General features: G+C 37.2%; 2 protein-coding genes across 2 annotated transcripts; both read right to left on the bottom strand.

The window, feature by feature from the left end:
- Positions 1-29,228: 29,228 nt before the first annotated feature.
- On the bottom strand, positions 29,229-46,691 carry LOC134531468 (uncharacterized). The gene is made up of 4 exons (XM_063367181.1): positions 46,558-46,691; positions 36,653-36,728; positions 33,664-34,206; positions 29,229-30,607 (listed from the first exon to the last, which is right to left on the bottom strand). Exons 1-4 carry the CDS (start codon positions 46,647-46,649, stop codon positions 30,428-30,430), a joined length of 891 nt encoding a protein of 296 aa, XP_063223251.1. The 5' UTR covers positions 46,650-46,691; the 3' UTR covers positions 29,229-30,427.
- Positions 46,692-52,760: 6,069 nt separating this feature from the next.
- LOC134531467 (uncharacterized) lies at positions 52,761-67,288 on the bottom strand. The gene is made up of 4 exons (XM_063367180.1): positions 67,137-67,288; positions 61,945-62,020; positions 57,107-57,700; positions 52,761-54,167 (listed from the first exon to the last, which is right to left on the bottom strand). Exons 1-4 carry the CDS (start codon positions 67,226-67,228, stop codon positions 52,785-52,787), a joined length of 2,145 nt encoding a protein of 714 aa, XP_063223250.1. The 5' UTR covers positions 67,229-67,288; the 3' UTR covers positions 52,761-52,784.
- Between the last annotated feature and the right edge of the window lie 4,801 nt (positions 67,289-72,089).

The raw sequence follows: 72,089 nt of genomic DNA, 5'->3' as shown, positions 1-72,089 counted from the left end.
ATTGGAGCGATTCTTTTAGTATCTACTCGCCCGAGATGTATAACTAATCTTAGTAACGAAAAAATTCAAGTGTTCTTGTGTTGAAAATACACTTATGATATGAAATTCGCACACGAAGTTTTACGTGGAAATCTTCAAAATATTGTTAAGCGTGATAAATATACGCATATTATTATTATTATTTTTAATTCTGGAAGCGAATCAAGCGTAGTTTCCGCACACGCCGCTAGAATTCGTTGCTAGAGCAGCTACGTCGACTACCGAATTATGCGATTTGCAGAGCGAAATATTAACCTATACAAAGAAACGGCTCCGATAAATGCAAAACAAAATTTTAAAAAAATTACTAAACTCTGGCTGATTTTCAACAAGGAATTTTATTACCCTAATAAAAGGCCAATTTTGTTAAAAATTCATTAAACAGTTAACATTATAAAGTTTCCTTTTTGCTTTGTTAAATTTGGTTTCCGTTATTCGCCACAAATGTCAGCAACGTGGTTACACATATCCGTTCCATGCGACTTCCGAGTCAAGTAATTACTCCTACCAAATACAGTATACCGAGAGCTAAGATACACATTAAAAAGTGTGTGTTTGGTTCACATCGGTCTACACTGCCAGTGCTGTTGGCAAATGGCGAGTACGGGCGCAGGCGGGTCAGCTCAGTCTCTGTGACTCGCGGCCATGAGGGAAACAGCACGCGGCTCTGACACGGAACTGCTGTCCGGTGCACGTGGACGGTTGTGCGTGCCCTGCTCGACGACCCTGGCTCGAGCTCCGCTCGTCGCACCACCAGCCTGCCGCGGCGCTCACCAGTGTCCGGGAAGTCTCCACAGTCTCAGAGTCCCGGCACCCACGATCAGTACTCACCCCCGCTCCCCCGCTGGCCCGCGGGCTGGCTCGCCCGGCGATGGCAGCGCCAGGGAGCTCCACCACCGGACTCCCGCTGAAACAATGCTTCCGACCTCAGGGCGAGGCATTCCGTCCTTCAGGCGCGGTGGGAAACCACACATTTTTCCTGTACTTTCACAAAAGATTCCTTTGGCAACCAGTTGTCAAGAAATAGCTCGTAATCCTGCAAGAAAGATATTGTCACTTTTGTACGACACATTGCTTGATTATTTTTCGAGATAATACTAAGTATTCGATAATGGGAATAATTTGATTTTCATATGCTTATCAACATGCGCAGGTAATTCTGTAAATCAATTAGGGGAAAAGTTTACAAATAACTTTAACTAATGGAGGTACTGGGACAACACAAAGCAGGAGTGCCCGGGAAAGAATCCGTACCCAGTATTATAGCGATCACTATCTTGAAGTGATACAGTTGTTTTCATGTAAATTTAAAAAATATCTGTGATTTTACATGAATTTTTATGTTCATTTACAAAAAAAAATACTTTGAATTCGCAAAAATCATACCAGGATACGCTATCACTTTAAGGCGCCGTCTGCCCAGGCGCACATACCGTGTGCAGAGCTGCAGAAAAAACACGCGGTTTCAAAACTGCTCAATATGTCTGAGTGTGGTATGTTTACGAAAACCATTTAAGAACTAGCTGAAGGCGAGAAGTACTTTTTGATTTCGGATTAACTTTTAAAACTGTGTTTTTATAATAGTGATACTCAGATATTTATTATTAACAGTATTAGTTTTTCATAAAATTTACTATTATATTTTACATTTTTTTTTCGTGACGTCTAATAAATCTATGAACGCCGGATGCACGCACGAAAAAGTGTCCCGTTACTTACATTGTTCCGTTACGCTGTGTCCCATTACGCTCATTGTACGCTTGCGCCGCATCTATCTATCTTACACTCGATTGGCCTATGCGTCCGAGGAGAAGAAAGACAGCGGCAGCACACAACTAACATCTACACGTGAACTGTTTCGTCGACTTTTTATAAAGTGAAGTGAAAATTTAATGTGGTTTTCATTGCTTATTACAACAATAATTTCGGCAATAAAGGTTAATTATTCTCGCATTTTAAAAATCTGATTTCTATTATAATTTCAAGTATTTGTTCTATTATTATTAAAATAAAAATGATTCAATTTTATTCATAAAAGTATGAAATCATTTCATCAATATTTTGTTATGTCACGTTAAACTATCTTCCGTTAAATCGACTTGACAGACTACAAATATTTTTAAAATTACATTTGGATTGTAATCATTTTATTTATTTTTATATAAATGTATTAAATATACATATTATTAATACTATATGTACGTGATAACTTAGGACTAATTTCCCTCCTATAATTAGAACAATACGCAGGTTTATAATATAATAATTTTTTTAATGAACTCATATTGTCGCATTCTAAAGAAGTATCTCATTTTCCCGCGAGTAACAGGCGTCTCTAATGGTAGGAAGCATTTCGCTGAGACCGCCGGGCTATATGCAACTCGCTGAACACTTTTGTGCACCTAATTGCGCATCCATAGGCGTTATTGAGTCTACCTCCAATTCATAAACACAAGATGCCGTTTTCCATGACTTTTATTTCGTTTTTTGCGACTAATAGATAATTTGGTGTGTATATGTATGCACAGGTAAAACGACACTGATGATATGTGCCTTATAATTGAAGTTGTCAACTACAAAGTTTTTAATTTCGTAAACAGAGCATCATTTAAAATTTTTGAGAAAAAATATATTGGTGTGGTTTTTGATACTCATATTCACATCATAGGTATTTTTCATCATTGTTTTATATTTTCCATAATTTCCATATTAACAGATTATTTTACAGGAAATAACACTCAAAAAAGCTAGCTTAAGTTTGAGTGTGAATAGTGTGCTTTATGTTTACGTGCATTATTATTATTATGGATACGATTTCATAGAAAAATTACATTTAAATCATACGAATTGTTTTCCACTTTAACTTTCTAAAAAAAAAAGCCAGTTAGTAGTTTTTAAAAGTATATAAAATTAAAATCAATTGAAAAAAAATAAATCTTAATTATTATCAGAGAAATGAACTTACTTATTATAAGAGAATTAACATAATTTAAAATATATAGTTATTAATTTACTTATAGTTTTGTTACTAACATTTTGTAACTTTTAAATAACGTAAAAAATTAAAATTAAGGTACTAAAATTTCTGACGTGTAACATCTTAGCTCTCGGTATACAGTTTTTGATGGGAGTAATTTCGGGAATGGAACGGAAGTCCCATGAAACAGAAATGTTTAACCAGGTGCTGCCATCTGTAGCGATGGCGCGAACTAAAGTTTACAAAGCTATATGACAACCTTATGGTACTAACGGTTTAATGAATTTTAACTAGTTGGGCAGTATTTTAATAAAATTCCTTGTCAGAATCTGGTACAAAGCCGGAGATAAAGTCCTTTTTCAAGTATTTTCGTTTCTATCGGAGCCGTTTCAATACATAGTTTAAACATTCTCCTTGGTAATTGAATGATTTGATGGTCGACGTAGCTGCTCCGATAATGAATTCCACAATAATGTAGCTGAAGACGCAAGTTTTGTATATAAATCACGCTCGAAATATTTTTAAAGAATTCTACGTTTAATTTTTTGTCCGATTTTCTTATTTTTTATAAGTGTATTTGCAACACGTGAACACATTAATATGATCGTTACCTAGGATAGATATTACACATAACTAGCGAGTATTGAAAGAATCGGTCACATTTCCCCCAGTAATAATAGTGTTTTAATTGTTACATCATCTTTTAACTAAACTTCTCCCCAAGAAACCAAAAGTCACCCTGGCGGAAAAATACTAACTAGACTGAAGTTTTACAATGCGTGCAAGGTTGTCTACACGCCAGGGATACTCGATTTAATTTTTTTTATCTTGTCGTGCAGAATAATTATGATATCAAAGGGTTTGTGGGAAGATTTAAAATACCCTTTTTTTGCCGACAGTGCTAACCTGCTACAGAAGAATAAAAAATTCAAAACTATTCTTCTTTCTTATTTTTAAATACTCCCTAGCAGTCTTACGCATCTTTTAAAAGTAGTCAATTGAAAAATTAAAAAATAGCGTTAAACACGTTACACAAGGAAATGTAATGGAGAAATGTTGCCAAAATATTTTATTATATTAGTGCAAATTTAAAGTCTTATATATCCTAAGATTATTTTGTGGAACTGCAAAATAAATATGCTTTTACTCCATGTCTACCAAAATTTGAGAAACTATGATTGAAATTGCTTCTTCACTTAAACGTTTAGTATTCTATAAGTAGGTATTGTAAATATTCTATACTTGTATTTATAAATCTACAACAAGATATTACTGATACTCTCCTCAGTACTATGTTTTTAAAAGTGAAATTTTTATTGAATTTGTCCTCACAGCATATTGGAATGTCGTGACAGTCGTACTTGATAAGCATTAAATTTTACTCTAGTCCTACTCTCTAAAATGCAGCTAGGTGAGACACTAGAGACACTAACCTTAAGTTCTAGAGGAGGCGAGCTGACATTCTATCCTGGTCATCCTGATTTCTGTTTTTTTAGATTTTACCCTAAATTTCTCCGGACAAAAAGCTGGGATAGTTTCTTACAATATGCAATGTTGCTGTTCTGTTTGGGAGTGTTATGTATCATCGTCTATACAGTGTAAATTTCTTTTGTAAATAGATCAGTCATATTTATAAAAACTTATGGATATTTTTAGTTAGTACATTTATATTAAAACAGCTGTATCACTTCAAAATAGTGTGTGCAATAATTATAGATTTGCCCGGATAATTACCCGGGCATTTATGCTTTCTATTATCCAGATAACTCCAATACTTAAAGTTATTTGTAAATCGTACCCAAAGTAACTTTCCAATATTAACAGCGTCATAATAAGCATAATAAAACAAATTAAGTTAATTTGGTTGATTATTCTATTATCTTTTCCTAGTTTAAAAAATGCATGAACGAAACATCAATTAAATATAAAATATGCAACAATTTTCTTAAGAAATACTCTGTATTATATGGAAACACGTATTTCATACTATTTCTTGGCACCTGGTTTCCAAAGGATTCTTTTGTAAAAGTTAAAAATATATTTTCCTTCTGAAATGACTTCACTGTCGACAAGTTTTAAAATAAAAAAAAATTAACTTTAAAACTGAGTGCGTAATTTCAGTTAATTTTCTGCTTAAGAGGTTCATATAACTGAAAAATCAGTGAATTTCTCTGAGAAACAATATTCTATCTTGTGAAATTCGCTGCAAGAAAAGTAGAAATCCCTGCGAGTTTCTGAAATAATTACAAGCAATAACTGATTGAAATAAAAAAATTAAATGGAGGATTTGCTGTTTTTTTTTTTTAATTTGAGTGAGTGCGATTGACACTCCGTGACTCAGCGAACGAAGCTTACGACTCATGTGAACCAAGCTCAAGGCGGTAGGTCCTAAAAAATTTGGATTCTAATATTTCGTGCATTTGCACATGATTTTAAATAAATTAATATTATAATCATATATAATTGTTTATGAAAGGCTTTTCTTGCTAAAAAATCATTGCTTAATGGTGTTTATGAACTTAATGGTCAACATTTGTGTTAGTCCTAACAGGTACTGAAAGCATAGAATCGTGTGGCATACAGTTATGTAGTGGTCGTCTTGAAGCACTTTACTTTTAGTTTATCATTTATATATCAATAAAAAGGTAATTCTTCCAAAACACTGAAAAAACTAAAGTTTGATTGGTTTTAGTAAAACTTTTATTGATTTATTAATGGTATACTAAAAATAAAGTGTTTTAAGATGAACTTTACATACTAACGGTTAAATCCAAAGCGCCATAACACATGGTTCCTTGAATATCTGTACCTGTGACGATTGATATAAATATTTCCCATTAAGTTCATAAAAAACATTAAGTATAGACATATTTACTTACATTTTTTATAAATATATAAATGATTAAACTATGAATTTATTTAAAATAATGTGCAAAACACGAAATATTAGAAGCAAAACAATTAAGAATTAGGTGCTACGTGTTTGACTCACTTTGCTGCCAATTTCGAGAAAGCTTATGATTTATGCGTGTCTTGGTAACAAGTCAATAACTAACTAACTAACTAACCTGTAAAACTGCGGCGTCGGCATGCACGTGCAGAGTTCAGCAAACAGTACATCGATTATTACAAACGCACAAATCCGCAATATTCTTCGCATTTTATCCGCTCTCGCTGCAACACGAATAAATCGCCTTTGCAAAATGACCAGAAATTGGTTGCCAATAGCTTTGTTTGGAACATTCCATTGTTAAAATATTTGTCCAGAGAGATTGTTGTTAGCAGCCCAGACTGCATTTAGTTAGCCGTTGCTTACAATGAAGCTTTTCAGAATAATAATTCTCAAAGAAATCCAAAAACAGTATCAGAATAGTTCCTCACGTCACTTCAGTTTAGAACAAACAACATACTTGGGCTTTAAATTTAAATATGCCTCAATAGTAAGTCTCAATATTCGCTGTTTTACTAACCAATATAAAATTTACAATTTCAGAAGGAATGATATGTAATGCGTATGGGACTGATACCGTAACTGGGTCAGGATATATAGAATATAAAAATTAATTAAAACAACATAAAAGATTTAAACATTCCCATATTTATAATACTGGACGTGCTCTAAGCGATCAAAACTACCATTTGTGAGTGTGAATTGTGCTGCCAATAGTAATTTTTCGGCACAATTATGAATTTGAATTTTGAACTCCAATCTTAACAGTAATTTTTTATCTTTCTCAACAGCGGGGAATCCCATCATCAGAAGGGTCACCCCCCACTACTGCCTAGATTTTTCATACACTTGCCGGCCTATATGGTCTGTTAGCCCTTGAGGTAGTGCGGAGACTGTCCCGGTCCAAGACACAGGGAATGACTGGGAAACTGGTCCCGTAGAACCAGCCCCTCGGATACCCCACTGGCTTCAGCGCCCCAGATTTTACATCAATGTGTACACAGACTAGCAATTAGGATTGGTTTTGCACATTGAGCCAAGTCTTTTGGGACCCAACAGCTTGTGGGCCCGGCAGTGAATACCTACCCAGTTAAAGTTTTCGAACCTTTGGCCATTGTCTGTAGAGAGGCTCTTTACACCCCTCCAGATCTCTCTTTCCAACCTCTGAGGATGTCGGGGAACGAGGAATCCCCAGCAGAGCTCACTTTGGTAAACATTCTTGGTACCAAGCTGAGGTACTGAGTGAGTTGCCTTGGCGCGGTGATGCTATATGTTCGCACCCACGCATCCTTTCTGTGTGTCTGTTGGATTCTGCCAAGGATACTAGTGTTAGCAAAGGATCCGACACTGCAAGCGGCAAACATCTTATCGCAATCATTCAGGCACACTCCCAACTCACCCACTCACATGAGCATGTTATTCGGCTATCTCCGCTTGCCGAGATTAACATAACTAGACCCCAGTTTGTGCACCACCGGGTATAACTGGGCAACAACAGTTGTTTAACAGTCCAGCACTTCTTAAGAGACTCAGTACTGGCGCCACCAGTCAGGCACTGGGAACATCCATCCTTAACATCAAGAGGACCCCCAACGGGGTGTTAATATGAGGGGAGGGAGCTGAACCTTCGGCTGACCAATACTGCAGCCACCACCAACCCATTGTCGTATCCATTATACCCATCACATGCTGGCCACACTTTCTCTGTTCCAACCACATCCAGAACAGAAGAGAATGTGGGTGATAATTCAACCGCATAAAGAAGGAGATTAACTTCTTATTATCACAATCGGGTAAGCTGTTAGAGCCTAACTTACTAACGATATAACGAGGCTGAGGCACCTCATTACAACATCGTCATCACCAAGCATCCCCTAGCTAACTCAGTTAACCAAACAATTGGTTTTGTCCTTGATCCTAGGGGTTCCAATACTCAGATGAGCAGATTATTCAACAAAATGCTGCAATTGTTTTACATGCTGGATTTAACTGGCATGTACTCCTGTGAAGGCAGAATCCACCCAACATTAAAGCCATCGGAAAATGGATACGTCATTTCGTCGTAACATGGATATGTTTGAGGAGAAGTTACAAAGAGAGGCCGAGGCTGCATATCCCGAAGAATAACACGACCCTATGAGTATCACAAGTTAATTATCCAAGTCTATCACATCTTGGACACCTCAAAAAACACAGAGAGCCTGTAACCTGGTAGTAGTCTATTTATACCTCTACTAGCTTGTAGCACTTGCACAATGAGGACTTATATATATATATATATATATATATATATATATAGGGTCATAAGAATATTAAGAATAACTTTGATATGAAGGATAATAATTTTTTAATATGTAAATAGGGAGAATGGTTCAGAACTCTTAAGAATTTTTCTTAATTTCTTTGGTTAAATTTCATGGAAAGCCTTAAAATACATATTTCCTTGAGATACTTAATTATTAATTTGTGGGTTAACTCCAGTTCATAATAATTAATCTTGATATTTGATAATTATTTTCAGTAATTATTTTGTTTAAAGCAGTGTAGACTATAATTTTACACGACCTAATTTTTAAACAAAAATTTCTAAAAGGTATGAATTTCAACTTTGATTACTAAATTTTGAACATTGTATTTAAATTTGTTGGGTAATTTTAAATTCTATTGGATATTGCTAGTGTAATATCTCGAGAATAGTCTGGAAGGTACAGAAGGAAGAGCGGACAGGCGCGACACACTGGCGCCAGTAAGTTATTTTCCACCTTGTAAATGCGTGTTTGGGATTTACGCGTCACATGGACGCACAGCTGTAGCGACCGTCGGGAAGGTTCTCTAGAGGTTACCACTAGCCAGCCAATCAGGGCGAGCCCTGGCGTGGAGTGATGCGCCCGTCCGAATTTCCTTATATGGTCATGTTTCTGAATTGCGCACTCTGATTGGTCAGTTGGCCCACAGGGTTGCCTCCCTTGTCTTCACCTTTACATGGGAAGGTAGTCTCGTCGACCAAGTCACTTGTCGCTCGATCGTCGCCGAATCCGGTTACGTCGTCGGCAACTCACACAATGGAAAGTCATTATGGGACAACTTAACGCCTAGGGGCTGGGGCCAGGCCGTATTTTTTTAACATAAATTCTGTATATTCGGACAATTTAATTGGAAATTTAGGCTCTAGGAGTCGGCATCGGCCCGATTTCGCGTGATTCAGGTCCGCGATCGACGGTACCTTGAGCTATGTCATACTAAAATATGTTATACTAAAATAAATATATATTTTTTTTTTTGGCGAGTGACAAGACTCCTCGACCATCAACGGCAAGATGTATGGTGCTGTGGTATGTATTTGGAACTCATCATATCACAATTCAAAGACCTCGTAAAAATTTGTATAAGAAAAAAACAAACAACTGTGCAAGTAACAAAGCTTTCGAACTAAATTCATGTGTAAAATTGTGTACTGATGCCATGTAATGATGAGAAAAAATATTTTTTTTGGAAAGAAATAAACAAACGGGCACCTAGTTCAAAGCTATCGCTTCACTTGATTTATAACGCGCGAGTTCCTGAACTCTTGTGGGCCGGCATGTACTCCCCGAGAGGGGATGAATGCGACGGAGCAAGGCGTGGCCCCAAATGGCGACGGAAACAGATACGCCGTTTCATCGCAGCCCAGAGGCGTCGGTGGAGGCAATGTCGAGAGGTTGAGGTCACCTATTCCAACATCGGCACTAACACTCCGATGCCGTTCAGCAAACTAGTGGCTTCCTCACTGGCAAGTCCCCCAGCGAGGAACCACAGGTGCCTATACGAGTCTATAGGATTCTGTAAACCCCCTCCGGATATACCGAATGGTGCTCACAAAAAGCCCATCATCCGACCAGGTTCCTATCCAAACCTTTACTACACTCCAGGCTTGTGCCGGAGCAGATTAATGCTGCTAACGAGTCCACCTGTTTCAGATTGGGTATCCTAGGGCTTGCTCGTAAAGCTCTGAGAGACCACTTAACTTAACCGTAGCCGACCGCAGCCGACTCAATATACTTGCCAACTTGGCAAGATTACCATCAGTAATCAATACTAATATTATAAATGCGAAAGTAACTCTGTCTGTATGTATGTCTGTTTGTTTATTACATTTTTCCGGCTGAACGGCTGAACGGATCGTAATGAAATTTGGCAAGTAGATAGATTATATCCTGGGGATGGACATAGGCTTTTTTTTGTCTTAAAAAATAATCTTTAAACGGGTTAAAAATAAATATATATTAATTTTATGTAATGCGTGCCATAGATATTAAAACTGTTAATTGTAATTCCTCTATGTCTGCCGAGCAATAGCTTTCAAGCCATTACTAAGGTTAATTCTACTACAGGTTAGGAAGAAAACGGGGTTTCTTATGGGCGAGTTTGGCACAGGGAAAAGTTCTGCCGCTAGGTGCGCTGGCGTAGCGAAAGGGTAACACAACACTGCCATTTTATGAGGGTGAACGTGAGAAAACCGCGCTGAAGTCAAATAAAATAGTCGGTATGGTATTTGGTTATGTGCTTTTTGTTTGCAAGAATTATATTGAACAAGTCTTCCGTAAAGAATGTGTGAATTTCACAACTTTATGGCTTTTGGATACGTAAATAAAAACTATACTACGTTTTTGTTTCGCCGCGAGCAATCTGCAATCTGCATATGAAGGTAAGCAAATATTTGAGGTAAGTTATGACTGGATGAAAAGAGATGTATTTGTTTGTCTTTTTATCGGTTTGATATCACAGTAACTATACTATTGTGATGAACGTTTTTTAGTTTGTGAACGTTGTTGATTCGTGGATTAATGGAAATTAGGCGAATAATAACTAAAGTGAAGTTGAGGTCAGGTAAGCTTTGTACTTCAATTACAGATAATTTACAGATTTACTTGATATTGATATAGCAAGCGTAACATAAACAAGCTTTCACTTGGTTATTATTGGACTGATTTTTCGGGATATGCGACAGTCTTTCCAAGCTTAACGTAATTTTTATTCATGCCACTAATACAATTTACATCCCATATTCCATTATCAGCTATAGCAAGTCCGAATTTAACGTTTACGGACAAAAAATTGGTGATTTACTAAGATATTTAAGGGAAAAATAATTTTTTCTTTCAACTTTTCATTGCTTCACTGTGAAATTTTGTTTTCTAAAGAGTGTAGTGAGCTTGTATGGTGCACCCATATACTTGCAGCATTTGTGCTTGTTTAGAAATTTGAAATAGGGATAAAATGTGTTAGGTAAATGGTTGTTCCTTTTGTGCTTAATCTTGTGCTGTTTTAGCAGAAAGTATTACAATTAAGAATATTTTGGCTTCCAAACATTATTATTGTTCATGCCTTAAAGTTTTTCTGTAGTAGGTAGAGTATACTTGTGCCTAGCAAAGTTTTAGGTGACATTAAAAAAAAATTCTTCATCTCTAAAACACACTAATTCAAATAAACATGTGCTCTAGGTCCATAAACTACTTAAAATACTTAATACTTGGCAGAACTGTGTTAATATGAATACATAAAGCTAAGATAGAGCTTCATAAATGCAACATTACACTGGGATTCACATGCTCATTAATGTGAATAATGTAGTGGTTTTACACTTTGGATAGCTTACGCATTGTGAAAGACTTTACTTGCTGCTTAGAATTCCTGTTTACTTGTCTGAGGTAGAAATGAAGTCTTGTTGTGCAGTATAATTTTATAATAAACTTTAAAAATTCCTCTTCGTGATAAAAACAGCCCAAACTTTGTGTACTTATTTTGGCTGTGACCTCTCTGATAATATGTAATAAATGGTCGGCACTAAGTTTGTCAGGTTTTAATGTGTTTTGCACAGTTGTTTCTATTTCACAAAGGAAATTGTGCAGTTGCTGTGATGGAACAATTAAATTACCTTGGTTACAAAGATCAATTACCAAACCATATTTTGAAAAATACCTGATCGTCAGATTTTCCAATTAGAGAATCATTGCAAGCAGAGCACTGATATCTGCTTTTAATCTTACGTACATCATAGCCAGCAATGTAGAAAACAATGTCATCAATATGTGATGCTACGTAGTCATGTTCAATTAGGCATGAGTTGTGTACTCCGAAAGTGACATGTGATTCACTGGATTGTAGCCATATGTCCAGCTCTTCATCAATTACATTTGGTTTATTTATCTCAACGTTAGCAATGTCTTCCAGTGTCGTCAATACTTGTAACTGAGTCTCAGTGTCAGTTGGACAATTTCCATGTTTGGATGGTTTTGCCAAATTGTATACTGATAACAGTCTTGTTGAAAATAGAAATTCTCTGGGGCTGGGATGGATATTAACACCATTGCACTGCCGTATCAAACCAAAGAAGTGCTGCAAAAAGTGACAAAAACAGGTTATCAGCATTAATATTTTGTGATGTGTTACTTAAGACACACAAGTTTTATGTATATGTTGCAGAACTATAAGAATTACCTATTAGGTATTAAAATGGAAATGGGACAAAACAAAAAAAAATTCAAATTTTCAACCACATGGCTGCCTTCGTAAGAGTGGAGAATACACCATGTAGATATGTGTAAATGTTTTAAGTTGGATTTGTTATATTTAATTTACTTATTTATTATGCTGTAAGTGATGGCCTCAATTTAATTATTTGTTGTTTAAATTGAAATCTCATTGAAAAGTACCACACTTAATTGAAACATATAATTCTATATCCATGTAATAATGTTTTAAAATTGTGAACTTTTATAATGAAGTACCAAAGCTGTATTTTTTATGTTTCAATGGAATTTCACTGAAGTCAAAACACATGTTTTAGAGAAGTAATATAAGCAATTGTAACTATCACACTCTAAATTACTAGCTGATTGTTTTTAAATATATTAAATTGTGCTGGAAAAATCAGTGAAATAATATGTGTATTTGTATTACTAAGTCTGCACTAGAATTAATTTGTCCCTTGGCATGTGTCTCTTGCTCCTGCCCTCTCTGTCGTCACCAGGTGCTCAGAGGCAGGGAATGCCACAATTGATATGTCCATAAATTTGTCCCTATTTTTCATTTTCAACACTGATTACTTTCCTGCATTTCATAACATTTTTTCTGAGGTCCCAAATATAGTTATTGAAAATTTTATAAGGCAAAAAAATTAAATTCCAATTGCAATATTGAACTTTTCCTATAGACATCACATAAGGATTAGTTAATTAGCTATTATTTGCTTTAAAATATCAGCAATGAATGTTTTTTTTAAATTATACATACCTCCAATATGTTTTGGTGACCTTTGATGTGAGAAGATAACGAAAGCCAATAGAATTAAGTGTATGTGACAACTCAATGATTGATGTTATCATTACTCTTATTCCACAGGCTGTTGATGGTGAAAGAAACAATTCTGGCTGATATTTGGTGGATAATTCCCACGTGTCAATATACTCCAAGAAACCAAGAAGTGTCTACATAAGAAATAAAGAATCATTAAGTATTTTTCATGTTTCAATACAGGAAAATCTTTATTTTTGTTAAGTGCAGTTTATGAATAGAAGCTGTCTATAAAATTATTTTTGTGTACTTATTTAATAAAACAAGTATATATATTTAATTTACAAAATAATTTTTAATGTGTTGTGTGCACAGGATGTGAATAAATTGGCCGAGCCCATATTTCCCATTTCATTCCCAAAAATGCTCTTGGAAGCAAAAGAAAATTGTGTTCATAAATTCATTAGTGCCACTGGTAGTTAGTCGGTAAAGAAAACAATGACAAGTACCATCATCGCTTAGATTTTGATGTGTGGAAATTTTATTATGAATAACTGCATTATGGAAATTACATAATTTGTACAGCAATTTTTAGTTACCTGCTTCATGAGAGTAACACTCATTTTCTGGAAATTTTTTGGCTGCACATGTTTATATGTTAAATTTGAGGCCATTCTTAGGCCTGCCGCTTTACTGTCGCATACTTCAATAGAAGTTCCAAGTGGTTCATGCATGCTGCTTCCATCCCGATCTTAAATGAAACAAATTCCGTAACAGATTTTAACAATCAAATAATCATATTGAAATGTCAGCAATTTTTTTTTTTACATTTGAAAACTTACCTTAAATACACGTGATTTAAGCCATCTGTTTCTTATGCACTTAAACAAGTGTGGACCATCAGAAATGAAATATAACTTTCTGTCGCCTGTGTCACTACATGGGTGGGTAACTGAATTACAAACGTTCTTCTCATATTTTATGCCAATACCAAACTTTTTCCACATTGAACGGTTTGTTGTTGCTCCATCACACACTACGCAGTCTACAAACAGACCAGCTGCATCTAGTTTCGCAATAGCATCCAGAACCAAATTTGTAAGGACATTGCCAGGGGCTGCATTTTTGGTGAGATACAGACCAACAACCTGGCCCCAGTTACAAATAAATGGCCGAAAGAATAGGACCAAACCATGGTCAGCATACTGAGAGAACTGTGTGTCTGTTGTATTAGAACCTACATCCACTAACCCTGTGATTGTACCAGACACTGAATTTAAATCCAAATGTTGTGTTAAACTTATTTCGTCAAACGGCAGTACACCATGATGTTCAATAGTGTCTTTTCTTATAAGCAAGGATTTCAGTTTACATTTAATGCACTGCAGAATATAATCTGAAATGCCACATTCTGCCTTTATACCTCGGATGTGTGTGTTGATAGTGCGTACTGTGGGAACATGAAGAATTTTTTGTTCTTGAATATGCTTGTACAAAGAAGGGCTCTTACATCGCATAAGAATACATTCCAGTATCCATTTCTTACTAAAAGAATTTTTCTGCAACGTACAGGAATGAAAGCACTGTTTTACAGCTTCTTGCTGTTTTTCTGGCAAATTGTTAATGGCCTCTTGTAAAGCAGTAGTAGAAAGCTGTTTGTTTTTTCCTTGTAAGTGTTTTATCATTGTAATGGCAGATCTTTCTTTAAGTACCGAACGCTTCACATTTCTAGTTAGAAAGCATCTTCGTGGAACTTTAGATTTACTTATTAGTCGTGTTTTGAAGCATTTGCAGTGTAGGAAAACTTCATTTGAAACAAAGCAACATTTTGGACTAAACAAAATTCCATTGCATATTGTTGAATTACTTAATATTTTTAATGACACTTGAGGTGAGTTCATGCTGGTTATTTATTTGATATGTACCCCTTTGCAAAACTCTTTTATTTCCAACTTTCTGAGAAGTAACAAAATGCTGTCTGTAGTATGGACGTAGTTAAAATTTAACCTCCTCATATTTATTTTACAATTGCAAATGTACAAACTTGGCTGAGCACTGTCACGTTCCCAAACAACTTTAATTAACAAATCTGCATTGTTCTGCTCAGATTTTCGGTAGTAGAAATATGTCAGTGAAGCATCGTTTTCTGTTTTTTTGCCCCAACCATTATCAAGAGACCTTGATATTAGCCACTGCCACACATTTTCGTTTTTTGTGGTGCTTGGGGAGCTGGCACTTTGTGGCTCCAAGCGAGCAATATTGACAGAATTATTGTTATCAATGTTCTGTAAACAAGAATGTTCAAACATGATTATTATTTTGCTATATATTTCTAACAATAAATATTCTGAAAATTTGTTATCACTATTTGTTTTACTTCAAAGTTATATGTATGTAAAACTAAGTATGTATGTGTATTTAAAACTGTGTACATGTAAAACTTTATGTATATGTATAACTGTAAATATGTAAATGACATGTTCCATAGCCTTATGGTTTCTACCAAAAAGAAGGCTCAATGGAATACAAATAAATAAAAAATAAAATAAAAGTACACTGTTTACCTAGTTTCATACATTGTTTTATGCTTCTGATATAACTTAAATTATTGCCAAAAACTAATGTATTCCAATTAGTAACAAATCACAGGTGGTAATTGAGTAGTTAATAAAAACACAAGATGATTTTTTTTTTAATCTCACTTACAGTTTTTAATATGATCCCTTCTTTTACGAACTACTGGATCTGTTACAGATTCCAAAGAAGATTGTTTTGACTTTATTTACATTTGCGTATTCTTTAAAGATGTGTGTATGTGTAAACCATTGTGTGATAAAATAGGATTTTCTAAGCCCAGTGTAAGTTAATTTTTCAGATTGAAATTAAAATTCCCTTAAAGCTTTACTTAACAGTGATTAAATTAACTCAAATAGGTTTTGTTTTATAGAAAAGCAAATACTTTGAAAATTATTATTATTCCTATTGTAATGCACTCAAAATCTTTAAAGAATTTCATCTTTTTTTTTTTCCTTCTGAATAGTGATGGTGCCCAAGTTTTAATAATCATTGCAAATTATACTGCAATAAGTTAATTTAAACAGACAATTATAGTCAAGTCTTTAAGTGAACAACTGAATTTCATGTTACGATTCTCAATTTTATACCTTTAATAATAAAACTTAAATGTATATCTTTCAATTTTATGTTTTACTTAAAAGATATGAAAGAGCACTTTGCTGCCATAATTGTTTTACAGCAGATCCAATGTTCCTGAAGAACCAAAAAATTGTGGAGAAATAAAAAAAAAGGTAAGTTAATTTCCCCTGCCATGAAGAGAAAAAAATATTTTGTAGGACTTAATGCAATAAAACTATCATAACACACACACACAAAATTCACAGCTATGTTATAGCATAAAATAAAGTAATTAGGTATCTTGAAAACCACTGAGTACTATGTGGTAAAAAAATTTCATTAAAAGTAAAAATGCCATCAGCAACTGTAAATGGTTTTAAATGAGATTTTGGTTACTTTGAAATTTTAAATTTAAATGGTCATAACTGCAGCAAGTATTGTGTTTGATTCAAAAATGAATTTGCACTCATCTCTAGTTTTCTTCTGTATGGCTTGCGCTGTGTCATGTATGAAGGCAAGTTTGGAAAAATAGTTGGCACTGCAGATTATGTTAAAGTTATTTTACCTCTTGGTATCTTGATGGTTTCACCCTTAACTTCGTGAAAATAATTTCTTAATATCATTTGTTCCTGAAATGTGTATACATAGTTGCTAATTACTTGACATTGCAGTTGTAATAACAGCTGTGTTCAACATGTATGACATATGCCACTTCATGTCCTGTAACACTTTGTGCTCTTTAAAAACTGTGCATCTTTGAATTTGAGCACATTATTGTTCGAGCTAAGTGGTTTTTAATGGATTTTCTCGTTTTCAACACAATCCACAATAATAAGCCCTCATTTGTTGTGTTCAAATATAAGTAAAACTAAAAATGTTGAGTAACATTAGTCACCCTAACAAAAATTAAACAGTTATCTCATTTTGTATTGTAAGTTTGGAACTATTCAAATCACTTCATATATATATATATATATATATATATATATATATATATATATATATATATATGTGTGTGTGTGTGTGTGTGTTTTCTGTAAATCAATTGTGCTTTTTGTTCATCAATATTTTTTGCATGAATTTATTTAAAATCAAAATGCAATTAAGGTAATAAGAAAGGGATTTTGAATGAGCTTCAAATAGTCATTGGCTTCATTAGAATTTAAATATTAAATAATGTACTTACAGCACACATTGATATACTTTTCAGTTGGTTGGAGCAAACTCAGGGCAGTTGGATATTAAATTATTATCTTTATACACTTGTGGTTGGGCTTTCACCCGTTGGCAAGGAGCTCCCCTCTAGCTCACTCTACCAATTTCTGAAGTCAGTCCCTCCTCTCCCATTCAGTACCCTTCCCTCAAGCCCATTCCACTCTCACCCTGTCCTCACCAGAAACACCTGCTTTCCTGGTTCAGTTCGTCTCCACTCCCTCTGGATCTTCCACTGGTGATCCCTCCTCCCTCTGTACACCCCTCGGGTCAGCCTATCTCCCGGATTTCCCCAGCCCCTCTACCCAATTACTATTTTAAATGACCTCACTCGTTAAATCTATTTTTCCTACTTTATATTTAACTGAGGATCTTGTGTACTAAGTCACGTGCATTTAGATTTTCCTAGTTGTGAAATGAAATTGTACAGGTCTATAAATATATCATCTTGGGACATCTGGCTTCCACAATGTGTTTTTTTTACGTTCCTTAATACACAGTGTATGTTCTCTGTGTTGTGTCTATTGGAAGATTGAGCAACAATTTAGACTGAGTTGTTATTAATGCCAACAAAGTTTCAAAGTGCTGTTAACTTTCTCTAGTAAGTGCAATTGCATTTAAATTTAAATTAACACACATGCAGTTCTGGTGAAAACTTTTTCAATTAGAATATTTTGATCTAATTGGTTATCTAAAAAAATGTGTTAAATATAGTCAACAGATTGGAATCCTTGAGCAAAATGATAACCTGAATGAAAATTGAAACGAAAGAAATATTACTTAGTGGTAGGTAGTATTATAGCAAACTAGAAGGCTATTTGAAAAATTTTTAATTAATTAATGGGTGAATAAATGTTGATATTTAAAGTACCTATTACAATTATCAACAGCCCAAAACGTACTAAAAATATGAATGCCAATTTTTTTTTTTTTAATTTTGGGGTTATTGGCATACAAAAGATATAACCTGAAGTTTTTTTTTAATAATGATACAGAAACGAACACGAACCTTAATATAAACAAAAATATCATAATGCATGTTGTAATACTATTTTTATATCTGGTTTGATACCAACGAACTCATCCTACTACAGAGCCTAACGTGACTATCAAGCTGGAAGTCGGGATGGAATTGGTTAGGATATATTTATTTTCACGAACCTCGAAATGAATTTCACAAACATAATCAGCTTTCCTCAAGTCTCTATCACTCCTTGGGATCTTTCTGTTCCATAATTCTCTTATTTTTTCGTCTGCAGGAGCCTTAAATACTTTTTAACGCTTGCGTCGTACTTTCTACTACATCCAGTTTTGCAACCGGGCACAAAACAACACTTAGGCATATTGAAAAATTAAATGAAAAACTACTTATAGATGAAAGTTAAGCTATCCTAATTTTAAATTCAAAACGAACTGACAAGTTTTACACATATTGTTATTTCACTTTGAAAAATGCAAACGGCCCATTTAAATGCATTGAAACAGATGAAAGTGACCACCTCATGGAACACTACTGCTACCTGGCGGAGAAACCAAATAGTGTGCCAAACTTATAACATTGATCTTCCCAACCTGTAGTAGAATTAGGCCTAGCGCACACAGAGCAACTGCTTTGCAACCACAGTTGCAAACCAGTTTGGCGCGCAACCTTTTGGTGACCTCGGCAATGTATTGGAGTGGGAAGACGCACACTGCGCGACCGGTTTGTGACGATCTCAAACCAGTCTGAAACCAGTCACTTCCAATCGTGGGCCCGCGGTTTCAGTTGCGTTGCAGACTTCAGTCACACGTGATCACGGGGTGTTGTGTTGTTGTTTTGTTGGTTTTTTGACGGCCGCATATTGTTAAATTAATATGGGTGACCAAGAAATGAACATTAAGCTAGTTGGAGAAGTGGAGAAACATGAAGCACTGTACAATTACAAACTCCCAGACTATTCACGGAAAGATGTAACGGAGAAAGCATGGAAAGAAGTGGCAGCTGAAGTAAATATGCCAGGTAAGAAAAGGTTTTATTTTGTATTTTTCAGCGAAATATTGTTACTTAAGATTCAATTTGAGTACAAATCGGTGCAAGGCACAATAATTTTTGAACGGGTGAATGTTTTACGTTCAATTTTACAGTGACCCTTATAAATTAAATTAGTAACCTAATAACTTTACTAAAGTGATAATCATACCATCAGTTTATAAATAACCACATTTTTCGTTAATTTCTTTGTATCCATCACAAATCTATTGTATAGTTTTTTGTAATTTTAGCTTAAGTCAGGGTAGTTACACTGCTGCTTTCCACTGCCACGGTAAACTTGCAGAAAGGAAATGATTGGCCAGATAATTTCTCAGAGCAATCGCTGATGATCCATTGTTTACCACCAAGTCTCTTGTTTCAATACCGGTCGGACGTTGAGCTAGATTTTCACGTTGAGATATGTCTTGAGGCCTGTACTCAGCTCCTTCCTGCTTTCGAACAAAGTTATGTAGGATGCAAGCTGATCTCACTATGCTATTTACTGTTGAAGAATCACGACATCGTATTGGCCCGTTTAAGACTGCAAACTTTTCTGTTGCCATTCCAAACACACATTCAATGGTTTTCCTTCCTCGGCTCAACCTGTAGTTAAATATTCGTTTAACATTGTCCAGTGTTTTACCTGAAAAAGGCCTCATAAGGTTCCGAGTCAGTGGGAAGGCTTCGTCTCCTACGAAATAGTATGGGAACTGTATGTTTTTTTCATCATACCGCAATGGTGATGGCAAGGGGATATTATCACCATGTGCCATCCAGAAGTTCATTGAGCTTGCTTTGAAAATGCCTCCATCACTGTTACGCCCAGCATAACCTGGCTCAATAATTGTAAAGAGCCCATCGGCATCACAACATGCCAAAAGTACAGTTGAGTGGAAGTGCTTGTAATTGAAGTTTTCAGATCCAGTAAGTGGAAACTTTTCAATTCTTATGTGCTTACCGTCCAGTGCTCCAATGCAATTTGGAAGGTTCCATAGCAGCTCAAAACGATCAGCAATGTGTTTCAACATATCTTGAGTAGGAACAGGCATGTAAATATCCCTCAGTACGTTCCAGATAGCTTCTGAGGTTTCCTTGATAATTTTTCTAACTGTACTCTCACCTCTTGCAAAATATAAGGACACTGCCACACATGTTTCACCAGTTCCCAAATATCTGCAACAGAAAAAAACATATAGGTTAGGTGAAACCTATTAAAATTATGATAATTTAATAGGTTTTACATAAAGAAAATATCTAATTTTTCATAAGATTTTATCTTTTTTTGTTTCAGTGCAAGATTGCAAAGAGAAGTGGAGAAATCTACGAACCGTCTTAATGAGAAGAATGAAACCTTCCCCTAGTGGTTCTGGGGGGAAGAAAAAGGCATACTACTTAGAAAATGCCATGCAGTTTTGTCTGCCATTCATAAAAACAGTAACTCCCCCCTCTCCGGGAAACTTGCCTCCACAACCCAGCAATACCCAGTCTACAGTTCCTGAAATTGAAGGTTCTGAAACCCAAATTGATGACCCCATTCAGTTGGAAATCGATCCTACAGACGAAGGCCACTTTTCCCCAGAAACGTCTCCCTCAATTTTAAAGCATTCCCAACAGGCAGTGGAAATGCAATCCACAAGTTCAACATCAAGCAATAGGCCTACTCAAATCCCAAAGAGAAAAGCCAAAAGTGCTGCGACCATAGCTGACCAAACGGTAGCGGAGTACTTCAGGCAAAAAAGGGCAAAGCTACTATCAAAACCTGAGGCCGATGATACCAATCAGAAAATTGATCGACAGCAGGGGATCAAGATGTTCCTGCTCAGCTTGATTCCAGAATTAGAAGAATTGAGTGATTTACAAATCAAACGTTTCAAGCGACAGGTGTTGAGAGTGATTTATGACATAAGTTTCTCGGGACACCATCAACAGCAGCCACGGTCCTCATCAGGCCTCACCATCCTCACCTCACCGACGATGTCCGACTCAAGAGATTCACAAATAGACTTGACTCACATGTCGTCTGATGTAAATATCCAAACTGCAGATTTTTATAACGCTTTTTCACAAGGTCTTAATAGCTCAAACATGTAAATACTCAATATAAGTACTCAATGGTCATTTCTTATGCGGATATGTTTTATTCTTATGTAAATTTAAAATAACAATAAAGTTGACTTATTAAACTTACCTCAGAGTGATCAGTAATCTTTCCTGTGCTGGAATACATTCCCTCAGGTGTGTGTCCATCTTCTCCAAGGAAGGGCCAACCAGTCTTGTTAGTTCCAAAAACGTATCTTTTGTCATTCGGTAAAAAGATTTAAACTTCCTATCTGACTGAGACAACTCTCTAGCTGCTACAAATAGCCTAGAGTTCACATTATTTCTTAAATAAGGGTGGACCCAATGCTCTCTTTGTGTCCTTCGCCGCCTTCGGTAAAGATAGTAGTTAATGACATCCTCTTCGTCTGAGTCTGATGACATGATAAGCACAAATTGTCAAGGCAATGCCTTAAAACACAGCGAACTAGGCCTACAAAATACTCCACTAATTACGCAACTGATTCACAACTGACCCGTTGACGTGTGCGGACAGAAGTTTTGTTTCAGTTACAAACTAGTTGCAGATGCAACTGGTTGCCGACTCTAGTTGCAGAACAGTTGCTCTGTGTGCGCTAGGCCTTAACCTTACCATTACGTTACGTTTTGCAATTGTAAGGAATTGATTAGGGAGTAAGAAAAATTAAAGCTCTGCATCGTAGTACCTCAATACACCAGTAGATGTCACTGTTAGTTTTTTTTATTAATCGTTACTCTTTTGTCTAAAAAAATAATCTTTAAACGGGTTGGAAAAATATATCTTAATTTAATTAATGTGTGTAATAGATATACAAACTGTTAGTGTCATTCCTCTATGTCTGCCGAGCAATAGCTTTCAAGCCATTTCGTTACGTTTTGCTATTGTAAGGAACTGATTAGAGAGTAAGAAAAATAAATGTTCTGCATCGTAGTACCTCAATACATCAGTAGATGTCACTGTTAGTTTTTTTATGAATCGTTTTATAGTTTGCTCATCCTAACTAATATTATGAAAGCGAGTGTTTTCTAAGCCAAGAAATATTGCATAGATATAATTTATGGGCTGGAGATTGACATAGGCTCATTTTTATGTATGATACCAGTGGAATTTTGTAAATAACTCTAAAAATACGTTGTTTTTTTATTGGTACATTTTGTTTGGTTGATCGCAAGGTACATTTATTTATATATGTTTTTTTTATTTAATTTCTTCTATGTAGGCGAGCCTTTCGCACCGCCCTCTCTCACTCCCTCGACCTAACTGTCCCCTTCAACTCCCCGGCCGATATTGACGCCCACACCACCACTCTTACCCAGGCCATATCGGCAGCTGCCCACTCCCACATCCCCATGGCTCCCCCCCGATCTCGCATCATCCCCTTCCCCCCACACATACGTGAGGCCATGTCCCTGAGGAACCGCTCCCGCGCGCGCTGGCAGGCCACTAGATCCCCGATCAGCAGGAGAATCTACATCCTGCTGCGGGGCTGGTGCCGTCGGTTGAAAGCTGGGTGGAAGGCTCAACAGGAGACAAAGCGCCTCGCCGCCCTCTCCTCCTCCACAGGCTCTCTCTGGGCCTACCTCCGCAGACTAAAAGCCACCCCCACCACCATCCCACCCATCACCACTCCCACAGGAGTGGCGGAAACTGCCCAGGAGCGATCCGAAGCAGTGGCCGCCTACCTCCAAACCACCTTCACACCCGCCATCAATACCTCCCTGTCGTCTGACTCGTCAGACGACGAGGCTCACCACCTATCCCGCCACACCACACTCCCCATCATACCAGAGACTCCACCATTCCCCCTGGTCACACCGAAGGAGCTGCAGTCCATCATCTCCCACTTCTGACTCAACGCAGCTCCGGGCTCCGACTCCATCCAAACCCCCCTTCTGCGCTACCTGCCCCGCAAAGCCCTAGTCCTCCTCACCAAAATCACCAACGCCATGTTTATCCACTGCCACTTCCCATCCTCATGGAATAATGCCATCATCTGCCCCATCCCCAAACCAGCCAAACCACCCACCCTCCCCTCCTCCTACCGACCCATCTCTCTCTTACCCATCCTCTCAAAAGTGGCAGAGAAGGCCATCCTACAACGCCTCCTCCCCATCATCAACGACCATCACCTACTCCCCAACCACCAGTTTGGCTTCCGCCCACACCACTCCACCTCCCACGCCATCGCCCGGGTGGAGCTCCTGGTGGTCCAAGGATTCTCCAGGCGGCAACAAGGGCATGGCTCTCCTTGACCTCGCCAAAGCCTTTGACTCTGTCCCACACGCCCAACTGATCCACCGACTCGCTGCCACCAACACTCCCCCCCACCTGACACGACTCCTGTGCTCCTTCCTAGAAGACCGCTCCTTCCAAGTTCGAGTAGAGGGCCAACTCTCCCAACCACGACCAATCCACGCCGGTGTCCCCCAAGGAGCCATCCTCAGCCCACTCCTTTTCACTCTCCACATTGCTGACCTCACCCCCCCACCAGGCACCTACCTAGTCCAGTATGCAGATGACACCTGCATACTGGCCTCCTCAGTCTCGGAGCAGATGCTCGGCGACCGTCTGAGCCGCGGCCTAAACTCCCTCCAGACCCGATTCATCGCACACGGCATCGCCCTAAACCCAACCAAAACCTCCTCCATCCTCTTCTCCCGATACCACCCCAAACGAGACCACCCACCCAAACTCCGCAATCACGTCATCCCCTGGACCCCCACCACCCGCTACCTCGGGGTAACCCTTGATTCCAACTTCACCTTCCTACTGCATCTCGACTCCATCAGAAAAAAAACCCGCGCTGTCATGGGGCAACTGGCACATGTCCTCCATCCCACATCCGGTACATCACTCTCCAACCGCATCACAGTCTACCGCTCCCACGTCATTTCTCATCTCACCTACGCATGCCCGACCTGGGCACACTCCTCCCTCTTCAACCTTCGCCCGATCACCCGCTCATTCTTCCTCGGCACACGCCTCATCCTTGGCCTCCCACGCGCCACCCTCCGCCAACACCTCCTCGATCAAACCGGCCTTCCCCACCTTCATCACAGCATCTCCCACATCACACAGAAATTCCTACACAAATGCTCCACCAACCTCAACCCCCTCATCCGACTTCTCGCCGAACTCCCCCCCCCCTTATCACCCCACATCACAGACGCCCCCTCTTCACCACTGCCCACCTCCTCCTGGGTGATGCTGCCGACGAAGATGCCGCCGCCGATGCCAGGGGGGCCGACGGCTAACATCGGTGGCCCGCACCTCTACGGTAATGCACTGCGGGACAAATCATCTACACCACTGCCCACCCCCACAAGTACCGCTGACCATAAGACCCGGCCGCCAATCTTCAGGCCAGACCCGAGCCAAACGGGCCCGGCCTCACCTGCAGCTCTTCATCTCCAGCACCACCAACCAACGATCAGACGCCAAACATCACCACCAGCCCCCAAGGACTCTTTTGTTGGAAGGGGCCCAGTGCCGTATAAATTATTGTAAATATGTTTTGTTTTGCTGTTTATTGTATTCAGATTTTTCCCTCCATGTATGTATTTACCAACTGCTCCTAATAAAGGAACGAGAATTTTTTGGCGGGGTGGACCCCCTGGGGGGGTCCCCCATTTAAAAAAAAAAAAAAAAAAAAATTCTCCCTACTTAGGGCACACATAATTATTTTAAGTTTCACGTGTATGTTTTCAATGTCATTCGTATAGTACAATTTTTTTTTGTCAAATTGATCATTATTTATACTTTCTGTTTCATTTTGGAAACATACGGTTTATTTAGGTATTATGACAAATAAAAAAAAATATTTTCACTAACATTCTTAGGTTTTTATTGTGTGGATAGTTTCAAGTTTAATATTATGTGGGTACATAAATTCTTAAACTTAAAAATATCTTCGGAATTTGTGGGCCTACAAATTTTTTTCATTTGTCAATATTGTTATTTTTTTACAATACCTTCTTATTTGCAAGGAGTTTGGTTTAGTGTTTAAAAATTATCTGTTGAGCGTCAAGCGTCTCTTAGGGCTGCAGAGACGGAAGACCAGAAATAATTGTCAATTATGTAATATATTGTTGAAGAATTTTAATTTTACTATTTCAGGTAGGTTGATTTTTCTATTAATTAGAGTAGTTACGTGTAATTGCCTTTTACCTTTATTTAATATTAAACATTACATTTGTATGAGTGTGAGATAATTTTATTTATTTAAGTTTTAATTTCATTTTATTTCTTATATATATTCTTGCCTACCAACTTCTATTAAATTTCAGGTGGATGTTAACATTGTCGTTCGAGTAGTACAAATTATTTTGTCAAATTGGTCGTTATTTATACTTTTTGTTTGATTTTGGACTATTTTTTTTTACTTAATTCAAAGATTTGTGGTGTGTACAGGGAGTGAAATCTCTATTAATTTCTATACTCCTTTGGATAAGTGGAATATGGCCACCACAGTTTTACATATAATCAAATCCTACAAATGTTTTAAACATTATGACTTAAAAAATAGTTTAACAAACATCCTTAGTTTTTTTTTGTGTGTATAGTTTGAAGTTTAATATTATGTATGTACGTAAATTCTTAAACATAGAGTTATTTATAATTTTATTTAGAAAATTATTCATAGGTTGGTAATAAGTTTTTCTTTTTGTCAATATTGTTATCATGGTAGATAGGAGTACAGTAAATGCCTACATTATTAAATTTCTTTATATCTCTTTGGATTTGGAGTGTTTCCGAGCTATTCGGGCTCCTCAACATCACCCCCCCCCCTTACCAAAAAGTGGTCAAAGCCCCAAACTTTAAAATGTTTAAAAATTTTTAAAAATCTTTCTCTTTAGATTTAAAGTGTTTTCGAGCCATTCAGGGTCCCGAACCCCCCGCTATTCATTCGAGATGTAGTGTTCTAAAACATTCGAGATCCTGAACCTCCCCCCCTTCCGCAAAAGTGAAAGGCCCTAAATTTCAAAAATTGGAGGAAATTGTATCAAATTTAAGTCATTACGAACTAAAGTGTCCGGGGCATGATGGAACTTTTACCCTAAGTCGACTTCCCCATAAAATTTGAGGGAGGGGAGGGGGAATTCAAAATCCCAAAATTTAGAAAAATTTCAAAAATTTATTAATTTAAGTATACTTTTTTTACTATTTGGTGTGTTTCTGAGCCATTCGGGGTCCTCAAACTACCCTCTCCTCACAAGGAGTCAAAGACCCAATAATTAAAAAATTTCCCAAAATTTCGAAAATCATTCTCTTTCGATTTTTAGTGTTTCCCAGCCATTCATGGTCATCAAAATCACCCCTCCCACTCTGGGGACAAAGCCCCAACATTTCGAAAATTTAAGAAATTTCAAATATAATTTCTTTCGAGATGGAGTGTTCCGAACTATTCGAGGTCCTGAAAGCCCAAAAATTTCGAAATATAAGAACTTATATAATTGGATGTTGGTATGTATGAGGTCGATAAACTCTTACACTGTTTGACCGATCGCCATGAAAGTTGGCACATCGAAATGGTTTTATCATGGAGAAGGTTTTTATGCTATCCATTTTTTTGTAACATGCCGCTAGATGGTTCTGCAGCACATCAACTTCTAAACCTTTTCAACCGATCGCCATGGGTAAACAGAAAATCATAGGTCACATATACAACCAACAGTAAATATGTGTCATTTCTTAATGTCCACCACACTGGACATATCACAATCCAATTTGCTGTAACTTGCGGACAATATATCACCCGGTGTTCAGCCCGGGAAAAGCCGGATACTGCAGCTAGTATTAGAAATAAAAACCAAATTTTTGCGTAAATCATACGCGATGATGCAATCAATGTTAGTGAAACACGGACCATAAGAAAAGCAACATCCTTAACACATCAATAGTTTAATGGATGCATACCTGTAAAATATACTTAATAACTGAAGAACTAATTAAAGTATACTTTATAGAACAAAACCAAAGAAAATCAGGGCTAATCGATTCAAAAATAGGTGAATTTACCAAGAGATATATTCCTTTAATTTTGATTATAATTAATATTATTTAAAAACGTCACATGAATGTACATTATTTCAACAAAAAAAAATTATGTGGAGTCTATATTGTTCAAATCTATATTAATATTCTTACGGCACGGCTTTTCCGTAAATAAAATAATATTCCGAAAATACTTATTTTGAACTCTAAAGACATTCCTATATTTACCCTGCAAACAGCGTTTCTAAATTCTTACTGGTTTTTTTTAGAAATTGCAGTTTATTGATTCCCGATGCCATTCTTTGAACATAGCAGCCTTTTTTTTGGACCCGCAAGTATACTTTTTTTGTGTCTAAGTCAGAAATATTTTCGGGAACAAATTTTCAGTGTGATCTGCTAAACTAAACGAACTGTTATGTTCTATTAAAAAAACTGTTGAAATAGCATTCCACATGAATCACAACCGTGGTACTGGTATGGCTCGTAGAAAATAAACTGTTGAGTTTTTTCTCGGCTGATTTGACATTACTAACGTGTTTCAAACACTTCACGTTATAATAAACATCATTCTTCCCGTCATGTAAAACATTTAAATCACAACGGCGATATCAGCAATATCCTGATGAGCTAGTTAGCATATATTTTTGGTTGATCTTTCTTTTATGTTCTTTAGCAAATTGGTTTCCACGCTATTTATAATTCTAAATCAAATGCACGAATAATTCATAAAGAACTTTGATGTGACATAGTTTCGGACAAAAAGCTTAGGATATTTTACAATAGTATTTTTTATTTAGATTTATTTCACGCTTTTAAAAGTAAAAGTGGACTCTTAAAAAATACTGTTAAAAACAGCAAATTAGGTAAATTAATTTACTATAAATAACTGGAATTTCACTGATATTCAGTAGTTTAAAACAGCTTGTTATTTGGAAATAATATTTTGAGAATGATCTCAAATTTTAATCTCCTGGTTTTAGCTACACATATGTAAGCACTTTATAATAAACGGAAATATATAAAGCCAGAATATATTTTTAAATAATGCCTCCTTCAAGTCATTTATCAGGCCAAAAATGTCTCTAACAATATGAATGAGTGACGTAAAGATTCACTATTTGGCATTATCTGAATGTTATCCAGGATGCGCATGTTTTATGTTTGCTAAAGAAAATTAATGATTATTATTTGTAAGATAAGTAGAACATTTAGAATTTAGATCACGAAGAAATTATCTTTTTTGGCATGCCTTAGTTCCCTTTTCGACTCATAGATCACAGCGGCAATTTAGTTCTACGGAATCATTAGATCAATCGGTTTAGCATCGAAGCTGTCGTAATGTTCCTTTTAAATCGTGGTACATTGTAGGCTGATTATCTAAGGCTCACCGTAACCATTCAGTTGACGAATGGCTACTGTGACCTCAAATTGCTTCTTGGGAAAGTGCGCGTGTCAGTGGTACTATAACCACTCACCCATGGGAAACATGATTACATATGCATTTGGCCAAGGAAATGGTCTATAAACATTTGTCCTTATGGGGTGATAGAAACACGGTCAATGGTTTATCGCAAAAATGACTTTTTATTCTGAAGGAGGAAACGTTTCATACAGCTCTTCTTTCAAAGGAACTTGTTGTGGAGGAAACGGTGGTAGTAGTAGCTTATAGTAGGTAAGGGGACCAGTACTCTTGTTTCTCATGTGTGGTGATACCACTTGTAGCTTTTCGGAAGAATGAGTCTCATTCAGATCTTCCCCCGGAAATGATGTTGATGATTGCAGCGGTTCAATAGAATAAGTCTCAATGACCTCTTTCTTCGCAGACAATGCTTTCAAAGGAGGAAACGTTTCATACAGATCTTCTTTCAAAGGAACTTGTTGTGGAGGAAACGGTGGTAGTTGTAGCTTATAGTAGGTAAAGGTACCAGTACTCTTGTTTCTCATGTGAGGTGATACCACTTGTAGCTTTTCGGAAGAATGAGTCTCATTCAGATCTTCCCTCGGAAATGATGTTGATGATTGCAGCGGTTCAATAGAATACGTCTCAAAGACCTCTTTCTTCACAGACAATGTCGATACATGTAGGTATTCAGAAGGATACTTTTCAAAGGCTTCTTCCTGCAGAGATGATGGTGACTCATTCAGCTGCTCTGGAGGATATGTTTCATAGACCTCTTCCTTCAAAGGGAATTGAAACTCTTGCAGCTGCTCGGGAGGATAAGCATCAAAGGCCCCTTCCCTTGAAGATGATGTTGAGGCTTGCAGCTGTTCAAAAGGATTAGTCTCGTAGACCTCTTCCCACAAAGGTGATCGCGAATCTGGCAGCACCTCGGGAGGATAAGCATCAAAAGTCTCTTCCGATGGAGATAATGGTGCTTCATGCCGCTCGGGAGGATATGTCTCATAGACATCTTCCCTCAAAGATAATGTTGAGTCTTGCAGCTGCTCGGAAGGATAAGCATCAACAGCCCTTTCCCTTGAAGATGAAATTGATGCTTGCAGCTGTTCAAGAGGATAAGTATCGTAGACCTCTTCCCTCAAAGATGATGGTGAATCTTGCAGCTGCTCAGTAGGATAATTTTCAAAGCCCTCTTCCCTTGGCGATGATGGTGACTCACGCAGCTGCTCGGGGAGATTGGTCTCACATATATCTTTCCTCGAAAACGATGTGTCGACTACCAGTTGTTCAGGAGAATAAATATCAAAGACCTCTTCCCTTTGAGAAAATGGCGATTCTTGTCGGTGTTCGGGAGGGTAAGCTTAAAACACCTCCCTCACTTCTCTCAGATAGGTAAGCGGGATGTTTCGGCGTTGAGTGATGTCTTGGAGCCAATAGGGCGTAATAGAAGCAAAAACGCACCACGTCCTTTGCAGTAACCTTAGGCCAGAGAGGCTCGCTGTCATAACTGCTGAAAAGGTTGATTTCTTAAAGCTTATTTTCTGAAACAGACATACATAAATTGCACTATGTATACAAAACTGTTACTGTTATTATACATTATTATCGGCTTTACTTAGTAGAGTAAAACAGATAACTGATTCGTGTGTCACGAAAAAGGTCCGGTGAGTGCTTCAAAAATAAATAAAAGCTAGCAGTAAGCTAATGGCTCAGATTTGTGATAATTTTAGTGTGAATCAACTAAAACCCTAATGAAATTATCTTGTTGGCAAAAATCGCTATTTTCTTTTTAAATCTGTAATTTAATAACATTGATGTGTGTAATAACAAACTAAATGGGATATAATTTAACTTCACGCCTAATACATATATATTCTTCTACTTATCACTTGTTTTAGATTCTACCCGTCAAACCAAGCTACAGCACTGGACCCAGTAGTGTCTTGACTTGGTAAACAGAGCTTATTAAAATGTTAAAAAACATTCGAACCATTGTTTTTATAGTCTTGTCATTACAAGCATTAGCAAAGGAGATAATAATTATTGGTTTTTACATCCGGTAAATAAGCTGAGTGGACCATAATGAATACAATTTAAGCTACGTCTTTGTGCGTGGAATTTACCTGACTAGAAATACTTCAGTGTGACAAGCATAAGCAAAACAATGTTACCTGATACTGCTTGCAAGTGATGAGTTAGTATGATATTTCGTGAAAATGATTGAAGACAGATTAATTTTACAGAAATCTCACGGGCCAAGTAATTTGACAAAATTTATGTAGCTTCTTCTTAATCCCTGGGTTGGAATAATTTTAACAGAGTGCCTTTTTTTTCAAATGCTTTACGTTCTATCAAAAGTAGTACCGAGGAAAGTGAAACTTAGATAAAACAATAGACTCGCTTTCTGGAGGAATCGGATTTGAATACTAAAACATACATTCTGATTTAAGTTTTACAAGTTTTCCTGAAATCACTCGAAACAAATCCTAGAATTGGTTTTTTTACTATACGCCAATGCCGATTACTTTCCCCTGCTTACCTGACTTGCATTGTTTGTCTGTTTGCAATGACCTCTTTGTTGACGATGGAAGAACCAAAATAAACGAAATAATAAAGTAAATACAACCTTTAATTGTACAGGTACTGATTTTCATTGGCCCAGTATCAGAAGGAAACTATAAATACTAGTTAAACAAAAAAGAAAATTTGTTAACATTAACAAGTATTCTGAGATCAATCACGCAGTAAAACTAATATGTGGAATACCACATTCTCTACTCACAAAAAAGAAATAACGCATCTGTGTTTGGCGCCTTGCGGCAGACGATAATTAATGATTTTTGCATCCGTGCGCGGTTATCCGACTAACTTTGGATCTAAAACCAGGGTATGAAAGGCTAAGGATAGTGAGACCTGGATGACAACATAATAGAGCTCCCAAATTTGATCCTCTGAAGGTCTGACGTGGATTGCGTTAATGATAAACTAGTGGTGCCATCATCTTCAGATCCCATGCTTTGCTAAAAATATTCCTGGTTGGTATATCTGGCTGTGTTCCTCGTTACAATAAACTCACTTCGGGAATATAGAAGTGTAGCGATCAGATATTTTAAGTACTCCCCCTGACAAAAAACTTTGTTTGATATAAACAGTCGAGTTTACGAAACAGTTTAAGGGGTCAAGTATATATTCCCTTCTAAAAATTACAACAAAAAGTATAATTATTTCGTAGGCTTGGCTACATTAAAAGTGAAGAGTTCACCAACGTTTCGTTTGATATTTCAGCACTCATCATCAGGGTAAAAGTCTTCTGAGAATCCTCGCCACGATTATTTTAATTAAGCATACAAACTTTTCATTTAGTTTAGAGGATTCGGAACTAGGTTCATCGAAAGTGCAAATGTGGGGCACATTGTCCTTAGCCGACGATATCTTTTTAATATTCTCCAACCACAGCGTCCCAAGGATAAAAATCATTCCATTCTACATCCAGGGATGTCAGGAACCTGTTTGTTATTTTTTGATAAGCTTTTATTAGCTTCATATGTATATATGATAGTATGTAACGGAAACTTTGAACATGATTTTGTCCTTCTTCAAAACGTCGGATTAACTTGAAATTTGGCGTACTTATCAAGGACTGATGACAATTCTATATTTTGAACAGTTAGACCCGTTATCCTTACTAGGATAATCAAGATTAGCGATTTTTTTCCTTACTGGTCGTGACTTTGCGCCAAGACCAAGAAGGGACACTACAAGGGGTGCCGATCATCTATTTCTCGGATAAGTTTCCGACTTTGAATAAGATGAAATTTTCGAAGAGGGAACTTGAGAACAAGCTTTCTCATCCAAGGGAGACAGCAGGCGCCCAAATTGCTCATTTCTCGGATAAGTTACCGACTTAGAATTATACATGAATGATTTCCCGATTTTATTTAAAATCATTGATATTCATATAAGAATATAGAAAATATTTAGTATATATTTCAACACGCTATATCGAATTTGTATTTTAAAAGCAGCAAATATTTACTCAAACTCACTTTAATAGTAAATTGACGTAATAAAGAAAAGCAACTAAAAAATGAAACATAAATAATAGTTAAAAAAAACTAAAAAGAACGATTTTATAGAAAATCCAACTAAAAAAATTAAATATAATAAAAGCATAAAAAATAATATATAATCTTTTAAAGAAAACCCCACCAAAAAATAGAAAATCGATTTTAATAAGTTTGGGTTAAGAATAGTGTAAATAAGAAAAATATCTTATTAATTGCAAAAAAGCGTGGGGTGCTTTTTAAGATATTATCAAATGATAATTATTCTACGCATATTTGTCAATAACATATTTATAACTAATGACACCATGCACCCCATGATTTTTTTTTTGCAATAAAATAGATTTTTTATTATTTACACTATTCTTAACTCAAATTTATTAAAATTTATTTTCTATTTTTTAGTTGATTTTATATAAAAGAGTATGTTTTAGTTTGTTACAACTATTATTATTATCTCGTAAGTACATTGAGAATGTTTACCTTGCCATTGGTTTCATCCTCGTGATAATAATAGTTATTATTATACTCACCTGTAACTCCTGGGTATACTGTGTGTTGTCACTGTTGGCATCGGCAGGAGCGAAGGCATCAGGGATAGAAAACGCTTCTGAATCCTGCATCGGAGAAGAAAGCACCGCTTGATCCTGGTCGCATGTGGCCTCTACTTCCGTCTCTTCTGTGTGACGGCTAGGAGACTGGTGGCAGATCACCAGTTGTGTGTCACCAGGTGTTGATGCACTCTGCATCTGTTCACAAGTCGACGAAAGCAACAACTCTTCCATCAGAGAAACAGGTGAAAACTGGTGTTGTTGTTGGAAAGATGCTAGTGGCCCATCACGCAGCAGGGCACTGCTAGCAGACGGCACGCCCTGAGGAACTGAGCAGTGCAACTGGTGGTCGGCGGGTATGATCACGACCTCCTCCAGGCCGTGGTCGGGCCGACTGGCGCAGCGCGCTGTGGCGGGACAGCCCCGGCCGGCGCAGGAGGCCAGCATGCGCCACAACTGGCGCAGCAGCCACAGCACGGTGACCAGCAGAGGGAGGCTGACCAAACCAACCAGCACGTACACCATCTGCAACACAAGACACGCTTCATCAACACCACTGACTCAGGTCTCCACGATGAATTCTTAATGACCTTGTTAACGTAGTGAGAAAACTTTGCCGGTGTGCTTAGCTCGTGTTGTTTCTCATTTTGGGCCACACCAATGTGTGAAATAAAGTAACTAAAGTACATAAGGAAAAAACTGTTCTGGACTATTGCAAAATATTCTCTTGGAATCCTGTTGCCAAGAAATAGTTTGTAATACCTACTACAAAAAATTTATTGCAACTTTGTTCAACACATGACTATAGTAATTTTTGCATACATGAAATACATTTTTTTCTAGATAATACTGCATATTTCTTACAAAAATGTACACATAATTTTATTTTTATTTGATTTTTTATTCAAGCATTCATGATGGTTCTCATACTTTAAGCCAATTCACAAAGCTGAATATTGTATAGGCCATACGATGTAGTCAAGTCGTCAAGCCCAGGGAAAAATTCATACAATGTGTTTGTGTTTTTGTTTTGTAAATGGAACAGACATTTCCATGTCAAATAGCAGACATTTGTACACTTGTACATTTAAACGATAACAACTGTATCATTACAAAATGGGTTCGTAGTAACACTGGGTTTGTATTCTTACCCGGGAATTTGTGCTTTGTCTTGTCCCATTACATTCAATTGATAAACTATTTTGTAAACCGTTCCCTTGATAACTTTCCATTTTCAACTGCGCACATAAACAAACGTAACAAAAAAAATTAAGTACATTTATTGAAAATCGATTGTCTGTATCATGGTTTAAAAATTATGCTAGAATAAAACATCAAATAAATATAAAATTATGTGCCGATTTTCGAGAGAAATATTCAGATTTATCTCAAAAACGTATTTCATACATGATAAAAAAAACCATAGCAATTTATTATACAAAGTTACAATATATTTGTCGTATTACAAAAAAAAACATTTATAGGAACTGGTTTCCAAAGGAAATTGTGTAAAAGTACAGACATTTTTTGTTATCTCTGTAGGTGAGAAATGGAGATCGTAGAGCAGCATCTGGCCTTGGTGTGAAACTCCTCCAAGTTGTGAAAATTCCTTCTCCAAACAAGCCGGGTTTGGAACGAATAATATCTTAGCGAGAGGCGAGGCGTGCTTTTATCACGTGCAAATTTTTTGATTAGAATTTAAATAATATTCACGTAAAAATGTCAGCTAAAATATTCTTATTTTTTCCATGCTAGCCATTATTTATTTAATTTTTATCAACAGTACGCAGCCCCATTCCAAGCCAATAAATAATTAACAAATGCAGGTTACTAGTTTTCGTACATAACACAATATTTCTGCTTCTAACCACGAAAGGATATAACATTTCTGTACTGAAAGTTCTATCAATTTAACAATTTGAATCCAGGAGCATGTGGCGCAAAGGTTCGTCATTGACTGGAGCTGTTGTACAATCAGGAAATTTTGCTTCCTGCAACTCATAGCGCTTTGTACATCTGAATTTTAATGCAGTATTTGTTTGTTATTTCATTACTATTGGGTTTGGTTTTGCTGACATTAAATGATATTTAACAAAAAACTTTGAGCGAGTCTTTTAGTATCTACTCGCCAGAGATGTATAACATCTAATCTTAGTAACGAAAAAATTCTCGTGTTCTTGTGTTGAAAATACACTTATGATATGAAATTCGCACACGAAGTTTTACGTGGAAATCTTCCAAATATTGTTAAGCGTGATAAATATACGCATATTATTATTATTTTTTTAATTCTGGAAGCGAATCAAGCGTAGTTTCCGCACACGCCGCTAGAATTCGTTGCTAGAGCAGCTACGTCGACTACCGAATTATGCGATTTGCAGAGCGAAATATTAACCTATACAAAGAAACGGCTCCGATAAATGCAAAACAAAATTTTAAAAAAATTACTAAACTCTGGCTGATTTTCAACAAGGAATTTTATTACCCTAATAAAAGGCCAATTTTGTTAAAAATTCATTAAACAGTTAACATTATAAAGTTTCCTTTTTGCTTTGTTAAATTTGGTTCCCGTGATTCGCCACAAATGTCAGCAACGTGTTTACACATATCCGTTCCATGCGACTTCCGAGTCAAGTAATTACTCCTACCAAATACAGTATACCGAGAGCTAAGATACACATTAAAAAGTGTGTGTTTGGTTCACATCGGTCTACACTGCCAGTGCTGTTGGCAAATGGCGAGTACGGGCGCAGGCGGGTCAGCTCAGTCTCTGTGACTCGCGGCCATGAGGGAAACAGCACGCGGCTCTGACACGGAACTGCTGTCCGGTGCACGTGGACGGTTGTGCGTGCCCTGCTCGACGACCCTGGCTCGAGCTCCGCTCGTCGCACCACCAGCCTGCCGCGGCGCTCACCAGTGTCCGGGAAGTCTCCACAGTCTCAGAGTCCCGGCACCCACGATCAGTACTCACCCCCGCTCCCCCGCTGGCCCGCGGGCTGGCTCGCCCGGCGATGGCAGCGCCAGGGAGCTCCACCACCGGACTCCCGCTGAAACAATGCTTCCGACCTCAGGGCGAGGCATGTCCGTCCTTCAGGCGCGGTGGGAAACTACACACAGAAAAAAATATTTCCCTGCTCTTTCACAAAAGATTCCTTTGACAACCAGTTGTCAAGAAATAGCTTGTAATCCTGCAAGAAAGATATTGTCACTTTTGTACGACACATTGCTTGATTATTTTTCGAGATAATACTAAGTATTCGATAATGGGGATAATTTTATTTTCATATGCTTATCAACATGCGCAGGTAATTCTGTAAATCAATTAGGGGAAAAGTTTACAAATAACTTTAACTAATGGAGGTACTGGGACAACACAAAGCAGGAGTGCCCGGGAAAGAATCCGTACCCAGTATTACAGCGAACACTATCTTGAAGTGATACAGTTGTTTTCATGTAAATTTAAAAAATATCTGTGATTTTACATGAATTTTTATGTTCATTTACAAAAAAAAAAATACTTTGAATTCGCAAAAATCATACCAGGATACGCTATCACTTTAAGGCGCCGTCTCCCCAGGCGCACATACCGTGTGCAGAGCTGCAGCAAAAACACGCGGTTTCAAAACTGCTCAATATGTCTGAGTGTGGTATGTTTACGAAAACCATTTAAGAACTAGCTGAAGGCGAGAAGTACTTTTTGATTTCGGATTAACTTTTAAAACTGTGTTTTTATAATAGTGATACTCAGATATTTATTATTAACAGTATTAGTAATTCATAAAATTTACTATTATATTTTACATTTTTTTTTCGTGACGTCTAATAAATCTATGAACGCCGGATGCACGCACGAAAAAGTGTCCCGTTACTTACATTGTTCCGTTACGCTGTGTCCCATTACGCTCATTGTACGCTTGCGCCGCATCTATCTATCTTACACTCGATTGGCCTATGCGTCCGAGGAGAAGAAAGACAGCGGCAGCACACAACTAACATCTACACGTGAACTGTTTCGTCGACTTTTTATAAAGTGAAGTGAAAATTTAATGTGGTTTTCATTGCTTATTACAACAATAATTTCGGCAATAAAGGTTAAATATTCTCGCATTTTAAAAATCTGATTTATATTATAATTTCAAGTATTTATTCTATTATTATTAAAATAAAAATGATTCAATTTTATTCATAAAAGTATGAAATCATTTCATCAATATTTTGTTATGTCACGTTAAACTATCTTCCGTTAAACCGACTTGACAGACTACAAATATTTTTAAAATTACATTTGGATTGTAATCATTTTATTTATTTTTATATAAATGTATTAAACATACATATTATTAATACTATATGTACGTGATAACTTAGGACTAATTTCCCTCCTATAATTAGAACATTAAGCAGGTTTATAATATAATAATTTTTTTAATGAACTCATATTGTCGCATTCTAAAGAAGTATCTCATTTTCCCGCGAGTAACAGGCGTCTCTAATGGTAGGAAGCATTTCCCTGAGACCGCCGGGCTATATGCAACTCGCTGAACACTTTTGTGCACCTAATTGCGCATCCATAGGCGTTATTGAGTCTACCTCCAATTCATAAACACAAGATGCCGTTTTCCATGACTTTTATTTCGTTTTTTGCGACTAATAGATAATTTGGTGTGTATATGTATGCACAGGTAAAACGACACTGATGATATGTGCCTTATAATTGAAGTTGTCAACTACAAAGTTTTTAATTTCGTAAACAGAGCATCATTTAAAATTTTTGAGAAAAAATATATTGGTGTGGTTTTTGATACTCATATTCACATCATAGGTATTTTTCATCATTGTTTTATATTTTCCATAATTTCCATATTAACAGATTATTTTACAGGAAATAACACTCAAAAAAGCTAGCTTAAGTTTGAGTGTGAATAGTGTGCTTTATGTTTACGTGCATTATTATTATTATGGATACGATTTCATAGAAAAATTACATTTAAATCATGCGAATTGTTTTCCACTTTAACTTTCTAAAAAAAAAAGCCAGTTAGTAGTTTTTAAAAGTATATAAAATTAAAATTAATTGAAAAAAAATAAATCTTAATTATTATCAGAGAAATGAACTTACTTATTATAAGAGAATTAACATAATTTAAATATATAGTTATTAATTTACTTATAGTTTTGTTACTAATATTTTGTAACTTTTAAATAACGTAAAAAATTAAAATTAAGGTACTAAAATTTCTGACGTGTAACATCTTAGCTCTCGGTATACAGTTTTTGATGGGAGTAATTTCGGGAATGGAACGGAAGTCCCATGAAACAGAAATGTTTAACCAGGTGCTGCCATCTGTAGCGATGGCGCGAACTAAAGTTTACAAAGCTATATGACAACCTTATGGTACTAACGGTTTAATGAATTTTAACTAGTTGGGCAGTATTTTAATAAAATTCCTTGTCAGAATCTGGTAAAAAGCCGGAGATAAAGTCCTTTTTCAAGTCTTTTTCGTTTCTATCGGAGCCGTTTCAATACATAGTGTCGGAGTTGGTTGGTGTTCCGTCTCTTCTCTTCTCACCGATGTCTCTCTTGGGTGAGAGCCAGGTATCGGGTGGAGGAGGAGGTCGAGCTGCTGGTTTGGCCCCACGTTGGGCGCTAACTTGACGGTGTCTCTCCTCTCGCACCGATGTCTCTCTTGGGTGAGAGCCAGGTATCGGGTGGAGGAGGAGGTCGAGCTGCTGGTTTGGCCCCACGTTGGGCGCTAACTTGACGGTGTCTCTCCTCTCGCACCGATGTCTCTCTTGGGTGAGAGCCAGGTATCGGGTGGAGAAGGTCCAAGCTGCTGGTCTGGCGGCAGGATTCACACTCGGCTGGTATGCAGGCGAATAGCTAGTGGGGTGAGGGATGGAGCTAGGCTATACATTGAAGAATACTGTCGGTATTTTCACGGAACTTTTATTGACCTGAATTGTAGAAACAGTTCAATTTGTTGCCTGCATCGGCTTTTACAACATACACTGAATTGAAACACACGGTACATCCTATCGTCCAGAAAGTGGAGGGGGAAGGGAGACAAATTCCCTAGGCCGAGATAGGTCCTCGGCTGGCCTAACCGCATAGGAGGGGTGCGAGCAGCAGAAAACGGATAGCCAGTAGTTCTGCTGCTCCCCCTATGATCGTCCTATGGTCAGTGGGCGGAATCCAGCCACACTGGCCGTCGGGCCGATCAACTGACCTTCAGGTGGATGACCTCGCCTTTATATAGGGAGAAATGCGCGGGAACGAAGAAATGAAGGGAGGGGCGAACTAACTCCTCTTTGGAAGGGATGAGATGCGTGCGCATGAATCTCGCCGAAATTTCCCTGCCCTGGTGGTGGAAGTATAAACTAGATATTAATAATTAAAAAGAAAAGATAAACGTGGCATAAATAATTATATGTAAATACATTAATATTCAATCCTATGTATTAAAAAGTATTTAAACTTTCTTTCACAACTTAATTAGTTAAATTTATACTATTATAAAATATAAATACAGTTGGTAGATCGCCGTTCACAAGATGGCGTCACAATGTACATGTTTAGCTGTGGCAGGAGAAAAATATACATTTGTGTACATAACTCGTCCATATTTACAATTATATTCTGCAGTACATTAATATGTGTGGTTATAGCGACGTGAAAAATAAAGGGCGAAGATGGTTCGTTGCTTTAATGAATTATTCTATTGTCCGTTGCTTTGTTTATAACCTACGACGTTGCACAGATTCGTTGCTGCATATTACGTGAGTAGGCCTATTGCCGAAACATTTTTCCCTGAATTGCTTCTGAACTTATTAAAACTTGTTTTGGGTTTAATTATCACGTAAAGTAACGTGATATTTAATATAGGAAGGGCGGGCACGCGTCAATTTCCCCCCTAGTGGCGAGCGTTACTTTACGGGAGAAGAAGCTAGGACATCTTGGAGGAACACTTTACACATAGATAACTGTCAGTCTCTGTAATGTACGAGTCTCTGGGTTATCACTTCGGATATGGCTTCTTCAGCTTTCTGGAAGTCCTGATTGGGGACAGCTGCCGGTGGTCTCCTGGGAACGCCTATTGGGACAGCTGCCGGTGGTCTCCTGGGAACGCCTATTGGGACTGCTGCCGGTGGTCTCCTGGGAACGCCTATTGGGACTGCTGCCAATGGTCTCCTGGGAACGCCTATTGGGACTGCTGCCGGTGGTTGTAAGATTCGGCCATTGGTAAGGCCGTTGGTTTGGTGTCCACCAAACCGTCTCTCGGTACCGTCCTGGTAGGTCCTTGGGGTCTCCTTTGCAGCTCCGCCACGGCATCTGGCGACGCTGTGGAGGCTGGTAGAGGCCTGGTAGAGGCCTGGTTGGGTCCTTCCCACTTTGGTGCGAATCCGGCGCAGAAGTGGTTAGGCTTATTGCTGAGTGGATGGGTCTTGACTAGTACCCTTTTGTCCTTCAGCAATCTGGTGGTTGGGCGGATTCTTCGGTGTAGGATACTTGCGGGCTAGTTACCCTAGTTGAGCCTTTCGTGCGCATCTACTCTGATGGCAGCTTGTAGACAGATCTCTTCGCTGAAGGGCGGTATGTGGGGTTGGAACTCCACTTCATTCTCCAGGTTGCTGGATCTATCGTCTCAAGTTAAATTCGCTGGTGCTGGTTCCGATTGCTTCATTGTGCCTACGCCGCAGTGTGAAGAGGATTTCTCCCAGGTAGCGATCCCAGTGGCGATGATTGGCCGTGGTACGCATCCTGAGCCCTTTCTTCAATTCCTGATTACGGCTCTCTGTAGGGGTTGCCTGGGGATGGTAAACTGGAGTGGCCCAGGTTTCTAGTTCCCATTTGGCGCAAGTGTCGGCCCATAATTTGCTAGTGAATTGCACCCCATTGTCTGTAAGTATGCTTTTGGGGTATCCCCATCCAGGGAATACTTCATCTTGGAGTAGAAAATGAATCAACTTTAGCGAGGGGAAAGGCTTCGACCCATCGTGAGAAAAGGTCTGTGACGACGAGTAGGAAGCACTTACCTGTCGTGCTTCTGGGGTAAGGTCCCATCAGGTCTGGAACTAATTGGTTCCATGCTGCAGCAGGATTGTCTCTGCTGGCATGCGAGGCATCGATATTCTAGTACGGCGTAATCTCGGGGTTCGTCTGGCCAAGAGTGATGGAACAGGAGTCCAGTGAGCACAGCTGATCTGGTGGATTCCGGTGCCAGGGCAGTCTTCTACAGCGCAGAGTCGATGGACTGCGTCCGCCGTTGTTGGGTATGTACAGGTAGGTGAGTTGTTGGGCGCCAGGAGGGGAGGCTGTTCCCCTCCGCTGTCTGGGCCTGCTTCTTGAGAATCCCTGGTGGTAGGAAGGTCAGGAGCACTTGCCTGCTTGCTGCTGTTCCTGGTGTGGGCCATGGTGTGCCTGCTGCTGTTGGTTAAGTCTTCTATGAGCTGCAAGTGGTGGCAGGGGTCCATTCCAGTGGTTGCTGGCTAGTCCATCTGGTAGAGCTTGCAATGGGTCTTCACGGGTATTGTAGAACAATCAACGGGCCCCACGTTGGTGCGCCAACTTGACGGAGTTGGTTGGTGTTCCGTCTCTTCTCTTCTCACCGATGTCTCTCTTGGGTGAGAGCCAGGTATCGGGTGGAGGAGGAGGTCGAGCTGCTGGTTTGGCCCCACGTTGGGCGCCAACTTGACGGAGTTGGTTGGTGTTCCGTCTCTTCTCTTCTCACCGATGTCTCTCTTGGGTGAGAGCCAGGTATCGGGTGGAGGAGGAGGTCGAGCTGCTGGTTTGGCCCCACGTTGGGCGCAAACTTGACGGTGTCTCTCCTCTCGCACCGATGTCTCTCTTAGGTGAGAGCCAGGTATCGGGTGGAGGAGGAGGTCGAGCTGCTGGTTTGGCCCCACGTTGGGCGCCAACTTGACGGAGTTGGTTGGTGTTCCGTCTCTTCTCTTCTCACCGATGTCTCTCTTGGGTGAGAGCCAGGTATCGGGTGGAGGAGGAGGTCGAGCTGCTGGTTTGGCCCCACGTTGGGCGCTAACTTGACGGTGTCTCTCCTCTCGCACCGATGTCTCTCTTGGGTGAGAGCCAGGTATCGGGTGGAGAAGGTCCAAGCTGCTGGTCTGGCGGCAGGATTCACACTCGGCTGGTATGCAGGCGAATAGCTAGTGGGGTGAGGGATGGAGCTAGGCTATACATTGAAGAATACTGTCGGTATTTTCACGGAACTTTTATTGACCTGAATTGTAGAAACAGTTCAATTTGTTGCCTGCATCGGCTTTTACAACATACACTGAATTGAAACACACGGTATACCCTATCGTCCAGAAAGGGGAGGGGGAAGGGAGACAAATTCCCTAGGCCGAGATAGGTCCTCGGCTGGCCTAACCGCGAAGGAGGGGTGCGAGCAGCAGAAAACGGATAGCCAGTAGTTCTGCTGCTCCCCCTATGATCGTCCTATGGTCAGTGGGCGGAATCCAGCCACACTGGCCGTCGGGCCGATCAACTGACCTTCAGGTGGATGACCTCGCCTTTATATAGGGAGAAATGCGCGGGAACGAAGAAATGAAGGGAGGGGCGAACTAACTCCTCTTTGGAAGGGATGAGATGCGTGCGCATGAATCTCGCCGAAATTTCCCTGCCCTGGTGGTGGAAGTATAAACTAGATATTAATAATTAAAAAGAAAAGATAAACGTGGCATAAATAATTATATGTAAATACATTAATATTCAATACTATGTATTAAAAAGTATTTAAACTTTCTTTCACAACTTAATTAGTTAAATTTATACTATTATAAAATATAAATACAGTTGGTAGATCGCCGTTCACAAGATGGCGTCACAATGTACATGTTTAGCTGTGGCAGGAGAAAAATATACATTTGTGTACATAACTCATCCATATTTACAATTATATTCTGCAGTACATTAATATGTGTGGTTATAGCGACGTGAAAAATAAAGGGCGAAGATGGTTCGTTGCTTTAATGAATTATTCTATTGTCCGTTGCTTTGTTTATAACCTACGACGTTGCACAGATTCGTTGCTGCATATTACGTGAGTAGGCTTATTGCCGAAACATTTTTCCCTGAATTGCTTCTGAACTTATTAAAACTTGTTTTGGGTTTAATTATCACGTAAAGTAACGTGATATTTAATATAGGAAGGGCGGGCACGCGTCAATAGTTTAAACATTCTCCTTGGTAATTGAATGATTTGATGGTCGACGTAGCTGCTCCGATAATGAATTCCACAATAATGTAGCTGAAGACGCAAGTTTTGTATATAAATCACGCTCGAAATATTTTTAAAGAATTCTACGTTTAATTTTTTGTCCGATTTTCTTATTTTTTATAAGTGTATTTGCAACACGTGAACACATTAATATGATCGTTACCTAGGTTAGATATTACACATAACTAGCGAGTATTGAAAGACTCGGTCACATTTCCCCCAGTAATAATAGTGTTTTAATTGTTACATCATCTTTTAACTAAACTTCTCCCCAAGAAACCAAAAGTCACCCTGGCGGAAAAATACTAACTAGACTGAAGTTTTACAATGCGTGCAAGGTTGTCTACACGCCAGGGATACTCGATTTAATTTTTTTTATCTTGTCGTGCAGAATAATTATGATATCAAAGGGTTTGTGGGAATATTTAAAATACCCTTTTTTTGCCGACAGTGCTAACCTGCTACAGAAGAATAAAAAATTCAAAACTATTCTTCTTTCTTATTTTCAAATACTCCCTAGCAGTCTTACGCATCTTTTAAAAGTAGTCAATTGAAAAATTAAAAAATAGCGTTAAACACGTTACACAAGGAAATGTAATGGAGAAATGTTGCCAAAATATTTTATTATATTAGTGCAAATTTAAAGTCTTATATATCCTAAGATTATTTTGTGGAACTGCAAAATAAATATGCTTTTACTCCATGTCTACCAAAATTTGAGAAACTATGATTTAAATTGCTTCTTCACTTAAACGTTTAGTATTCTATAAGTAGGTATTGTAAATATTCTATACTTGTATTTATAAATCTACAACAATATATTACTGATACTCTCCTCAGTACTATGTTTTTAAAAGTGAAAATTTTATTGAATTTGTCCTCACAGCATATTGGAATGTCGTGACAGTCGTACTTGATAAGCATTAAATTTTACTCTAGTCCTACTCTCTAAAATGCAGCTAGGTGAGACACTAGAGACACTAGAGACACTAACCTTAAGTTCTAGAGGAGGCGAGCTGACATTCTATCCTGGTCATCCTGATTTTTTTTTTTTTAGATTTTACCCTAAATTTCTCCGGACAAAAAGCTGGGATAGTTTCTTACAATATGCAATGTTGCTGTTCCGTTTGGGAGTGTTATGTATCATCGTCTATACAGTGTAAATTTCTTTTGTAAATAGATCAGTCATATTTATAAAAACTTATGGATATTTTTAGTTAGTACATTTATATTAAAACAGCTGTATCACTTCAAAATAGTGTGTGCAATAATTATAGATTTGCCCGGATAATTACCCGGGCATTTATGCTTTGTATTATCCAGATAACTCCAATACTTAAAGTTATTTGTAAATCGTACCCAAAGTAACTTTCCAATATTAACAGCGTCATAATAAGCATAATAAAACAAATTAAGGTTATTTGGTTGATTATTCTATTATCTTTTCCTAGTTTAAAAAATGCATGAACGAAACATCAATTAAATATAAAATATGCACCAATTTTCTTAAGAAATACTCTGTATTATCTGGAAACACGTATTTCATACTATTTCTTGGCACCTGGTTTCCAAAGGATTCTTTTGTAAAAATTAAAAATATATTTTCCTTCTGAAATTACTTCACTGTCGACAAGCTTTAAATTAAAAAAAAAAATTTACTTTAAAACTGAGTGCGTAATTTCAGTTAATTTTCTGCTTAAGAGGTTCATATAACTGAAAAATCAGTGAATTTCTCTGAGAAACAATATTCTATCTTGTGAAATTCGCTGCAAGAAAAGTAGAAATCCCTGCGAGTTTCTGAAATAATTACAAGCAATAACTGATTGAAATAAAAAAATTAAATGGAGGATTTGCTGGGCATTTTTAATTTGATTGAGTGCGATTGACACTCCGTGACTCAGCGAACGAGGCTTACGACTCATGTGAACCAAGCTTAAGGCGGTAGGTCCTAAAAAAATTGGATTCTAATATTTCGTGCTTTTTGCATGTGATTTTAAATAAATTCATGACATAATCATATATAATTGTTTATGAAAGGCTTTTCTTGCTAAAAAATCATTGCTTAATGGTGTTTATGAACTTAATGGTCAACATTTGTGTTAGTCCTAACAGGTACTGAAAGCATAGAATCGTGTGGCATACAGTTATGTAGTGGTCGTCTTGAAGCACTTTACTTTTAGTTTATCATTTATATATCAATAAAAAGGTAATTCTTCCAAAACACTGAAAAAACTAAAGTTTGATTGGTTTTAGTAAAACTTTTATTGATTTATTAATGGTATACTAAAAATAAAGTGTTTTAAGATGAACTTTACATACGAACGGTTAAATCCAAAGCGCCATACCACATGGTTCCTTGGCTATCTGTACCTGTGACGATTGATATAAATATTTCCCATTAAGTTCATAAAAAACATTAAGTATAGACATATTTACTTACATTTTTTATAAAAATATAAATGATTAAACTATGAATTTATTTAAAATAATGTGCAAAACACGAAATATTAGAAGCAAAACAATTAAGAATTAGGTGCTACGTGTTTGACTCACTTTGCTGCCAATTTCGAGAAAGCTTATGATTTATGCGTGTCTTGGTAAAAAGTCAGTAACTAACTAACTAACTAACTAACTAACTAACCTGTAAAACTGCGGCGTCGGCATGCACGTGCAGAGTTCAGCAAACAGTACATCGATTATTACAAACGCACAAACCCGCAATATTCTTCGCATTTTATCCGCTCTCGCTGCGACACGAATAAATCGCCTTTGCAAAATGACCAGAAATTGGTTGCCAATAGCTTTGTTTGGAACATTCCATTGTTAAAATATTTGTCCAGAGAGATTGTTGTTAGCAGCCCAGACTGCATTTAGTTAGCCGTTGCTTACAATGAAGCTTTTCAGAATAATAATTCTCAAAGAAATCCAAAAACAGTATCAGAATAGTTCCTCACGTCACTTCAGTTTAGAACAAACAACATACTTGAGCTTTAAATTTAAATATGCCTCAATAGTAAGTCTCAATATTCGCTGTTTTACTAACCAATATAAAATTTACAATTTCAGAAGGAATGATATGTTATGCGTACGGGACTGATACCGTAACTGGGTCAGGATATATAGAATATAAAAATTAATTAAAACAACATAAAAGATTTAAACATTCCCATATGTATAATACTGGACGTGCTCTAAGCGATCAAAACTACCATTTGTGAGTGTGAATTGTGCTGCCAATAGTAATTTTTCGGCACAATTATGAATTTGAATTTTGAACTCCAATCTTAACAGTAATTTTTTATCTTTCTCAACAGCGGGGAATCCCATCATCAGAAGGGTCACCCCCCACTACTGCCTAGATTTTTCATACACTTGCCGGCCTATATGGTCTGTTAGCCCTTGAGGTAGTGCGGAGACTGTCCCGGTCCAAGACACAGGGAATGACTGGGAAACTGGTCCCGTAGAACCAGCCCCTCGGATACCCCACTGGCTTCAGCGCCCCAGATTTTACATCAATGTGTACACAGACTAGCAATTAGGATTGGTTTTGCACATTGAGCCAAGTCTTTTGGGACCCAACAGCTTGTGGGCCCGGCAGTGAATACCTACCCAGTTAAAGTTTTCGAACCTTTGGCCATTGTCTGTAGAGAGGCTCTTTACACCCCTCCAGATCTCTCTTTCCAACCTCTGAGGATGTCGGGGATCGAGGAATCCCCAGCAGAGCTCACTTTGGTAAACATTCTTGGTACCAAGCTGAGGTACTGAGTGAGTTGCCTTGGCGCGGTGATGCTATATGTTCGCACCCACGCATCCTTTCTGTGTGTCTGTTGGATTCTGCCAAGGATACTAGTGCTAGCAAAGGATCCGACACTGCAAGCGGCAAGCATCTTATCGCAATGATTCAGGCCCACTCCCAACTCACCCACTCACATGAGTATGTTATTCGGCTATCTCCGCTTGCCGAGATTAACATAACTAGACCCCAGTTTGTGGACCACCGGGTATAACTGGGCAACAACAGTTGTTTAACAGTCCAGCACTTCTTAAGAGACTCAGTACTGGCGCCACCAGTCAGGCACTAGGAACATCCATCCTTAACATCAAGAGGACCCCCAACGGGGTGTTAATATGAGGGGAGGGAGCTGAACCTTCGGCTGACCAATACTGCAGCCACCACCAACCCATTGTCGTATCCATTATACCCATCACATGCTGGCCACACTTTCTCTGTTCCAACCACATCCAGAACAGAAGAGAATGTGGGTGATAATTCAACCGCATAAAGAAGGAGATTAACTTCTTATTATCACAATCGGGTAAGCTGTTAGAGCCTAACTTACTAACGATATAACGAGGCTGAGGCACCTCATTACAACATCGTCATCACCAAGCAACCCCTAGCTAACTCAGTTAACCAAACAATTGGTTTTGTCCTTGATCCTAGGGGTCCCAATACTCAGATGAGCAGATTATTCAACAAAATGCTGCAATTGTTTTACATGCTTGAATTAACTGGCATGTACTCCTGTGAAGGCAGAATCCACCCAACATTAGAGCCATCGGAAAATGGATACGCCATTTCGTCGTAACATGGAGATGTTTGAGGAGAAGTTACAAAGAGAGGCCGAGGCTGCATATCCCGAAGAATAACACGACCCTATGAGTATCACAAGTTAATTATTCAAGTCTATCACATCTTGGACACCTCAAAAAACACAGAGAGCCTGTAACCTGGTAGTAGTCTATTTATACCTCTACTAGCTTGTAGCACTTGCACAATGAGGACTTGTTATATACCTATATATATATATATATATATATATATATATATATATATATAGGGTCATAAGAATATTAAGAATAACTTTGATATGAAGGATAATAATTTTTTAATATGTAAATAGGGATAATGGTTCAGAACTGTTAAGAATTTTTCTTAATTTCATTGGTTAAATTTCAACTTATTTCCTTGAGATACTTAATTATAAATTTGTGGGTTAACTCCAGTTCATAATAATTAATTTTGATATTTGATAATTAATTTCAGTAATTATTTTGTTTAAATCAGTGAAGACTATAATTTTACACGACCTAATTTTTAAACAAAAATTTCTAAACTGTATGAATTTCAACTTTGATTACTAAATTTTGAACATTGTATTTAAATTTGTTGGGTAATTTTAAATTCTACTGGATATTGCTAGTGTAATATTTCGAGAATAGTCTGGAAGGTACAGAAGGAAGAGTGGACAGGCGCGACACACTGGCGCCAGAAAGTTATTTTTCACCTTGTAAGTGCGTGTTTGGGATTTACGCGTCACATGGACGCACAGCTGTTGCGAACGTCAAGAAGGTTCTCTAGAGGCTACCACTTGCCAGCCAATCAGGGCGAGCCCTGGCGTGGAGTGATGCGCCCGTCCGAATTTCCTTATATGGTCATGTTTCTGAATTCTGTACTCTGATTGGTAAGTTGGCCCACGGGGTTGCCTCCCTTGTCTTCACCTTTACATGGGAAGGTAGTCTCGTCGACCAAGTCACTTGTCGCTCGATCGTCGCCGAATCCGGTTACGTCGTCGGCAACTCACACAATGGAAAGTTAATATGGGACAACTTAACGCCTAGGGGCTGGGGCCAGGCCGTATTTTTTTAACACAAATTCTGTATATTTGGACAATCTAATGGCAAATTTAGGCCCTAGGCGTCGGCATCGGCCCGATTTCGCGTGATTCAGGTCCGCGATCGACGGTAACTTGAGTTATGTAGTTAACCAAGTGACATTACTAAATTATCTTTTTTTTTTGTTTTTTTTGGCGAGTAACAAGACTCCTCGACAATCAACTTCAAGATGTGTGGTGCTGTGGTATGTATTTGGACCTCATCATATCACAATTCAAAGACCTCGTAAAAATTAGTATAAAAAAAACTGAGCAAGTAACAAAGCTTTCGAACTAAATTCATGTGTACAATTGTGTACTGATGCCATGTAATGATGAGAAAAAACATTTTTTTTGGGAAAGAAATGAACAAAGGTAATTTAACAAACTCTTTTATTTCCAAATTAAAATTATAACTGAAAAAAACATACAAGCAAACATAGTAATAAAAAATTCCTAAGGAAATTTGTTTGTCTTTTTTTACGTTTATCTGTGTGCTTAGCCGAGCCACACATACAACGTAAAAAGCTTTCCACGCTAGTACCAGACCTGTTTCGCTGCTTACTGCGTCCGCCCTTCAACAGGGTAGGGATCCATCTGGACGTGTTCTAAGCGGTAAGATCCACCATCTGCTAGTGCATGTCCTCACCCTGTGACCTCGGCTGGTACAGAAAACCTCAACGGAGTTTCATAAATCAGGACGGGTCACCTTGCACTACTGCCTAAACATTTTAAGTACCTGCGGGCTTGTATAGTCTGTTAGTCCGTAAACTAATACGGTAACTGCCATAGTCTACGATGCATGATATACCTTGGAAACTAGTCCCGTGTGGCCCGCCCCTCATACACTCCCTTAGCTCCGGTGCCTCAGAACAAACAGCACGGGCACCTAGTTCAAAGCTTTCGCTTCACTTGATTTATAACGCGCGAGTTCCTGAACTCTTGAGGGCCGGCATGTACTCCCCGGGAGGGGATGAATGCGACGGATCAAGGCGTGGCCACAAATGGCGACGGAAACAGATACGCCGTTTCATCGCAGCCCAGAGGCGTCGGTGGAGGCAATGTCGAGAGGCTGAGATCACCTATTCCAACATCGGCACTAACACTCCGATGCCGTTCAGCAAACTAGTGGCATCCTCACTGGCAAGTCCCCCAGCGAGGAACCATAGGTGCCCCTCCGGATATACCGAATGGTGCTCACAGAAAGCCCATGATTCGACCAGGTTCCTATCCAAACCTTTACTACACTCCAGGCTTGTGCCGGAGCAAATTAATGCTGCTAACGAGTCCACCTGTTTCATATTGCGTATCCTAGGGCTTGCTCGTAAAGCTCTGAGAGACCACTTAACTTAACCGTAGCCGACCGCAGCCGACACAATATACTTGTCAACTTGGAAAGAACACCATAAGTAAGATTTGAAATAAAAACCAAATTTTTGCGTAAATCATCGGGATGATTCAATCAATGTTAGTGAAACACGGACCATAAGTAAATCAACATCCTTAAGACAACATTAGTTTAATGGATGCATATCTGTAAAAATATACTTAATAACTGAAGAACTAATTAAAGTATACTTTAAAAAACAAAACCAAATAAAATCAGGGCTTATCGATTCAAATATAGGTGAATTTACCAAGTGATATGATCCTTTAATTTTGATTACAATTATTATTATTATTATTTAAAAACGTCACATGCATGTACACAAGTTCAACCAAAAAAAAATTATGTGGAGTCTATATTGTTCAAATCTATATTAATATTCTTAAATCACGGCTTTTCCGTAAACGAAATAACATTCCGAAAATACTTCTTTTGAACTCTAAAGACATTCCTATATTTACCCTGCGAACAGCGTTTCTAAATTATTACTGGATTTTGAGAAATTGCCGTTTATTGGGTCCCGATGCCATTTCTTTGAATATAGCAGCCGTTTTTTTTTTTGGACCCGTAAGTATACTTTTTTTGTGTCTGAAGTCAGAAATATTTTCGGGAACAAATTTTCAGTGTGATCTGCTAAACTAAACAAACTGTTATGTTCTATTAAAAAAAAAAAAAAAAAACTGGTGAAATAGCATTCCACTTGAATCACATCCGTGGTTCTGGTTTGGCTCGTAGAAATTAACTGCTGATTTTTTTTCTCGGTTGATTTTACATTACTAACGTGCTTCAAACACTTCACGTTACAAGACACATCATTCTTACCGTCATGTAAAACATTTAAATCACAACGGCGATATCAGCAATATATTGATGAGCCAGTTAGCATATATTTTTGGTTGATCTTTCTTTTATGTTCTTTAACAAATGGATTTACACGCTATTTATAATTCTAAATCAAATGCACGAATAATTCATAAAGAACTTTGATGTGACATAGTTTCGGACAAAAAGCTTAGGTTCCTTTACGATGGTATTTTTTTTAGATTTATTTCATGCTATTAAAAGTAAAAGTTGACTCTTAAAAAACTGTTAAAACCAGCAAATTAGGTAAATAAATTTACTATAAATAAGTGGAATTTCACTGATATTCAGTAGTTTAAAGCAGCTTCTTATTTGGAAATGCTATTTTGTGAATGATCTCAAATTTTAATCTCCTGGTTTTAGCTACACATATGTGAGCACTGTATAATAAACTGAAATCTATAAAGCCAGAATATATTTTTAAATAATGCCTCTTTCAAGTCATTTATCAGGCCAAGGATGTCTCTAACAATAAGAATGGGTGGCGTAAAGATCCACTCATTGGCATTATCTGAATGTCAACCAGGTTGCGCATGTTTGATGTTTGCTAAAGAAAATTAATGATTTTTATTTGTAAGATAATGAGAACATTTAAAATTGAGATCACGAAAAATTATCCTTTTTGGCATGACCTTGTCCCCTTTTCGACTCTTAGATCACAGCGGCAATTTAGTTCTACGGAATCATTAGATCAATCGGTTTGGCATCGAAGCTGTCGTAATGTTCCTTTTGAATCGTTGTACAATGTACGCTGATGTTCTAAGGCTCACCGTAACCATTCAGTTGACGAATGGCTACTGTGACCTCAAATTGCTTCTTGGGAAAGTATGCGTGTCAGTGGTACTATTACCACTCACCCATGGGAAATATGATTACATGTGCATTTGGTCTAGGGAATGGTCTAAAATAATTTGTCCTTAAGGTGTGATAGAAACACGTTCATTGGTATATCGCAAAAGTGCCTCTTTATTCTGAAGGGGTAGTGACAATATCAGCTTTCAAAGGAGGAAACGTTTCATACACCACTTCTGTCAAAGGTACTTGTTGTGGAGGAAACGGTGGTAGTTGTAGCTTATAGTGGGTAAGGGGACCAGAACTCTTGTTTCTCATGTGTGGTGATACCACTTGTAGCTTTTCAGAAGAATGAGTCTCATTCAGATCTTCCCTCGAAAATGATGTTGATGATTGCAGCGGTTCAATAGAATAAGTCTCAAAGACCTCTTCCTTCGCAGACAATTTTTTCAAAGGAGGAAACGTTTCATACAGCTCTTCTTTCAAAGGAAGTTGTTGTGGAGGAAACGGTGGTAGTTGTAGCTTATAGTAGGTAAAGGTACCAGTATTCTTGTTTCTCATGTGTGGTGATACCACTTGTAGCTTTTCGGAAGAATGAGTCTCATTCAGATCTTCCCTCGGAAATAATGTTGATAATTGCAGCGGTTCAATAGAATAAGTCTCAAAGACTTCTTTCTTCGCGGACAATGTCGATACATGTAGGTGTTCAGAAGGATACTTCTCAAAGGCCTCTTCCTGCAGAGATGATGGTGACTCATGCAGCTGCTCTGGAGGATATGTTTCATAGACCTCTTCCTTCAAAGGGAATGGAATCTCTTGCATCGGCTCGGGAGGATAAGCATCAAAGGCCCCTTCCCTTGAAGATGATGTTGAGGCTTGCAGCTGTTCAAAAGGATACGTCTCGTACACTTCTTCCCTCAAAGGTGATCGCGAATCTTGCAGCTGCTCAGTAGGACAAGTGCCAAAAGTCTCTTCCCATGGAGATAATGGTGCTTCATGCAGCTCGGTAGGATATGTCTCATAGACATCTTCCCTCAAAGATGATGGTGAGTCATGCAGCTGCTCGGAACGATAAGTATCAACAGCCCTTTCCCTTGAAGATGATGTTGATGCTTGTAGCTGTTCAAGAGGATAAGTCTCGTAGACCTCTTCCCTCAAAGATGATGGTGAATCTCGCAGCTTCTTAGAAGGATAATTTTCAAAGGCCTCTTCCCTTGGCGATGATGGTGACTCATGCAGCTGCTCGGGGGGATAGGTTTCACATACCTCTTTCCTCGGAAACGATGTGTCGACTACCAGTTGTTCAGGAGAATAAATATCAAAGGCCTCTTCTCTCGGAGAAAATGGAGATTCTTGTCGGTGTTCGGGAGGGTAAGCATGAAACACCTCCCCCACTTCTCTCGCATAAGTAAGCTGGATGTTTCGGCGTTGAGTGATTTCGTGGTGCCAATAGGGCGTAATAGAAGCCAAAACCCACCACGTCCTTTGCAGTGACCTAAGGCCAGAGAGGCTGGCTGTCACAACTGCTGAAAATGTTGAATTCATAAAGCTGATTTTCTGAAACACACATACATAATTTGAACTATGAATACAAAACTGTTACTGTCATTATACATTATTATGGACTTTACTTAGTTGAGAAAAACCGATAACCGATTCGTGAGTCACGAGAATGGTCCGGTGAGTGCTTCAAAAATAAATAAAAGCTGGCAGTAAGTTGAAGCCTCAGATTTGTGATAATTTTAGTGTGAATCAACTAAAATGCTAATGAATTTATCCTGTTGGCGAAAATCACGATTTACCTGTTAAATCTGTAATTTAATAAAAATGATGTGTGTAATAACAAACTAAATGGGGATATAATTTAACTTAACGCCTAAAACATATATGTTCTTCTACTTATCACTTATTTTAGATTCTACCCGTCAATCCAAGCTACAGCACTGGACCCAGAAGTGTCTTGACTTGGTAAACAGAGCATATTAAAATGTTAACTAACATTCGAACCATTGTTTTTATATCATGTTATTTCAAGCATTATCACAAGAAAATAATAATAATTGGCTTTACATCCGGAAAATAAGCTGAGTGGACCATTATGAATACCATTTAAGCTACATATTAGTGCGTGGAATTTACCTGACTAGAAATACTTCAGTGTGACAAGCATAATCAAAACAATGTCACCTGATACTGCTTGCAAGTGATGAGTTAGTATGATTTATAGCGAAAATGATCAAAGACAGGCTAATTTTACAGAAATGAAAGTGGAACTTAGGTAAAACAATATACTCGCTTTCTGGATGAATCGGGTTTGAATACTAAAACATAAATTCTGATTTATGTTTTACAAGTTTTCCTGAAATCAATGGTAAAAAATCCTAGAATTTTTTTTTACTATAGGTCAATGCCGTTTGCTTTCACCTGCTTCCCTGACTTGCATTGTGTTTGTCTGTTTGCAATGACCTCTTTGTTGACGAGGGAAGAACCAAAATAAACGAAATAATAAAGTAAATACAACCTTTAATTGTACCGGTACTGATTTTCATTGGCCCAGTCATCAGCATGAAGACTATAAATACTAGTTAATCAAAAAAGAAACTTTGTTAACATGAACCAGTATTCTGAAATCAATCACGCAGTAAAACTAATATGTGGAATACCACTTTCTCTACTTACAAAAATGAAACAACGCAGCTTCGTTTGGCGCCTTGCGGCAGACGATAATTAACGGTCTTCGCATCCGTGCGCGGTCATACCACTAACATTGGATATTAAACCAGAGTATGACAGGCTTAGGATAGTGAGACCTGGATGACAAATTAATAATGTTCCCAAATGTATCCTTGGAGTTCTGACGTGGATTGCGTTAGTGATAAACTAGTGGTGCCATCATCTTAAGATCCCATGCTTTGCTAAAAATATTCCTGGTTGGTATAGCTGTCTGTGTTCCTCGTTACACCAAACACACTTCGGGAATATAGAAGTGTAGCGATAAGATATTTCAAGTTCTCTCACTGACAAAAAAAACTTTGTTTGATATAAACAGTCGAGTTTACGAAACAGTTTGTTGGGTCAAGTATATATTCCCTTCTAAAATTACAACAAAAAGTATAATTATTTCGTAGGTTTTGGCTACGTTAAAAGTGAAGTGTTCACCAACGTTTCGTTTGATATTTCAGCACTCATCATCAGGGTAAAATTCTCCTGAGACTCCTCACCACGAATATTTTATTTAAGCATACAAACTTTTCATTGAATTTAGAGGATTCGGATCTAGGATCATTGAAAGTGAAAATGTGGGGCACATTGTCGTTAGCCGACAATATCTTCTTAATATTCTCCAACCACAGAGTCCCAAGGATATAAATCATTCCATTCTACATCCAGGGATGTCAGGCACCTGTTGGTTCTTTTTTGATAAACTTTTATAAACTAAAAATGTATGTATGTTAGTATGTAACGGGAACTTTGAACATGATTTTGTCCTCCTTCAAAACGTCGGATTAACTCGAAATTTGGCGTACTTATCAAGGACCGATGACAATTATATATTTTGAACAGTTAGACTCGTTATCCTTCATAGGATAATCATTATTAGCGATTTTTTTCTTATACTTGTAGTGTCTTTGCGCCAAGACCAAAAAGGGAAACTACCAGGTGTGCCGATCACCTATTTCTCTGATAAGTTACCGACTTTGAATAAGATGAAATTTTCGGAGAGGGAACCTGAGAACCAGCTATCTCATCCAAGGGAGGCAGCAGGCGCCCAAATTGCTCATTTCTCGGATAAGTTACCGACTTAGAATTATACATGAATGTCTTCCCGATTTTATTTAAAATCATTGATTTTCATATTAGGATATTTAAAATATTGTATACTATAGTTCTTCAACACCTATATCGAATATATATTTTTAAAGCAGCCAATATTTACTCAAACTCACTTTAATAGTATACTGATGTAATAAAGAAAAACAACTAAATAATGAAAAATAAATAATAGTTGCAAAAACTAAAAAAAGACGCTTTATAGAAAATCCAACAAAAAATGCAAAATTATAATAGCATAAAAAATAAAATATACTGATTTATATAAAATCCCACTAAAAATAGAAAATAAATTTTAATAAATTTGAGTTAAGAATAGTGTAAATAAGAAAAAAATTTTAATAATTGAAAAAAAAAGCGAAGGGTGCTTTTTAAGATAGGTATTATCAAATGATAATTCTTCTACGCATATCTGTCAATAAAATATTTATAAATAATGACACCATGATTTTTTTTCAATAAAATACATTTCTTATTATTTAAGTTACACTGTTCTTAACTCAAATTTATTAAAATTTATTTTCTATTTTTTTTAGTTGATTTTATATGAAAGCGTATAATTTAGTTTGTTAAAACTTATATTATTGACTCGTAAGTAGCTACATTGAGAATGTTTACCTTGTCATTGGTTTCACCCTCGTGATAATAGTTATTATTATACTCACCCGTAACTCCTGGGTATACTGTATGTTGTCACTGTTGGCATCGGCAGGAGCGAAGGCATCAGGGATGGAAAACGATTCCAAATCCTGCATCGGAGGTGAAAGCACCGCTTGATCCTGGTCGCATGTGGCCTCTACCTCCGTCTCTTCTGTGTGACGGCTAGGAGACTGGTCATCAGCGAATAAACCCTTAACGTATTCCACTCGAGTAGCCGTTGAATACAAGAGCATTTGGTGGTGGCAGGTCACCAGTTGTGCGTCACCAGGTGTTGATGCACTCTGCATCTGTTCACGAGTCGACGCAAGCAACATCTCTTCCATCAGAGAAACAGGTGAAAACTGGTGTTGTTGTTGGGAAGATGCTAGTGGCCCATCACGCAGCAGGGCACTGCTAGCAGACGGCACGCCCTGAGGAACTGAGCAGTGCAACTGGTGGTCGGCGGGTATGATCACGACCTCCTCCAGGCCGTGGTCGGGCCGACTGGCGGGACAGCCCCGGCCGGCGCAGGAGGCCAGCATGCGCCACAACTGGCGCAGCAGCCACAGCACGGTGACCAGCAGAGGGAGGCTGACCAAACCAACCAGCACGTACACCATCTGCAACACAGAACACGCTTCATCAACACCGCTGACTCAGGTCTTAATGACCTTGTTAACGTAGTGGGAAAACATTGCCGGTGTGCACAGCTCGTGTTGTTTCTCACACCAATGTGTGAACTAAAGTAACTTAAGTAAATAGGGAAAAAACTTTTCTGGACTATTGCAAAATATTCTTTTGGAAACCAGTTGCCAAGAAATAGTTTGTAATACTACAAATAATATATTGCAACCTTGTTCAACACATGACTATGGTCATTTTTGCATACATGAAATATTTTTTTTTCTAGATAATACATAATATTTTTTACAAAAATTTACACACAATTTTATTTTTCTTTTTTGTTTTATTCGAGCATTCATGATGGTTCTAATACTTTAAGCCAATTCACAAAGCTGAATATTGTATAGGGCATAGGCCATACGATGTAGTCAAGTCGTCAAGCCCAGGGAAAAGTTTATACTATGTGTTTGTGTTTTTGTTTTGTAAATGGAACAGACATATGCATGTCAAATAGCAGATATTTGTACACATGTACATTTAAACGAAAACAACTGTATCATTACAAAATGGGTTCGTAGTTACACTGGGTATGTATTCTTACCCGGGAATTTATGCTTTGTGTTGTCCCAGTTCCTTCAATAGATAAAGTATTTTCTAAACCGTTCCCTTAATAGCTTTCCAGTTTTAACTGCGCACATAAACAAGCGTGACAAAACAAAATAAAGTACAATTATTGAATAGTTAAGAAATTATAGAACTAAAAAACACGCTTTTATAGAAAATCCATTTAAAAAATTAAATTTTTTTTAATAAATTGAATCTAAAAATAGTGTAAATAAAAAAATGTATTTTATATAAAAACCGTGGGGTGCATGGTGTCAATAGTTATAATAATTTTACTGACAGATATGAGTAGAAGGATTGTCATTTTGATAATATCTTAAAAAGCACCTTCCGCTTTTTTGAAATAAAATACATTTTTTTATTTTATTCTATTTTTAAATTAATTTTATTAAAATTTATTTTCTATTTTTTAGTTGGATTTTCTATAAAAGTGTGTTTTTTAGATTTTTAAACTCTTTTTTATTTTTACTTTTTTTGTTTATTTATAAAAGTGTGTTTTTTTTAATTTTTTAAACTGTTATTTGTTCTAATCTACTATTAATTCCGTGATATCTTAAGTAACTGTAATTATTTTACAAATTATTAATGTGTACAGCTGTATTGATAGTCAAATCTCGATTTTAGAAGCCATTCAAAAATTTAACGTTATCAATATATACAGTGAGACTTGATGGTATAAGGTTATTGACGAACAAGTGATATCGACCAGTCTTACATACTGTACGAAATTAATGCTGTGAAGTAGGAAAGGATGGTAGTTACGGATTAATTATTACGTGAAGTGTTCCACATTTACGTAACAGAAATTTTGGGAAGGATAAGGATTGAGAAAGGATGAGGAAAGGACCCCCTCAATGAGAGTGTATACACTATGTGAGAAAAATTCGTATAGACCGGACTGTGATCCGAACCCAGAGCCTCTTGATGACATGTCGGCTGCTCTACCATCGGGCGCTTGATGTACAATAAATATGATACAAAGCGCCCCACGCTTTTTTCACAATAATAATAGTATTTTTCATTCATTATTGTTTTAAGCTTATTTTAAAAATTATTTCCTCAATTTCTTCCAGGTAAAAATCCTTAAACTGTAAGTTTTGCTCTAAATCCAAATATGTTTTATAAATCATCTGTCAAACTTATCCATATTTTCGTGTTTGTTGTCTTTTATTTAATGAGTTACTGACCTTGGCATAGTTTGGAGTATTTGTAACTGCTTGGTGTACATTTGCAGTTTGGTGTTCGAGTGGAATTTCAAAAATCTGCCCATCAGTTGTAGCTATTGAGGTTATGCATATGGTGTTTGATTTCCCATCTGTTGTTGGTTTCACAGCAAAATCAAACTTCAATTTTTCCATGTTTCGTAAAACATTGGCAGAAAATGTTGTTTTAAAAATGTTTCACTCTTGGTTAATTTGTAAAATGAAACAAAGACGTAATTGTGTTTCTCTATTTAACGAAAGAAACAACATTTAAAGTCCTTATTTCAGGTTTTTTTCTTCATATTTTTACAAATATAGATACCTCATATTTTCTTCAAGAAAGTATATTGTTCAGAATAATAATAACTCACTCTCACTTTTCATTTAATAATGTCACAATATTTAGTAGGCTTTGTTTATATCGCGCCAAAGACAAACTGAGAGAAAAGAGTTCGCACATGAGCGAAATCGTTTTCTTTGTAAATACGTCATTGCTTCATTTTACCAATTATATAAATTGACAAAAATCTTATTTTGCAAATTGATAAATGGAATAATCGTATCAAATTAGTGTATTGTCATCGGTCCTTGATAAATCTACAAAGTTTGAATGAAATCTGACCGTTTAAAGTGGGTCAAAATCGCACCCAAAGGAGTCGGTTACAAACATACATACAAACAAACATACAAACAAACATACAAGTGAAGCTAATATAAAGCGTGTATAAACCGATTGTCTGTACCATGGTTTAAAAATTATGCTAGAATAAAACATCAAATAAATATAAAATTTTGTGCCGATTTTCGGGAGAAATATTCAGAATTATCTCAAAAACGTATTTCATACATGAAAAAAATACCCATAGTAATTTCTCATACAAAGTTACAATATATTTGTAGTAGCTATTACAAAAAAAACATTTATTGGAACTGGTTTCCAAAGGAATCTTATGTAAAAGTACAGACATTTTTTTTTATCGCTGTAGGTGAGAAAAGGAGATCGTGGAGCAGCATCTGGCCTTGGTGTGAAACTCCTCCAAGTTGTGAAAATTCCTTCTCCAAACAAGCCGGGTTTGGAACGAATAATATCATAGCGAGAGGCGAGGCGTGTTTTTATCACGTGCACATTTTTTGATTAAAATTTAAATAATATTCACGTAAAAATGTCAGCCAAAATAATATTATTTTTTCCATGCTATTCATTATTTAGTTAATTTTTATCAACAGTTCGCAGCCCCATTCCAAACCAATACATGATCAACAAATGCTGGTTACTAGTTTTCGTACATAACACAATGATTCTGCTTCTAACCACGAACGGATATAACATTTCTGTTCTGAAAGTTTTATCAATTTAACAATTTGAATCCAGGAGCATGTGGCGCAAAGGTTCGTCATTGACTGGAGCTATCGTACAATCAGGAAATTTTGCTTCCTGCAACTCATAGCGCTTTGTACATCTGAATTTTATTGCAGTATTTGTTTGTTATTTCATTACTAGTGGGTTTGGTTTTGCTGACATTAAATGATATTTAACAAAAAATTGTGAGCGAGTCTATTAGTATCTACTCGCCAGAGATGTATAACATCTAATCTTAGTAACGAAAAAATTCACGTGTTATTGTGTTGAAAATACACTTATGATATGAAATTCGCACACGAAGTTTTACGTGGAAATCTTCTAAATATTGATAAGCGTGATATATATACGCATATTATTTTTTTTTATAATTTTGGAAGCGAAACAAACGTAGTTTCTTCACACGCCGCTAGAATTCGTTGCTAGAGCAGCAACGTCGACTACCAAATTATGCGATTTGCAGAGCGAAATGTTAACCTATATAAACAAACGGCTCCGATAAACGCAAAACAAAATTAAAAAAAATTACTAAACTGTGGCTGATTTTCGACAAGGAATTTTATTACCCTAATAAAAGGCCAATTTTGTTAAAAAAATTCATTAAACAGTTAACATTATAAAGTTTCCTTTTTGCTTTGTTAAATTTGGTTTCCGTTATTCGCCACAAATGTCAGCAACGAGGTTACACTTATCCGTTCCATGCGATTTCCGATTCAAGTAATTACTCCTACCAAATACAGTATACCGAGAGCTAGGATACACATTAAAAAGTGTGTGTTTGGTTCACATCGGTCTACACTGACAGTGCTGTTGGCAAATGGCGAGTACGGGCGCAGGCGGGTCAGCTCAGTCTCTGTGACTCGCGGCCATGAGGGAAACAGCACGCGGCTCTGACACGGAACTGCTGTCCGGTGCACGTGGACGGTTGTGCGTGCCCTGCTCGACGACCCTGGCTCGAGCTCCGCTCGTCGCACCACCAGCCTGCCGCGGCGCTCACCAGTGTCCGGGAAGTCTCCACAGTCTCAGAGTCCCGGCACCCACGATCAGTACTCACCCCCGCTCCCCCGCTGGCCCGCGGGCTGGCTCGCCCGGCGATGGCAGCGCCAGGGAGCTCCACCACCGGACTCCCGCTGAAACAATGCTTCCGACCTCAGGGCGAGGCATGTCCGTCCTTCAGGCGCGGTGGCGAACCACACACAGGAAAAAATATTTCCCTGTACTTTCACAAAAGATTCCTTTGGCAACCAGTTGTCAAGAAATAGCTCGTAATCCTGCAAGAAAGATATTGTCACTTTTGTACGACACATTGCTTGATTATTTTTCGAGATAATACTAAGTATTCGATAATGGGGATAATTTGATTATTATATATGCTTATCAATATGCGCAGTTAATTCTGTAAAGCAATTAAGGGGAAAGTTTACAAATAACTTTAACTAATGGAGGTACTGGGACAACATTACGCAGGAGTGCCCGGGAAAGAATCCGTATCCAGTATTACAGCGAACACTATCTATGTTGATACAGTTGTTTTCATGTAAATATTAAAATATGTGATTTTACATGAATTTTCCTGTTTCATATAAAAAAAATACTTTGAATTGGCAAAAATCATACCGGGATACGCTATCACTTTAAGGCGCCGTCTGCCCAGGCGCACATACGGTGTGCAGAGCTTCAGAAAAATAAACGCGGTTTCAAAACTGCTCAAGATTTCAGAGTGTGGTATGATTACGAAAACCATTTAAGAATTAGCTGATGGCCGAAAAGAACTTTTTGATTTCGGATTAACTTTATAAACTGTGTTTTTATAATAGTGAAAATGGCAAAAAAGCGTGTTTTCGGAATAATTTTTAGGCGTAAAACAACCGGCACAGATTCTTGAAAGCACTTAAAGGATTTGCAATACACATTTATATTAATTTCTCCACCGTATAATGTTACGGTGACCGCTCAAATTTCACGGTTTTCCTGTGATGACGAGGGGTCTACAAGACAGTTCAGAGCCTTATGGCTATACCGCACTAGAAATACCAGCTAGCGTCGCACTTATCATCCAGCCTTACTAATACACATACATTCCCCTTAACATTGAACCATTACGGGGAATATTTGACCACCGTTCTGCCCTGTGAAAAGGACCCGTAGGATTAAATTTATCTGGTGCAACAGTCTATACTGTAACAGTTTCTACACTTGAATGGCCTTCGTAAATGCATCGCGCATTATTTGACAGGAATTCCCCGACAAACATGAAACCATGTGCGACCCGGAGAGATGGTTGAAGACGATGAAGACAACATCGACTTGATTATGCACACGCTTGTGAAGTATAGCCTGACACGAGGAGATATCTATGACATTTCAGGTCTCAATGTTTTGTTATGACGTCACGTTAAACTATCGTCCCTAAAATGACATTACAGACATCAATTTTTGACGTCAGAACGTCTAATAAATCGATGAACGCCGGCTGCACGCACGATTTGTGTCCCGTTACCCACATTGTTCCGTTACGCATTGTCCCGTTACAGTCATTGTACGCTTGCGTCGCATCTATCTCTCTTCCACTCGATTGTCCTATGAGTCCGAGGAGAAGAATGACAGCGGCAGCACACAACTTACATCTACACGTGTACTTTTTCGTCGACTGTTTATAAAGTGTAGTGAAAAGTTAATGTGGTTTTCATTGCTTATTACAACAACAATTTCGGCAATTAATGTTAAATATTCTTGCATTTTAAAAGTCTGTATACTAGTATAATTTCAAGTATTTATTCTTTTATTATTAAAATAAAAATGATTTTAGTTTATTTATAAATTATGCAATCATTTCATCTATGTTTTGATATGACGTTGTCACGATAAACTATCGTTCGTAAACATACTTTACAGACAACCAATTTTTTTAAATTATATTTGGATTGTAATCATTTTATTTCTTTTTATATAAATGTATTAAACATACATATTATTAATACCGTTTGTACGTGATAACTTAGGACAAATTTCGCTGCGATAATTAGAACAATGAGCATGTTTATAATATAATAAATTTCGTTAATTATCTCATACTGTCGCATTCTAAAGAAGTATCTCATTTTCCCGCGAGTAACAGGCGTCTCTAATTGTAGGAAGCGTTTCTCTGAGACCGCCTGGTGATATGCAACTCGCTGAAAACTTTTTGCATGTAATTGCGCAACCATAGGCGTTATTGTGTCTACCTGCAGTTCATAAACACAAGATGACGTTTTCCATGACTTTTATTTCGTTTTTTGCGACTTATAGCTAATTTGGTGAGTATATATGTATCACAAGTAATACAACACTGATAATATGTGCTTTATAATTGAAGTTGTCAACTACAAAGTTTTTACATTCATAAAAGAGCATCATTTTACATTTTTGAGAAAAATATATTGTTGTGGTTATTGATACTCATATCCACATCATAGGTATTTTTTATTATTGTTTTATCTTTTCCATAACTAACATATTAACAGATTATTTTACAGGAAATAACACTCACAAAAGCTAGCTTGTCTTTGAGTGTGAATAAAGTGCTTTATGTTTACGTGCATTATTATTATTATGGATACGATTTCATAGAAAAATAACATTTAAATCATGTGAATTTTTTCCACTTTAACTTTCTAAAAAAAAAAACCATTTTAGTAGTTTTTAAAAGTATATAAAATTACGTAGCTGCTCCTATAATGAATTTCACAAATAATGTACCTGAAGACAATAGTTTCGTATATAAATCACGCTCGACATTATTTTAAAGAATTCTACGTTTTATATTTTGTCCGATTTTCTTATTTTTTATAAGTGTATTTGCAACATGTGAACACATTAATTTGATCGTTACCTAGGTTAGATATTACACATAACTAGTGAGTATTGAAAGACACAGTCACATTTTCCCCAGTAATAATAGTGTTTTAATTGTTACATCTTTTAACTATACTTCGCCCCAAGAAACCAAATGTCAACCAGACGGAAAAATACTAACTAGACTGAAGTTGTACAATGTGTGCAAGGGTGTCTACCCGCCAGGGATACTCTTTTTACTTTTTTTTTATCTCACCGTACAGAATAATTATTACATCAAAGGGTTCATGGGAATATTTCAAAAATACTTTTTTTTGCCGACTGTGCTAACCTGCTACAGAAGAATAAAAAATTCAAACCTATTCTTCTTTCTGATTTTTAAATACTCCCTAGCAGTCTTACGCATCTTTTAAAAGTAGTCAATTGAAAACTAAACAAATAGCGTTAAACACGTTACACAAGGTAATGTAATGGATAAATGTTGCCAAAATATTTTATTATAATAGTGCAAATCAAAAGTCTTATATTTCCTAAGAAACTTTTGTGGAATGTGCAAAATAAATATGCTTTTACTCCATGTCTACCAAAATTTGAGAAACTATGATTCATACTTGTTTCTTCACTTAAACCTTTAGTATTCTATTAAAAGGTATTGTTAATATTCTATACTTGTATTTGTAAATCTACAACAAGATATTACTGATACTCTCCTCAGTACTAAGTTTTTAAAAATGAAATTTTTATTGAATTTGTCCTCACAGCAGATTGGAATGTCGTGACAGTCGTACTTGATAAGCATTAAATTTTACTGTAGTCCTACTCTCTAAAAATGGAGATAAGTGAGACACTGTTTTTAGATTTTACCCTAAATTTCTCCGGACAAAAAGCTGGGATAGTTTCTTACAATATGCAATGTTGCTGTTCTGTTTGGGAGTGTTATGTATCATCATCTATACAGTGTAAATTTCTTTTGTAAATAGATGAGTCATATTTATAATTAACTTATGGATATTTTTAGTTAGTACATTAATATTAAAACTTCAAAATAGTGTTCGCAGTTATTATTGATTTGCCCGGATTATTACCCTTGCATTTATGCTTTGTGTTATCCAGGTAACTCCAATACTTAAAGTTATTTGTAAATCGTACCCATAGTAACTTTCCAACATTAACAGCGGCATAGTAAGCAAAATAAAACAAAATAAGTCTATTATTTTGATTAATCTATTGTCTTCTCCTGGTTTAAATAATGCATGAACGAAACATCAATTAAATAAAAAATATGCACCAATTTTCGTAAGAAATACTCAGGATTATCTTGAAACACGTATTTCATACTTTTTCTTGGCACCTGGTTTCCAATGGATACTTTTGTAAAAGTGAAAAATATATTTTCCTTCTGAAATGACTTCACTGTTGACAAAATTTAAATTAAAAAAATTAACTTTAAAACTGACTGTGTAATTTCAGTTAATTTTCTGTTTTAGAGGTTCTAATAACTGATAGTGAATTTCTCTGAGAAACAATATTTTCGGTTTTGTGAAATTCGCTGCATGAAAAGTAGAAATCACTGCGAGTCACTGAAATAATCACAAGCAATCACTGATTTAAATAAAAAAAATTGAGGATTTGCTGTTTTTTTTTTTTGAGTGAGTGCGATTGACACTCCGTAACTCAGCGAACGATGCTTACGACTCATGTGAACACAGCTTAAGGAAGTAGGTCCTAAAAAATTTGGATTCTAATATTTCGTGCTTTTTGCACGTGATTTTAAATAAATTCATGATATAATCATATATAATTGTTTATAAAAGGCTTTTCTTGCTAAAAAGTCATTGCTTAATAGTGTTTATGAACTTAATGGTCAACATTTGTGTAAGTCCTAACAGGTACTGAAAGCTTAACATCGTGTGGCATACAGTTATGTAGTGGTAGTCTTGAAGCACTTTACTTTTTGTTAATCATTTATATATCAATAAAAAAGGTAATTTTTCCAAATCACTGAAAAATCTAAAGTTTTATTGGTTTTCGTAAAACCTATATTAATTTATTAATGGTATACTAAAAATAAAGTTTTTTAAGATAAACTTTACATACGAACGGTTAAATCCAAAGCGCCATACCAAATGATTTCATGGCTTTCTGTACCTGTTACGATTGATATAAATATTTGCCTTTGAGTTCATAAAAAAATCAAGTATAGACATATTTACTTACATTTTTTTTTAAAAATATAAATTATTAAACTATGAATTTATTAAAATAATGTGCAAAACACGACATATTAGAAGCTAAATAATTAAGAATAAGGTGTTTGACTCACTTTGCTGCCAATTTCATGAAAGCATAATAAGCTTATGTTTTATGCGTGTCTCGGTAACAAGTCACTAACTAACTAACTAACTAACTAACCTGTAAAACTGCGGCGTCGGCATGCACGTGCAGAGTTCAGCAAACAGTACATTGATTATTACAAACGCACAAACGCGCAATATTCTTCGCATTTTATCCGCTCTCACTGCAACACGAATAAATCGCCTTTGCAAAATGACCAGAAATTGGTTGCTAATAGCTTTGTTTGGAACATTCCATTGTTAAAATATTTGGCCACAGAGATTGTTGGTTGCAGCCCAGACTGCATTTAGTTAGCCGTTGCTTACAATGGAGCTTTTCAGTATAATAATTCTCAAAGAAATCCAAAAACAGTATCAGAATAGTTCCTCACGTCACTTCAGTTTAGAACAAACAACATACTTGGGCTTCTAAATTTAAATATGCCTCAATAGTAAGTCTCAATATTCGCTGTTTTACTAACCAATATAAAATTCACAATTTCAGAAGGAATTATATGTTATGCGTATGGGAATGATACCGTAACTGGGTCAGGATATATAGAATATAAAATTTAATTAAAACAACATAAATATTTTAAACATTCCCATATTTATATTAGTTTAGCCAATTTTTAACGTCTTCGAAATTTAAATTCTAGTAAACTTACGTAGAGTTCCCGTAATGATCAATGACTCAGTAATTGAGTTTTTTTTAGCGAATTTGTTATTGAACACCAATAGATTTTGTCCTAAAATCAAGTGAGATATGATAAACATATATCTTAGTACATTCTTCCTTAGCTGAAATTCCTACTATTGTAAATTATTTAAAATGCGTAAAAGAATTTGTAAGTTTCCCAAACATCAACCTAAAAGGAAGCTTACTTTTAATACTTTTATTTAAAACCATGCTCGGTTACTTTACTGTCCAAAATATAAAACATTTCTACTATCAATGGAGTGGTGTCAAATAAAAAATTAAATTTGGTTGATGGTGGATACGTTGGGGTCTACATTAAATTTAAATACAGTAAGAAAATCCAAATCATTGTAATACATATCAGTACATAAATCAGAGCTCTCAATGTCGCCATGGCGTTAAAATGCAATTAAATCATCCTTTATGTTGATATGTTGCATATAGCCTAGAGGATAATGTCTGCATTTTTTTTAAATCTTACGAATAAATACATTATTACTATCGACACTGAAATTTCCCCGATTCTTTTGTTTGCCTGGTAGACTGCAAACATGCATGCCTTTGCATTGCGTTAATGAGTGAATCACAATTGTTTGTACAGTCCCCTCTGCGACTAGATAGCAGTAGAGAGACCGATCCACATCGCCCTGCTACAAAAAGGATGAGATTCTATAGTAGACGTTAGTCAATATAAAGCATACGTGTGTATATCATACAGCAAACGCATCCGCGTAATTTCCGAGTATACGCGAGGAACGTTCCGAAAGTAAAATCGAAATTTTTTTGAAAGAGCAGTTGGTACTCCAGGTGAAACAATCGCCGTCAGCGGAGGAGTAATGACGCATGCGCAGAGCGCCGAAGAAGAGAGAGTAGCAGCAGACCACAGTACCCTAGGTTATTCGAGTACAGATCACGAGGCAGACAGACATGTACTGACAACGTGGTCGCCAATGGAAGTGTGTGCTGTTATCCCAGCGTTGAAAGCCCACTCTCGGGACGTCACTTCCAAAACAATGCTGAGGTTTAGCAGACTGTGCTACAATTCCTTGCATGGCAGGACACCGAGTTTCACCACTGTGGTGTCTTCAAACTGACTGTACGCTACGACAACTGTCTCAATGTTGGCGGAGATAATGTCGAAAAATAGTGCAAGGTGAATAGTTTATGATGCAATGGTGTATTTTTTTTGGCAATATAGTATCCGCGTGAAAAAAAAACGAAACTTACTTTCAGAACGTCCCTCGTATATTGTTGTGCCTCTGGTTGTAAATAATCACATTATTTTCTACTCTGTAACGCTCGCATTATTCAGTGCGGCAGGCTCAGGGCAGGAGTCACAGGAATAAAGGACGGTAAGAGACTTTCAATTGTATTTGTACTTGTGTTTCCTGCCATCTACTGTGGGCTTCCTGTCAAACACAGTACTGTTTGCCGTTTTTGTTGTGGCTTTTTTACAACCAAGGGGTTTTAAAGGAAAACACGGTTGGGCCGACAATAGAAGCAAAAGGTGCTATTCATTTGTTTATTACCATCTATATAAAACCACATACACAATCAGCCGAGTTCTGTGCTTACTTTTTAAGGTGGGACTTGTAGACAAAATCGTCCATGGCTGTAAAACAGAAGCTTGGGTTTAAGTAAACATGCACAAATAAGATCCCTGGTCCCTTAAAAAGGCACTTAAACTCTGTATAGCACAACCGGTTGCAATACTTGAAACAAAATATTATTTTCTGGATTAAAAACGGCACTTCGCCGTAGTTACTGGACAAGTAGAATTACATATCAAATAGTTCTTAAAAACCAAACCTATATTGATCATGCAAAGTTTATCTTGGCTCGGTTTGGAAACATTCTGTACATAAAATGAATATTACTTTTAAAAGTCCAAGACGAGTGATAGTCGGCTTAACGCCGACGATGGTACTGCCTCATATCTCACAGTCACTGCGGGTGTTCCGGGCTAGTGGTGAACTCTTATGGATGACCCGTCCGTCTCGCTTGTTCAGCGAGTAGAGTATGCCTTCTTAGTGCTGACAGCCCATTGGCTTTCACTGAGTTCCTAGCGCAGGTTACACCTTCATTAACATTAACATTCTATTGGAGTTTCCTGAGTACCTGGAACTAAGTATACTATCTTAGTGTTGACATGACCCAGACGTTCTCCTAGTAGCTTGTAAAAATAATACTTTCAACAGCGCCGACTGTCTCCTGATGTTCTCGGAGTACCTGGAGCAGAGTACACCTTTGTTAGCAGTATCATTCTTTTGTAGTTTCCTGAGTATTGGAATACAGCATACTGTCTTAGTGTTGACGTTATTCTGGCGTTCTACGAGTAACTGGATAATACCAATATCGTTGAGGTCACCGTGGCCCATGAGAAAGGCAAGACGTCATGACGGTCTGTTAAAAGTGATAGTCATCTACCCAAGTAATTTCTTTATTAAAAACAAGACAACATTTTATCATTGAAATACATGAAAAGAGTAGTTACATCACAATTTTCAGCTGATATCGATCTTGTGTGTGCACGAATTTCCATACAAGCAACCGAGCAATACCGATCAATTTTTGAAAGTCAAGCTAAAAACGTTTTTCAAAAAGATACATTCAAGCTTTTTAAAGGTTAAATGTAGAAAAACTGGTAGATTACACATGTTTTGTATAAACAGATTGTTTATTAATTTAATCTTTATGATACCAACATGTATGATTAATTTTTTTACTTTCTTTTTCTAAGCTTATTTTTTAACAATTGCACTCTAATAATAAAATACTAACTCAGTTGTCAAAGGATTTCGAAGTGCCAATTCTATTAGAATATATCTATTCTCTGGATGATTATTTCAGTGGGGAAATTGATTTAATTTATTTTTATAGACTTGTTTTTCACTGTATGTCACATGATAAGACAAAGATGAGTACACGACACGCAGAAAAACAAGCCAAAATTAGCTGATGTCCAATTTTAAAATATATAGACACCACTTTGGAATTCTCTGTGCTGTCTTTCTGTGTTCTCGTTGTGTTGTCAAGATTATCTGTTTTGTATCATAGTTGGGTTCATTGTTTTCCGCTGTGTGGTCCAAGATCGAAGTTTGTGTTTTTTCTGTTGTTACAATTGTCCCATCGTTTTCAGCCCACTGTGTGTATCTTGCTATGGTATTTTTGCTTCCACGCAGAAATAAATTCTGTACTTTTACACAAGAATCCTTTGGAATCCAGTTGCCAAGAAATATATTTTTTTAATACTACATGAAATATATTATAAATTTGTACAACACATGGCTATTGTTATTTTTGCATACATAATATACGTTTTTAGAGATAACACTGAATATTTCTTACGAAAATAGGTACATAATTATATACTAATTGATGTATTCAAGCATATATTTTTTAAACCATGGAAAAAATATAATTGACTATTCAACCTTAATTTATTATGTGTCTATTGATGTGCCAAGATAATACTAGAAAGCTATACTGGGAACGGTTTACAAATAACTTTAAATATTGGAGGTACTGGGACAGCCAAAGCATAAATGCCCAGGTAGGATTCCGAACCCAGTATTACTACAACATTATTTAGTGATGCAATTGTTTTCTCGCAAATGTACAAAATTAAAAATATCCTTATGTTTACAGGAATATTTCTTATTCATTTTCAAAAAATATTATGGTATATAGAGTATGTGTTCATGACTGTCTCTGACATATATTTGATGACCTTTTATTTTCCCGATTCCCTTTACTTACAATGCATGCGACTGTAGCTCATGACTTTGTTATACGATGTTAAAAAACAAAGTTCCTACCACTTAATATTTCAGTGAGGCTTTGCCGCCTGCCAGGTGTGTGTTCGCACAGGGTGGGAATGGCACAGGTGAATGTTTCGGTGCTATAGCGTGTCTCGTCCGTATACTGCAGCGTGCAATTTAATGTGCACTTGTCACATCCACACAGCGCGTTATGCTCCCTATGTTCGTGATGTTTTCTACGCGAGTAAAATATAGCCAGCTGTATCAAAACTGTCCCTGACCACAGCAAATTGTGTTCACTATGTTGGCGACGTCACCCGGTGTTTGGTTCTCGGCTATTTTTCTATAACGTCGCTGACTTCATGTATTCGCAGGTAACCAAAAACATCTGTTTTTCGCCCGGAATTGTGCTGTACTTCTGCGTTTGCTTTTATGAAGTTAAATTTATCTCTAGTCAGTATTGTGCATTAAATGGTTAAGTTGACGCAAAAAATAATTAAAAGATTACGAAAATATCCATGTTTATAGACTAAATCAATGTAAGAATATAGAATCCAGGATATGCAAGACA

Source organism: Bacillus rossius, chromosome 3 (genome assembly GCF_032445375.1).
Source record: "Bacillus rossius redtenbacheri isolate Brsri chromosome 3, Brsri_v3, whole genome shotgun sequence".
NCBI lineage: Eukaryota > Metazoa > Arthropoda > Insecta > Phasmatodea > Bacillidae > Bacillus > Bacillus rossius.
Note: the sequence above shows the minus strand (reverse complement) of the source record. Positions and strands in the feature narration are given on the sequence as shown.

Coding starts and splice junctions, on each gene's coding strand:
- LOC134531467 (XM_063367180.1), bottom strand. CDS start 67,228: ATGCGAAGAATATTGCGCGTTTGTGCGTTTGTAATAATCAATGTACTG. Junction 57,701..61,944: donor GGGCCAGCGGGGGAGCGGGG/GTGAGTACTGAT, acceptor TCTGTGTTGCAG/ATGGTGTACGTGCTGGTTGG. Junction 54,168..57,106: donor AGTATACCCAGGAGTTACGG/GTGAGTATAATA, acceptor TGTGTGTTTCAG/AAAATCAGCTTTATGAATTC.
- LOC134531468 (XM_063367181.1), bottom strand. CDS start 46,649: ATGCGAAGAATATTGCGGGTTTGTGCGTTTGTAATAATCGATGTACTG. Junction 34,207..36,652: donor GGGCCAGCGGGGGAGCGGGG/GTGAGTACTGAT, acceptor CTTGTGTTGCAG/ATGGTGTACGTGCTGGTTGG. Junction 30,608..33,663: donor AGTATACCCAGGAGTTACAG/GTGAGTATAATA, acceptor TGTCTGTTTCAG/AAAATAAGCTTTAAGAAATC.